Here is a 72,089-nt window from a genome sequence, read left to right on the forward strand (position 1 = left end):
TTTAAGGGGTTGGAAGTCAAGTGGAGCACCCTTTTTTTCGGAGTGGTGTTTGGAAATGGGGAGGGTATCTGCATTTGAAGAGGCGGTAAGTAGAAGGCTGGGGTTTAGGGACTTATTTGCTAAAAAATGGGGCAAATATTTTGTTTTTTGGGGGGACTCTCAGGGATGGGTTGTGGAGAGTGTAGTTTAGTTTAATCATGTATGTTTATTATTATTTTATTTATTTATTTGTGTATGTATCTGTATATATATAATATATATATTTTATTTTATATATGTGGATGTGTATGTGTGTGTATATATATATATATATATATATATATATATATATATATATATATATATATATTTTTTGTAATTTATTTTTTTTTTTAATTTATTATTGTTATTATTTTTTGGATTGTGTGTGTGTGTTATGTGGGACCACAGGGGTGTTCGTTAGGGGTCAGGGTGGGATTGTATTAGTAGGGTTTAAATGTAAAATGTTGATTCTTTATATGTGTGTTGAGTTTTTTCTACTGTCATATACATATGAATCAATAAAAATGTTAATAACAAAAAAAAATTTGCTGTGTGAAATCTTATTGATAAAGGATGATTAGCCTTAAATAATCATACATATATTTATATCATTTGAAAGCCCTAGTTCTTCTCTTCAGTATGGTATATACAGTTCAGGTGTGTGATGTTATATGAATATGAATATGGATATGAATATCATATTCTGGCACAGAATGGAATTTTGGGAATTTTGGGCTCAGGCTTTAAAGGGTTAACCCTGAAGCTAGTGCACATGATTGAGTGATGTTTGCCAAGAACAGCCAATGGGTGAAGCTTGGAGACTCAGTGTGATTTACATCTCCACTGAAGATCAAGAGATCATTATGAAAATATGAATAATTTAAACAAATCCACAGCATGAAGAAACACTGCAGCTATCGTGAAAGAAAGAAAAAACTGAATATAATGTGTAATTTACTGATATAAGTTCACATTAAGACACAGGCTTATTAATTTTAAAAGCATAAAATCTATATATTATCTCAAATGTAAAAGCTTTTATATTCATTTAAATTAAAAGCCAATTATAATTTAATTAAGTACAAGCAATGTCACTTTGTGTGATAGTCTACAATGTTGTGTGCTACGTTCAGGAGCGGGTTTGGTTATTAGCAATAATTAATAATTATCAAAGATAATTATAAATTATTAAAATCAATAGAACATTGATTAGAATCAATGTTAGCTTTTTAGTCCATTACATCAACAATCAAAGATAACCATCAAATTCAATAGAATATCAATTTTAATCAAAGATAAACATTAATTATTAAAATCAATGGAACATTGATTAGAATTAACACTAGCTTATTGATCCTTCAAATTCAACAATCATCAAAATCAATAGAATATTAATAAGGATTAATATCGCTGGGGCACCACCCTGGAATCAGGGACTAATAACCAGACAGTATAACAGTCTCAATATTAGACTGTTCTCTTAAAAAAAATCGACATCCGGAGAACATCAACATTCAAAAGGAAACAATGAAGGCTTGAATCCGAGAACTGACATCCCCTGCCAGCCTTTGACACAGATGTATGCAAAACAAACCAAAACACTTCTCTTTGAAATATAACAAAGTTTATTGATGCAGTAATATCAATTAATAATCAATACAATGCAGTCAATAAACTTCTGACTTAGAAATACAAATTAAACAGTGACATGATTAGATATGGTAACCAAAATAAGCCTATAACACATGAGAGGAAGGTGTGTGTGTGTGTGTGTAAGGAGTGACGTGCACAAAATGGCAGATGTGACTCTTGTTGAGAGTACGTCATGCGAGATTTTCAGCCAGAGAATATGGCCGTGAATGTGGGTGGAGAGAAGCCGGTTAATGGCATCTGCCCGTTTACCGCGTGTCTCCACTTGTATGATAACTTAGGGACAAAGCTGATATTATCTTCTAGCCAAAAATGTGCGCAGGAATGTTTGTGAGGGGTCACGTGTGTGTGTGTGGTTAGTACGAGAGAGAGAGAATAAAATGGCCGAAGCCGGTTTCGCAATCATAGGAGAGAAAGCAGCTGTTAGATTATCACTTAGAGACGCAGTGAACGGCTCGTAAACCGTCCCGCGGTCTTTGGTTCTGTAAATAGATAAACTCAGTGTGTCTCACCCACAATGGCAGAAATACAAAACATGGTTGGACTACAACACAGCAAAATCTAATTTGTGATAACAGTAATACCTTAAGTATTATTAGGAGCAATGAGCGGACTTGGCAGTCCGTAAACTGTACAAGCAATAACCTTGATACACAAGAATAACACACTATAATATTCTATCTCTGCCCAGACGTAAACCTCTTACTTGGATCGCGTAAGGACGCGGGTAGAATGTGTGTTCATCCGTCATTTGACTCTGACCCGGTTCCACGAGGCTCAGGTGATGACAGGAGGCCATTTCCTCACTATGTTGGTTGGCGGTACGGCTGCTGATTCTCGGCGGGCTGGTGGAGAAATTAGCAACGTCGACTCGGTTGAAAAGGGAAGAGAAATCTTCTTTCTTCACTTCTGCAGGCAAACGGATGAAGATGCGGATTGTTCGGCGGTCTCCTTCGGATCATTAGAGTGTTCGGTGGAACACAGAGTAATCTCAACTCGTTCAGCGAGATGGAGATTGTATGGCCACAGTTTCAAGTCATACATTACTTCCTTGTGCAACGAGGCTACACCTGAGAGCAGCGATGAGCTGCATCTACGCACGGCACGCAAAGTTGCTGGAAGCAATGCCCAGAAGGATCTCAGAGGTATTTCTACTCCTGATGTCATGGTTGAGGGGCGTTCTGTCATGCGCCTCATCCAATAGGAGTTGAGAGTTCGATCCTTTGGAATTTCACACATAGGTGTAAAGTGAGCAAGGCTTCATGGGATTTGTAGTCTGTTTTGGACTCCCTTTGTTTGATTTTGGCACGGTTGTTATCAGTAAGATTTTATGACTGTGTGTGTAGGCCTCAGTCAGGCTTTATGACTGTGTAGGCCCGCCTTAGTCTTATATCTAAATACATGAGGCCCAAGAACAATATAATTTTAACTCGTATGTTCATGTTCAGACTCGTCACACAATAAATTTGTCTTTAAAGTGTGAGAATCACCATACAAACACTTCTGCAATCAGTATTTTTTTTCGAAGTTCTCACGATTATGCACTGCATACAGTTACAGTATGTAAAGAAATGCAAGGAAACACAATAACACACTTTAATGTACTGCTCAAAAAGGTTCCCGATCTCTCAAATAAACCATCTTATCATATCTTAATATCTAGGTAAAATATATTAAATCGTAATATATAAATCTAAATTCATTAATATAAACATTTTCCTGTGAAGTGCGCTTTAATTTGGAGCGAGAGATTAGGGGGAGTGACTTTATTGCTTAAGAGATGTCACACTCACAGCTGATTGGTTCAGCATCTGTTTGCGATCTGTAACCCAGAATAAAACCTGCTCCGCATGGCATAAGTTTCTATTGCGATGAACACTGGTAAAAACCGACCCAGCTTCTTGAGCCTGAAAAACCAGACTTTGCTCAAACTAAACTCGAAATTAACTGGGTAGCCACTGAAACCAGCTTTATACAACAGGCCACTGAGATACATTCAAAACAAGAGAGATAAATCCACTATTAACTCCAAGACTGCTCCAGTGTTAAGTCACAACGATTTGTTTACATGTTTTAGTGTTTTGCGGTGAACTAACACAGATCACTAATAAGCATTTAAATGAAGGCACCTGAAGGCTGTTATTACAGCATAAACTGTTAATTTTTCCTGTTATGACTATTATCATCATGACGAGCATATATATCCATTAAGCTATTCAAGCGGGTTTGACAGATTCGCGCTTATGAGTGACTCTCAGGTGGGACTGAGAGCGTGCATTCTTGATTGACAGATTGCGTGTGTGGGCATATATGAATGATTTATGAACATGCTCGCAAACTGACCACCGCTCTCTTAAAACATTAGCTATACTCAGATATTCTTTGTTTTTTATTTCAATTGTTACATCATTTTGCAGTTTATTCCTGTCTCTAACTGTGCTGTGCTTCAGCAATACAGAGAGCTACCGTAAATACTCTGGAAAATGGACACCTCACAATTCATACACAACTGATAGGCTGTAGATCAGGCACGTGCTGTGGGCTTGAGACTGGGCAAGCATCAATGATTTTAAATTAACATTATTAAATGCTGTGCCCAAAATGCATTATACGGGTAAAGTCAAATCAAGTCAAGTCAAGTGGGTGACTGTAATGTTGCGGAAATGTTATTGGCGTAAATTGTTGCCTTAGAACCCACCAGTTAATTGAAACAATTGTCACAGTGGTGAACTTCATTACTAAATTGTTATAAATTCATCACAGTAATATTGCTCATATCACACAAATTAAAGATTGTCATATATTGAGCTGAGCATGTTTATGTCCATTAAATCATGTATTCCATAAACTCTAACTACAAACATGAAGTAAACATAAACATGAACTTGACATAACATAAACTTGGCTTGGCATAACTAGACTTGACATAGACTTGACTCTCCAACAAAGTTACATACAAATAATCAACCAATGAAAACAAGACACATGAACATGGAGGGAAACATGACAAGGGAACCACATGACATGAAACAGGATCTAGAATTTCAAAATAAAAGACATGAAAATCATGAACCAACAAAATACACATGATATATCCCCCCACTAAGGGGTGGCTCTTGACACCCCAACACATTAACAAAACCTGCAAGAATTTGGGGCCTATTACAAAAGACTGCATGCTGTCATTGATGCTAAAGGGGGCAATACACAGTATTAAGAACTAAGGGTATGAAGACTTTTGAAAGGGTCATTTCAGTTTTTTCTTTGTTGTCATGTTTTGTTTTATGATTGTGTCATTCTGTTATAACCTACAGTTGAATATGAATCCCATAAGAAATAAAAGAAATGTATTTTGCCTGCTCACTCGTGTTTTCTTTAAAAATGGTACATATATTATCAATTCTCCAAGGGTATGCAAACTTTTGAGCACAACTGTACAAACAATCAACCAATCAACAAGACACATGAACATGGAGGGAAACATTAAATCACTTGACAAGGGAACCACATGACATGAAACAGGAACTAGAATTTCAAAATAAAAGACATGAAAAACATGAACCAACAAAATACACATGACAGCCTCTCCCTCCCCCACCCTCTATAAAAAACAACTTTTAATACAATCATAATACGACCTTTTGATGACACGTATAGTAGAGAGATGACTGAGACAATCTAAGCAATGCTTTTTTGAACATGGCGATAAGGTGGGTAGAATCCTAGCTCAGCAGGCCCGTGCAGCCAGTGCCTCCAGACTAATCTCGAGAATTACATCCACTAGTGGTAGTCTTATTTCGGATCCAGTTGAAATCAGCAGATCTTTCTCTGAATATTACACTAATCTTTACACCTCTGAATACCACTCGATTTCAGCAACGACTCCCAATCCCCTTGATTTATTAATATACCCTAGAATTGACGAAAGTATGGCCAGAGAATTGGGTTGCCTCATCTCTACCCTGGAAGTCCAGGAAGCGATTAAATCAATGCAAAATGGGAAGTCTCTAGGCCCCGACGGCTTCACAGTTTAATTTTATAAGGTGTACTCCACATTATTAGTCCCAATTCTAGTGAGGATGTACAACGATTCCTTTCATGAAGGCAGATTACCAATGACTTTGTACATAGCGTCTATCTCTTTGCTTTTGAAGATAGGAATCCTACCTCCTGTAGTAATTATAGACCAATTTCTCTCTTAAATGTAGACTGTAAGATATTAGCTAAAATCTCTCCACCTTCAATGTGTAATGCCTTTCTTAAACTCGTTGGATCAAACAGGCTTTATATTGGGAAGACATTCCTTTTTCAATACTCAGAGGCTATTTAATATTATTTTCTCTCCCTCACCCAATACCCCTGAAGTCATAGTAGCACTGGATGCAGAGAAAGCCCTCAATAGGGTGGAGTGGGGCTATCTGTTCTTTGCGTTAGAAAAATTTGGGTTTGATTCTAAATTTACTTCTTGGATTCAACTTTTGTATGCTTTCCCATCTACATCGGTGAACCTTCACCACCCTTTCTGCTTCAACGTGGGACATGTCAGGGCTGCTTGCTTTCTCCCCTGCTGTTCAATATAGCTATTGAGCTGCTAGCCGTTTGGCTACAAAGCCACAATGTGTTCAAAGGCATCACCCGTCATGGCCTGGTCCACAAACTACCTCTCTATGCGGATTATCTTTTATTATACGTCTCCGACCCCATATCCTACCACCCCCTATTTTGTCTATTCTAGACCAGTTTAGTCACCTATCAGGTATAAGTTAAATCTTAAGAAAAGCGAATAATTTTTTATAAACCAATTGGCAAAGCATTTCCCCATTCCGCATTTCCCTTTAAGTTAGCCCCAGATGGGTTCAAATATTTGGGGATATTCATCACTAGCTCCTTCAAAGATCTGTTCCTTTGTCATTAACATACATCCCAGTGGTCAGACATTAAATAACAAAAGACACACATATAAACAGGCAGTTCAAAGAAAGTACTTGATGATATAAAAAGACATAAACAAATTAACCAACCAAAAAAGAAAAAAGATTCCACATATTAATTAATTACATAAATTCCAACACAGTTGTCCCTTTCCAGTGCTCCTCCCCGTCAACCCTCCAGGAAGGCCAAATAAGTGCCCCACTTCCTGCCATAATCACCCAAACTGCCCAGCCGTCTATGTGACTACTCTTCAAAAGCTGCCACTCTTCCCAACTCGGTGCACCACTCATGAAATAAGGGTGCACCTGGCGACTTCCATCCCCTAAGTATCACCTGCCTGCCGATCATCACGCAGGTAAGAACCCAGTTTTATATGTTTATTTATTATATTAATACCTGCCCCATAACCCAAAATACAAAGTCTGGGGCAGAATAAAATTTGAGTGCCCAAGACCTCACAGAAAAAACTCTGAACCCCTGACCAAAACTCTTGAATCTTTGTACAGGACCAAAAAACTTGGGCTATGTCCCCATCCTCCAACTGGCATTGCCAGCAAGTAGGTGTGTCTTTAAGGCCAAGACTATACAATCTAGAAGGAGTCCAATAGAAACAATGCAGAATCTTAAATTGAATAAGGTGCACCCTTGCATTCCTAGACATAGACTTGACATTTTTAAAAATCCTATCCCATTCTCCATCTTCCAGTACTAAATTCAAGTCTCTCTCCCATAACTTCTTAAGAGAAGTTAAAACCCCATCCCCTAGGCTCTGAATTACGCTGTACGCTGAAGCTTCATGACCTTTCTAAAAGCAGCAAGCACCATCTCAAGAGTGTCTGCCGGGGGCTGCGTACAACACCCAAAGGTTGTACAGAGTAGATGGTGCAGCTATAAGTACCTGAAGAATTGAGATCTGGGAATCCCAAACCACTGTATAATATTTTCAAAGGATTTCAATGCTCCATTTTCATACAGGTCACCAAGCATAGTAGCACCCATCCCAATCCATTCTGTCAAGCAGAAAGGGGACTTGTTAATGTACAATTTAGGGTTTAATGAAATACTTGTGGCAACATTCAAATAAATGTCTGAATTGAACACACAAGTGCATGTGCGAAATAACGGGTTGTGTCTTTACTTCTCTGTGCAGTTTGGTAGAAAGACTTTGCAATGGCAAATAGGGGCAAGGACCTCCTGTTCAAAAAAGAGCCAGGGAGTAGCTCTCTCATGTGGAAGTGACCAATGTGCCAAATGTCTGAGAACAAAAGCATAATAGAACTAAATCTTGGGGAGATCTAACCCACCTTTGTCAATTGGCCTATGTAACTTGTTAAAATGCATCCAAGGACATTTACCATTCCAGATAAAGGATTTAGCTATACTATCAAATTGTTTAAAATAAAAGAGGGGAATTTAACTGGGGAGAGACTGTTGTAGGTAGTTGAATTTTGGAATAAAATTCATTTTAATAACATTAACATCACTCGAAAACCTTTTTATTAAGGGGTCAAAATTTACTTTAACTAAATCACACAAATTTGCTGGGAATAAAATGCCCAAATACTTAATGCCCTGTTTGGGCCACTTCTAAGTTCTCTCTATCCTGAGAACTTAGAAAAGGAATTAATAATTCTGTGGAGGCAAGGCATAGCTCTAGTAGGATTAGAGATGAATAATAAAATATAATCTGCATAAAGCAAAAGCTTATGCGCCATACCTCCCGCCACCTCCCCAGGAAAATTATCCTCCTTTCTTATCGCGGCTGCTAATGGTTCCAGGGCAAGACAGAACAATAATGGGAAAAGCTATCCAGTGTACAATAATCTGAAATTAATCAATTTGTTTGTACCGCCACTACCAGGTGTCTATAAAGCAACTTAATCCATCCAATAAAAGTATTCCCGAACCCGTACATTTCCAAAATCTTAAAAAGATAATCCCATTCTACCATATCAAATGCTTTTTCGGCATCAAGTGAGATGGCAGCAACTGGAGTCTGATCATTCGCCACTGACCACGATATTGATGAAATGCCTAATGTTATCAGGAGAGCTACGGCCCCGAATAAACCCCACTTGATCTATATGTATAAGAGAAGTCATAACTTTACTCAGTCGATTGGCCAAAGTTTTTGACAGTATTTTTACATCTACCTGGATCAGGGAAATTGGAAGGTAACTCTTACACTGGCTTTGATCTTTGTCCTTTTTAATGACTAATCCTGGCTTGTGTCATGGTTGGCGGAAGCTTTCCATTCTTTATTGATTCTGTATAAACTTCTAACAAAAGTGGAGCCAGTTCTGTAGCATATCCTCCTCCAAGTTTATCTCAGAATCAAGATAATTTTTTTGCTCCGTCGTCAGTTTAGGGAGTTCTAATTGGTTCCACAAAGTTTATAATATCTTCATCAGTAGACGAAGACGTGGAACTATAAAGATCAAGATAGAATTCTTTAAAGGCATTATTAATATCAATGGCTGAAGTAAATATTTCACCACCAGCAGATTTCACTGAGGGAATGGTAGAAAAAGACTCTCTGTTTTATATGTCTAGCCAAAAGCTTCCCTGCTTTGTCCATCAACTCAAAATATGATTGTCTTGCCCTGAATAGCCAAAACTCCACTTTCCACGACAAAATAGTATTACATCTGTATTTCAATCGGGTCAATTCTCCGAGGCCATCAGACGACATTCAGCGTTTCAGCTCTGCCTCGGCACTTTTAATATTCCCTTCCAACTCCACAGGTTCTTGTGCTTTGGATGTTTTGATGAATGATGCATAGTGTACGAGTCGACCCCTAAGAACTGCTTTAAGTGCCTCCCAAGCCACGCCCACAGATGATACTAAGGACTAGTTGGTCTCCATATAAACATTGATTTCAGCCTTTAACATTTGTTGGAATTCAGGATTTTGCAAAAAACACAGACTCCGAAGAACTGCATTTAAGATCCATGTGCGGTTTTATTAGAAAAGGTGCAAATCATAAACAGAGAGGCAGGGTTAAATTTTCAGCAATAGAGCAGCGTAGACAGATGAAAGTCGAGGTCATAAACAGGCAAGGTTCAGGGCAGGCAGCAAACAATCAAAGTATAAATCCAGACAAACAAGATGTGATCAGAAGTCAGACAGCAGAGAATCAGAACGACAGGTAAACAGGCAGGAGTCAAGCACAGGCAATATAAATAGAACAAACACTCAGAAATGTTAGCCGTGGCAGAACAAGACTTCGCACTGAGCCTAGTATGCTTATTGCTTAAATAGACCTTGGAACAGGGAACAGGTGTGAGCATAATCAGTCCAGGTAGGCATGCTGGGAATTGTAGTTCAGAATGCTACTAGTATTCGGGCGAGGGAGTCCTCTGGTCCTTGAGCATCGTGTTCCACCAGAAACGGTTCCGAAGCAGTTGAAATGTGGCTGCGATACCTGGGTGTCCGGAACTGGTGGTAGTATGGACCCATTGTAAGGTCTTTTCCTGAAGGAGTCGTGGTACGTAGGTCTTATCCGGAGGGCAGTCAGGGGGAGTCAGATCCTGAATCTGAGCTTGGGCGATTTCGGTCATGATGTCCCATTGGACCGGAGCTAAGATTAACGATGTGGAAATGATGGGTTCCGATATCTGGTTCTGGGTGTCAGGCTTATACTGACGAGCGAGTGCATCGGCTTTGATATTCTTTGTACCAGGATGATATGTAATGGTGAAATTAAAACGAGAGTAATAAGCGCAAGGATAGAGTTTCAGAGGCGTACCATTTCGTTGTGAAAGTATGGCTCCGATTCCCTTGTTGGAGGTGTCTACTTCAACTACAAATGGGGTATTGGGGTTAGGATGGTGCAGTATGGGGGCAGAGGTGAAATGGGATTTCAAGTTCTTGAAGGCCTGGAGGGCTGTTGCAGACCAACACAGTCTGGTGCCCCCTCCCTTTAACATAGATTTCAGTGGAGCGGCGACTACTGAAATTCCTGATAAACCGCTTGTAGAAGTTGGCAAACCCCAGGAAGCATTGCAACTCCTTCACGGATGTGGGTTGAGGCCAGTTTAATACTGCTCGTACCTTGCTGTCGTCCATGGTAACCCCTTCTGAGCTGATGATGTAGCCTAGGAATGACACAGAGGTCTAATGCAATTCACATTTTTCGGCTTTCACATAGAGTTGGTGGTGGATTACACATTGATGGACTGCTCTGACATGTGTGATGTGTTCTTCCAGGGAGTTCGAGTAAATGAGAATATCGTCAATCTATATAATTACCCACCAGTTCAACATATCTCTGAACACATAATTTATGAATGACTGGAACACTGAAGGACTATTGTCGTGGAGTGCTGAAGCCTGTTTCTCTCTATGCAAGAAAACTCTCAAAGTCAGGGGTTCCAGATGTCAAGGGTTAGGCTTTATTGAGCAACACAACAAAGCCGAGATGTCAGCTGTTTCATCTGACTATCCAGTACCAGGCTTTCTCTTTTGAACCAATAAACACACCTTTTCTGTTATCTTAACCAATGAGCTCACTTCACCATCTGTCTCTGTTTGTCACCATTATTTAACAGACCATCTGACTTCTTTTTTAATTGTGGAATCTTAACACTTAGCTTAATATTTTTAAAATAACTTTTAAATTAATTTATTATGCGAGTATACATTTTAAGTAAAGAGTTTGTAACAGTCTAAACATAATAAAATAGCTTTACTATTGGCTGTGCCTTCCAGTGTCTGAGAAGTGTTTTTCTCCCCAGTGTACCATTCTAAATATAACATTGCTGAGTGTACATGTTACCTAAGTTAAGACAGCATATGTGTGTTTCCCATAGCATAGCCATGTAGTCACACGGTCTCGTGTACATGTTTCTGGCCTACACAATGCCCAGACTTTTCTATATTAGTACCTTTATTTCTATACTTGATATTAAAAATATACTATATTATTCCCCCCTTTGAGACTTCTTACAGTCTTGCCTTTATTGACCGTTCCCAGAGTGCAACCCCACAAGTCAGTCTCCTTCATTCCTACCAAGTGACCAATGTAAGTCACACATTCCTCTAACAATGACTGCTCTTATGGAATTGCACTCCGGAGGAGAAATAAGACCAAACATCTCCCCCCACATTTGGCTAGGAGGGAGTAAAAGATCTCATCTCCCTAACTAAGTTCTTTCTTGGGGGTGACATCAATCAAAAACAAATCAACTTCTTGTATAAATGCATGTGCGTGCAGTCTTAGCCTTGCGTTATGTAGAGTACATCAGTGATTAGACTTATTTCAGTAGATTAACATATTTACGTGATTAAACAACATCAGCAGATTATTTAGCATAATGATATGTCCCACGGTGCCAGAGGAACTCACAGAATTTTCCGGTAGCCTGGAGTGCTACCTGGTGGTATTGGAGCAGACAGCGAGTTTTTAAACCACCAGTAGTCTTGCTCTTGCAGCTAAGCACTGAGGTGCTCATCGATCCTTTCTTCATGTCATATCCTCTGGCCCTCCAGTGGTACTTTCCAGTGTTTTTCAAAGTTCTATAAATGAATATGCTTCATTTAAAAGTAATTTACTTGGTCAACAGTACCTTCAGAGATGATTCTAACAATAAAAGAGTACCTAACTTGATTAAACATCAAACATCATAAACTGAATGATTAAAAGAAAATGATAAATCACTTCAGAAAAATTCAAAACAGTAAAAGAGTAATGACTTCAGGAAGGGGCATATGCCAAAATAATAAACATAACACCCTCTAACTTCCATCCAATCTAAAGTATTACCTAATTTTGTTCTAAAAGAAAATACACTGAGTATGCTAACTCCCTTGCTATCCAAAAACAATAGAAATTTGAAAATAAAAAGTAAAAAATAAAAGGCTCCCCTTCCCTATCACTCTTTGTAAAATTTTACTAGAATTCATCCAGTTCATTCAGTCAAGGGCCTATGGGGTATACAGTGGCCCCAATGTCAATTCCAGAAGGTCTCACAGATACATTGACCATCTGTTTGGCTGCAGCATTGGCCATCAATGATCTGAGAAAAGGCACAGTACAACAAAACAACACCACAAAAATAGCAACAGCTACAGCTATTATTGTTCCCACTTTAGTAAGCCATTCTCCCCAGGCTCCAAATAGGTTGTCAACCCAGTTTCCAAAATGCTGATGTTGGGCCTCATGTATTCAGATAGAAGACAAAGGCAGGCCTAACACAGTCATAAAACCTAACTGAGGCCCACACATAAAGTCATAAATCTTACTGATAAAAACCACGCCAAAATCAAACAAAGGGAGTCCAAAACAGACTACAAATTCCATGAAGCCTTGTTCACTAAAGGATCAAACTCTCAACTCCTATTGGATGAGGCACACAACAGAGCGCCCCTCAACCATGACGTCATCGGAAGTAGAAATACCTCTGAGATCCTTCCGGGCATTGCTTCCAGCAACTTTGCTCACTGTGTGTATACGCAGCTCATCGCTGCTCTCAGGTGTAGCCTCATGGCACAAGGAAGTAACATCCAACTTGAAACTGTGGCCATACAATCTCCATCTCGCTGGACGAGTTGAGACTACTCTGTGTTCCACAGAAACACTATAACGGATCCGAAGGAGACCGCCGAGCAATCCGCATCTTCATCCGTTTGCCTGCAGAAGGGAAGAGAAAAAGATTTCTCTTCCATCTTCAATCAAGTCGACATCACTGATTTCTCCGCCAGCCCGCCGAGAATCAGCAGCTGTACCGGCTGCCGACAGAGCGAGGAAACGGCCTCCTGTCATCACCTGAGCCTTGAGGAACCGAGTCGGAGTTAAAGGACGGATGAACACACATTCTACCTGTCTCTCTCTCTCTCTCTCATACTAACCATACACACACGTGACCCCTCACAAACATTCTCGCACACACTTTTGGCTAGTAGATAACTTTGTGATAAAGCTCAGCTTTGTCCCTAAGTTATCGTACAAGCAGAGACACGCGGTAAACAGACAGACGCCATTAACCCACTTCTCTCCGCCCATATTCTCTGGCTGGAAATCTCGCGTGATGTACCCTCCACGAGAGTCACATCCGCCATTTTGTGCGCGTCACTACTTACACACACACCCATTCACACACATACACACACACACCTTCCTCTCATGTGTTATAGGATTATTTTGGTTACCATATCTAATCATATCACTGTTTAGTTTGTAGTTGTAAGTCGGAAGTTTATTGACTGCATTGTATTGATTATTAATTGATATTACTGCATAAATAAACTATATATTTTAAAGAGAACTGTCGGGTTATTAGTCCCTGATTCCAGGGTGGTGCCCCAGCGATATTAATCCTCATTAATATTCTATTGATTTTGATAATTGATAATTATCTTTGATGATTGTTGAATTTGAAGGATCAATAAGCTAGTGTTAATTCTAATCAATGTTCCATTGATTTTTAATAATTAATGATTATCTTTGATAATAATTAATATTCTATTGAATTTGATGGTTATCTTTGATTGTTGATGTGAAGGATTAAAAGAGTTAACATTGATTCAAATCAATGTTCTATTGATTTTAATAATTGAGGTGCCGATCACCCCGCCAGCAGGGTAGGTAAACAGAACCAGGGGGGTGGGGACCAGACCACGGCAGGCCTAAATGACAAAATGTTCGCCAGCCGAAAGGAAAGGTGCGGTTCCAACGAAAACCCAAACAAGAAGGTGGGTGGGTAGAAAAGGTTTCAAACCCCTTCAGAGAACAAGATTTGAGAATGGAAATGGATGATGTAAGGAGATGCTTGACTGAGTTAGTAACGAAGCTTAACGTGCTCCGTCGTTCACCTGGTCCGCCGAACTCCTCTTAGGAACACGGCACTGGAACCCCATCAGTATGACTAGACGATGTGCCCCCTCCCGTTAACGCCAAATTTTACTTTGTAGGTTGGGGAAAGGGGAACAGGGTCCAAGTTGCTCCCCAAAATAGTCAATCCTAACATGCCACACCCTCCTTTTCTGACCTTCTTGGGCGATCTGTACCGTAAGGGCAATGCCTGACACATGGGTGCATCAGCTCGCACGCACTACTCGACACTGGTTCTGAAATAAGTCTAATGTGTTCCAACACCTTCGCAGAGGTGGCTAGAGCAAAGCTCTCCCTTGACAAACTGTTATAGAGAGACCTGCAACGTAAGCATCACAAGCTACACGCGAGATAGGTCTTCTATCACAAAATGGGCCTGGATTGACACCTTTCAAGGGATGATGCTAATAGACCCTGCTTACATATGTCCCATTAATACGGAACCACTGTTAATTGGCCAGGACCTACTGAACCGACTGGCTCCGCTCATTGGCTGCCGTTATGGACACATGTGGGCTCCCGTTGACACACCGAGGCCACTTGGTCCAGAAAACAGTTTGCCAGCTTCAAATGGACAAGTCGCCATCATCCAAAAATCCAGCAGAGATGACGACTCCCAACAAGAACAATTACAGGGCCTGGGTAAAACCCTTCAGGGTACTACAGTCACTGTAAATTTGCACTCTGCTCTTATCAATAACACTTTGCACGCTTTAGGGACTTTGTCAGAGAAGACAATTTATGTGCATATCGTTAGAGATCTAATGCAGGATCTCATCAGGGAAATTAGCTCCTAAGTCAACAATCTGAGTGGTGGAAGGATTCCAGCTTACCTGGTCTCCCTAGACCTTGTCGAACAAATCCTTAGATCTGCTACTACCTCCGTTGTGCAACCTTCACAGATACACCTGGCATATAGTCTTGGCAGTGCAATTCCAATCCATGTAAATCCTCAGAACCTTGAAATAGGATTTATCCTCAATCTACCCATCATAGAAAGGCAGAATATATACAGAATAAAGTCCGTATTTAATATTGGTTTTCAGAGAGGTAACGCACATATTCACCTCAAAAAACCACCAACACTCGCCTACCATGATGAGAACCCCTCGCTCTACCTTATCCCTAACCTAAGCATGGATATTCATTGGGTTTGCCCAAGCAACCCCTTTGTTACAGATGTGACTAACTATCTCTGCGGCCTAAGTGCTGAATCCCCTGAACAAAAGTGTCAAGGTAGCATGTCTGTCAAAGATGAAGGAACAGAGACAAGGGTAGAGTGAGCAGGCAATCGCTGGCTCATTAACACCCCATCGACCGAAGTCCCAATGTCATATGACTGCCATGATACAGCCATTAAACTAAGGTTACCAAACCAAATGGTGTTCTTAATGGTTCCCCAAGGAGCCACCGTGCACATTGACGATATTGTCCACCATCTCAACGTCGACAAACATGACACAGAAATTGAGATCATGGACGCATTTAGAGGTCACAACCTCACCACTGATGACAACCTTCAACAGTAGCTTCAGGCTGAAGGGATGAAATTAGTGAAGTTCAGTCTCAAACCGACTGGCTTGACCACTATATTTCCTAGTCACATAAGCAGATCACCATCTTAACAAGAACACCCTATCAGTCGCCCTCTGGCTCCTCCTTAGTGGTTGGATCATCACAGCAATTATTACACATGCCATGAACAGGTACATTCAATGCCTACAGGCCAGACTGGACTCCCTCTTCCTCATACAGCCGCGTTTTACACACCAGTCTGAGCCCATCCCACAGGTTAACCCCAACCATTTCCAAGGATAAGCATTTTAACCTTTAACCCTTCTTTCCTCTAACATTTTGGTCCTAGTAACCATTGTCAGGTTCTAATTTGATTTTGTGTTATGACCAAAGAACAACAAAGGATTGTGTTACGGTTAATGCTGTGCCTTCCAATAACTTGAAATGTTGATGTGTGATGAATGTAGCTTTGGATTTAGCTAGAAGTTCTATGCCCAGATGTGCCTCAATCTCTGTCCGGACGAGAAAGCCTCTGTGAACTCTAGTGAACTGTATGGACTGTGCAACCATTTTCTTTTCTATCAGGAATACATGGATGGCGTAACCCACAGGTTACTGTAAACTGACAAGAACTGTTCGGCCCTTCAGTCGTTTTAAAGATGCTGGACAACAACCAACTCTTCAGACCAAAGGGGGGAATGTTGGGCCTCATGTATTCAGATAGAAGACAAAGGTAGGCCTAACACAGTCGTAAAACCTAACTGAGGCCCACCTTCCAAGTCGTAAATTTTACTGATAAAAATCGCGCCAAAATCAAACAAAGGGAGTCCAAAACAGACTACAAATCCAGGAAGCCTTGCTCACTAAAGGATCGAGCTCTCAACTCCTATTGGATGAGGCACACAACAGAACGTCCCTCAAACATGACATCATCAGGAGTTGAAATAATTCTGAAATGCGTCCAGAATTCGCTTCCAGCGACTTCGTTCACCGAATAAAGACGTAGCTTTTGCTTCTCTCCGGTGCAACCTCGTGGCACAAGGAAGTAATGTCCGACTTGAAACTGTAGCCATACAATCTCCATCTCGCTGGACGAGTTGAGATTACTCTGTGTTCAATCAAACACTCTAACGGATCCGAAGGAGACTGCCGAGCAATTCGCATCTTCATCCGTTTGCCTACAGAAGTGAAGAGATTAAAGATTTCTCTTCCATCTTCAATCAAGTCGACATTTCTGAGTTCTCTGCCAGCCCGCCGAGAATCAACAGCCGTACCGCCCGCCGACAATCAACAGCCGTACTGCCCGCCGACAGAGCGAGGAAACGGCCTCCCGTCATCACACGAGCCTCAAGGAACCGGGTTAAACTTAAAGGACGGAGGAAAACACATTCTATCTGTGTCCTCATGCGATACAAGTAAGAGGTTTATGTCTGGGCAGAGATAGAATATTATAGTGTGTTATTCTTGTGTTTCAAGGTTTTTGCTTGTACAGTTTACGGACCGCCATGTCCGCTCATTATTAATACTCAGGGTATTAATTATCACAAATTTGTTTTGCTGTATTGTGGTCCAACCAAATTGGATTGTGCAATTTCGCCATCGCGGGTGAAACAGAAACTGAGTTCATCCATTAAAGAGTCAAATAACGCAGGACTTTTACGAGCCCCGCTCGTAAAACCGTGTCTCTGAGTGATGAACACAGCTGCTTTCTCTCCAGCTATCGCGAAATCAGCTTTAGGGCCGTCACTTAATCGTCTCATCTCTCTCTCTCTCTCTCTCTTACTAATCATACACACACACCTTATGTGTTATAGGATTATTTTATTTCCATATCTAATCATATCCCCGTTTAGTTTGTAGTTGTAAGTCGGACGTTTATTGACTGCATTGTATTAATTATTAATTGATATTACTGCATAAATAAACTTTGTTTATATTACAAAGAGAAGTGTTTTGGTTTGTTTTGGTTTTGCATACACCTGTGTCATGCTGACGGGATGTCAGTGCTCGGATTCAAACCTTCATTCATTGTTTTTTTCCCCGAAAATCGATATTCTTCGGATGTCGATTTTCCTAAGAAAACAATCTAATATTGAGACTGTTTTACTATTCGGTTATTAGTCCCTGATTTCAGGGTGGTGCCCCATCAATGTTAATCCTTATTAATATTCTGTTGATTTTTGATAATTGATAATTATCTTTGATTGAATTTGAATGATCAATAAGCTAGTGTTAATTTTAATTAATGTTTCATCGATGTTAACAATTAATGATTATCTTAGATAATTGTTGATTTAAGGGATTAAAACTAACATTGATTCTCATCAATGTTCTATTGATTTTAATAATTGATAATTATCTTTGATAATTATTAATTATTGCTAATAACCAAACTTGCTCCTAAACGTAGCACACTACATTTACTGGAGTCCCATATGAGGTTTTAATGAGTTAGATCCAATTAATTAATTTAAATATGAATTAATAACTACAGAAATAATTATTAATTATTTCTGATAGTAACACTGATCTAAACAACCAGTAAAGCCCTACAAATCCCATGAAGCCTTGCTCACCAAAGAATCGGACACTCAACTCTAAATGGGCAGACGCCACACCCGTTCACACACACACACACCTTCCTCTCATGTGTTATAGGATTATTTTGGTTACCATATCTAATCATGTCACTGTTTAGTTTGTAGTTGTAAGTCGGAAGTTTATTGACTGCATTGTATTGATTATTAATTGATATTACTGCATAAATAAACTTTGTTATATTTCAGAGAGAAGTGTTTTGGTTTGGTTTGCATACACCTGTGTCAAATGCTGGCAGGGGATGTCAGTGCTCAGATTCAAACCTTCATTGTTTCCTTTTGAATGTCGATTTTCTTAAGAGAACAATCTAATATTGAGACTGTTATACTGTCGGGTTATTAGTCCCTGATTGCAGGGTGGTGCCCCGGCGATATTAATCCTTATTAATATTCTATTGATTTTGATAATTGATAATTATCTTTGATGATTGTTGAATTTGAAGGATCAATAACCTAGTGTTAATTCTAATCAATGTTTCATTGATTTTAATAATTAATGATTATCTTTGATAATAATTCATATTCTATTGAATTTGATGGTTATCTTTGATTGTTGATGTGAAGGATTAAAAGAGCTAACATTGATTCAAATAAATGTTCTATTGATTTTAATAATTGATAATTATCTTTGATAATTATTAATTATTGCTAATAACCAAACCCGCTCCTGAACATAGCGCACTACATTTACTGGTGCCCCGTATGAGGTTTTAATGAGTTTGATTCTATTATTTAATTTAAATATTAATTAATAACTAAAGAAATAATTACTAATTATTTCTGATAGTAACACTGATCTAAACAACCAGTACAACCTACACTGATCACCTCTTCCCTTAGATTTTTCAACTTCTTCATTGCTGCAGTAAAAGATCCATCAGGAGCTGTATTATTTGGGATATAAGTACAACAGTCAGCTCCAAACATTACACAGACACCTCCTTTTTCTGCCAATAGCCAATTTAGTGCCTATCTATTTGGCCATGTCATTTTGCTTGTAGCAGCTAACTGGTCTCCTAAGGCTTTTAATGCTTTATCAGTGTAATTAATGAATTGTGGCAGCGGGGGCGTAGTCAAGCATCTCTCTGGAGAGAGAAAGCGGTAAGGACGCTTACACCTGAGCTAAATTATGTCTAACACCTGTCTCTAATTTCAGTGAGCACGGGGAGAGCGGCATAAATAGAGCGACACAACACTCAGTCGACAGAGAGACTGGATATGACAGAGCAGAGCCAGAGCAAGGTTTTCCTAATAGTGAGAGTTTATTTGTGGAAGCAGTGTGTGTTAGTGTTAGACAGTGCATAAAGGTAAACTGTAAAGTGGTGTCGAGGAAGAGGGGAAATAAAGCCTCACCTGAAGAAGGAAAACTGCTTCTCGCGTCATCTTTTTCATGAATCTTTGCTGATTGTAATAAATGTAAATAATCCATTCTACATTCTTGTTGGGTGTATACCAATACAGACTCAAAGCCTGATTTTATTTCATTTCTAGCTTTAAATTGTGGTATTCCTCTTGGTTGACCAATTGCATCTAAGTATACATTAGGGTCAAGCTGATATGCTCTTTTTACTCTATATTTTCTTGTACAGTTTCTCTAGACGCATTTGGGATTTCAACTTCATTTGGGTTCCATGTTAACATCATTGTTTCTTGTACTAGTCTTACTCTGGTACATATTCCTTTCCAATTTTCAGGTAATATAGCCCTTAACCCACAGATCCAGTAATGGTCTGCCATGGCTGCTGTTTGTTCCTCATATAATTCTAGTAAAGGAGGAGTCAAAATTTGGTTATTACAAATTGATAAGCATTCTTCATCAGATTTAAACATACAGTTTGGGGCTTCTACTAATGTAAACTTTCCCTTTATTGTGGCTGCCGCAAATACTGTTCCATTGTGCTCAAACACTTTATGCTGCTCATATATTTCTTCAGCCATATGCCAAATTATTGCACAATTGCCTTGAAATTTTCCCATATTAACTTTTCCAATGGATCTGTTAAAACACTTATATTCAAATCCGAGGTTTATGTCATATTTTAAAGGATTTTCTCTTTTTCTTGCACTTACCCTAACATCTAGATGCTTACATTCAGTTCCCCAATGTTCTTCATTGTAATATTTTTGATATTTTGGATGTCCTAGACATGCCAGACACTCAGCTGTGCAAAAGGGTGCTTTCCTCACTCAACAATACTGTGAACAATTTTGTGAATAATGTTGAGCACATTGTACATAATCATATCGATTGGGCACTACCATAAGCTTTTTCAGAGGTGATGGTGAACATAAACAGTTAGACATTCCTGATTGTTTTGCTGTATACTCTGCCCATTTACAGTAATTGTCTCATGTAAGCCCTTAATTCCATCTGCAGCTGTTCTAGAGGTGGGCCTTCATAAGGACCTCTCAGATATGGTACTGGCATAGGTCTGCCTGTTAGCATTTCATGCGGTGTTAGATTGGTGATTCTATTGGTCTGCATGCAGTATCTCATCAGTGCAAGGGGTAGGGCATCAACACAATTGAGTTTAGTGTCAGCATTTTGTTGAGCGTAGCTTTGAGAGCCTTTCTACCATTCCATGTGACTGTGGGTGATAGACACATCCTAATCTTCGTTTTATTCTCAGCTGTTTTATCACTGTTTTCACTATTCTTTGAATCAATGCTGAGACATTGTCAGAACTAATTTGAGATGGTATGCCAAATCCTGGAATGACCTCTCTGGTCAAAAATTTGATCACAGTTTGAGCTCCCTGATCTGCTGATGGTACTGCTTCTGCCCATCTGCTGAATCTGTCTATTATCACCAACATGTATCTTTTTCCTCTTACTGATTTTATTATGTCCACATAATCTATTACCAGATGTTTAAATGGTCCTTCTGGAAATGGTATGTGACCTATTAGTGCAGATGTACACTTTCTGACATTATTTTGGGCACAGATTTCACATTCAGCTAAAAATTCATCTACCATTGATTGTAGGTATGTGGTCCAATATCCCTGTTGTTTTATTTTCCTAATCACTTTCCCCCTTGTGCAATGGTCAAAACCATGCGCATCTGAGATTAGAATATTAAGGAGTGCTGTTGGAGCAATCATGTGACTTTCATGTAATCATCATATACCATTTGCATCTCTACTGGCACTTCTTTGCTGCCATACTACATGTTCATAAGGGCCAGCTTGATGTTGCATACGTGCAATATCATCTAATTGGGGTTGTGGTTGAAGTAAAATGGAGGCTGCCATTACTGCTACCTGGCATCCTGAGGCCTTTTTTGGCATATAAATCTGCAGCATTATTACCTTGAATGACAAAATCATTGCCTTTTTTATGTGCTTGACATTTGATGATAGCCAATCTCTTGGATGCATCGTGAAATGAGTTTTATTATTTGATCACTGTGCTAAATTGGTGTCCCATCACTCTTTTTGAACCCCCTTTGTTTCCAAACTGCTCCAAATAAATGGCACACTCCATGTGCATATGCAGTGTAGGATATTAGATGCAGAAGAATTGCAGCAATATGACTTGGATCTAGGAAAAAGTCATGGTTACTGGTGTAACCTCCGTTCCCTGATGGAGGGAACGAGACGTTGGTGTCAATGTAGTGACACTAGGGGTCACTCTTTGGAGCCCGAGACACCTCTGGTCTTTGATAAAAGGCCAATGAAAATTGGAGAGTGGTATTTGCATGCCACTCCCCCGAACATACGGGTATAAAAGGAGCTGGTATGCAACCACTCATTCAGGTTTTATGCTGAGGAGCTGATATAAGGTCTGGCCATTTCAGCGGGTAGTTCAGCATTGTGGCAGGAGGGACACAACATCTCCTTCCCTCCATCAGGGAACGGAGGTTACACAAGTAAAAATGACATTCCCTATCTGTCACTCACTCGACGCTGTGTCGATGTAGTGACACTAGGGGTCCCTATACGAAACGCCACAATTGGCTGTTACGTGAACTGGCGGTGTGTGGTGGGCAGACTACTATGTGCCTCATAGCCAGCACACCAGGTCGACACGTAACCTCCCCCAACATAGTACGGCCCTTTGGGGACAAGTCGACTACTCAAGAGATAGAGACAGGCTTAACCCAGTCGTGGCCTCTTTTCCCCTTCTCATTTTCCACTCCCTAAAAAAGAAGGGGGATTATTCGACTGGGCCGCCAGGTCTAGTCGGTGGGTGTCCCTCCCAAGGGGAAGACACCGTGGAGACCACACCTTGCCCAAAGAGAGGGGGGGATATTTACGTGGAAGAATACGTCACATGGTCTTTCCAACCATGTGCAGAGTCTTCAAGGTAGATCCTACCAAACGGGGGAGGAATTACTACAAACATGGAGACTGGGGCAGAGGGGATCTGCCCAAGGAAGATGCAGTTTGCCAATAGGGAAACGAATTAGTGGAAAATATATATCGCATGGGGTTAGCCTTACAGGGAACCGCCACATGCGGAGCACCTACCCCAGAACAGGGCTCTTAGTTAGCATGTGTACTGGGCCGGCAGCGAGTCTCTCCGAAAACTCGACTGCCACAGGGCTCGGAGGAAGTCAACCAGGGATCAAAGTTTGTGAACACTACTGGGAATTAATGGCGCACATCTTCATCTCAAAGGGAGGTGGAAGGCACTATGTGCAAGCGATACACCCGGCCGGCTTATCCGCTTGTATTGCATGCCACTACCTGGGACGAAACTGGTTCCACCCGGAGGCTGTAGAACCTTGCAAAGCTGTTGGGTGTTGCCCAGCCTGCTGCTTTGCAAATGTCTGTTAGAGAGGCACTCCTGGCCAGGGCCCAGGAAGCCGCTACACCCCTGGTAGAATGGGCTCGTAGCCCTACCGGGAGCGGCATGTCCTGGGCATGATATGCCATAGTTATGGCGTCAATGAGCCAGTGGGTGATCCTCTGCTTGGAGACAGCGCTTCCTTTCCGCTGTGCACCAAAGCAGACAAAGAGCTGCTCAGAGATCCTAAAGCTCTACGTGCGATCCAAATAGATGCGCAAAGCGCGCACCAGACACAGCAATGCCAGGGCTTGCTTTTCTTACAAAAGCAAGCCGCGACCGCAACATTGCCATGGACATGTTGTCGCAATGAGAACATGAACCATCCACAAACGCTGCCTCCGTGTGGCTCATGCCCAGACACGAAAGACAGCAATCATGACCATCCGAAGTTGAGAGATAACGACCGCAACCAGGAATAACACACAATCTGAAAGGCATCTTTAAAAAGACGTGTCTTTAAAAAGACGTTCCGTGTGTGCCGCTCTTTTAGAGAAATATACTCTTTTAGAGGAAAAAGCTCTTTCAGAAAATACACTCTCTTTGTTTTCTGCCGAAGTGCCCAGGGGCGTTCTCTGCAGTGCACCAGTGCAGAGGAGGGAGAAGCTGCTGAAATGCGCCGTCAGATCCAGCAGAGGTGAATAAACAGTAGAATTCAGCTCAATGAGCATGACCTTTAGGCTCCGAAGAGAAAATCTGAATGAGTGGTTGCATACCAGCTCCTTTTATACCCGTATGTCCGGGGGAGTGGCATGCAAATACCACTCGCCAATTTTCATTGGCCTTTTTTCAAAGACCAGAGGTGTCTTGGGCTCCCAAGAGTGACCCCTAGTGTCACTACATCGACACAACGTCGAGTGAGTGACAGGGAACTTCAGATCAGAATGTCCTAGAGACATGAGAGTTGACTTGTTTTAATTGGGTGAGCAATCAGTCTTCAAGTATCATCATAGGAACTACTTAGCCATGCCCTGGCAACCATTTAGAGCACCCTAGCAACCAAACACCATTGACTTCCATTCAAAATCACTAAGATGGGTATCTCAGGATAAGAACGTCTTAGAGACTTCCGGGATGACTTATTTCACTCAGGATAGCATGGAGCCATGTTAAGTATGGTAACTGCCTAGCAACCAGATGGGGTTACCCTAGCAACCAAGTAACAAATCACATATCTCTACACCAGAAAATCATAGAAACATCTGGATTGACTTATTTCACTCAGGATGGTACGTAGCCATGTTAAGTATCACCTTGGTAACTGCCTAGCAACCAGATGGGGTTACCCTAGCAACCAAGTAAAAAATAACATATCTCCGCACCAGAACATCATAGAGACTTCCGGACTGACTTATTTCACTCAGGATAGCAAGGAGCCATGTTAAGTATCACTCTGGTAACTGTCTAGCAACCACATGGGCTTGCCCTAGCAACCAAGTAATAAAACACATATCTACGCACCAGAACATTGTAGAGACTTCTGGGACTTTTTTCACTCAGGAAAGCAAGGAGCCTTGTAAGTATCACCCTGGTAACTGCCTAGCAATCAAATGGGGTTACCTTAGCAACCAAGTAACAAATCAAATATCTCTGCACCAGAACATCGTAGAGACTTCTGGGTTGACTTATTTCACTCAGGATAGCAAGAAGCCTTTTTAAGTATCACTCTGGCAACTGTCTAGCAACCAGATGGGCTTACACTAGCAACCAAGTAACAAAACACATATCTACGAACCTGAACGTCGTAGAGATTTCCGGGTTGACTTATTTCACTCAGGATAGCAAGAAGCCTTTTTAAGTATCACTCTGGCAACTGTCTAGCAACCAGATGGGCTTACACTAGCAACCAAGTAACAAAACACATATCTACGAACCTGAACGTCGTAGAGATTTCCGGGTTGACTTATTTCACTCAGGATAGCAAGGAGCCTCATAAAGTATCACTCTGGTAACTGCCTAGCAACCATATGGGGTTACCCTAGCAACCAAGTAACAAATCACATATCTCTGCACCAGAATTTCATAGAGACTTCCGGATTGACATATTTCACTCAGGATAGCAAGGAGCCTTTTGAGTATCACCCTGGTAACTGCCTAGCAACCATGGAGGGTTACCCTAGCAACCAAGTAACAAATCACATATCTCTGCACCAGAATATTGTAGAGAATTCAGGGTTGATTTATTTCACTCAGAGTAGCAAGGAGCCTTGTAAGTATCACCCTGGTAACTGCCTAGCAACCAAGTAACAAATCACATATCTCTGCAACAGAACATCGTAGAGACTTCAAGGTTGACTTATTTCACTCAGGATTGCAAGGAGCCTTGATATGTACACCATGATAACTGCCTAGCAACCCGATGGGGTTACCCTAGCAACCAAATAACAAATCACATATCTCTGCACCAGAATATCATAGAGAAATCCGGGTTGACTTATTTCACTCAGGATGGAAAGGAGGCGTGATAAGTATCACCCTGGTAACTGCATAGCAACCAGATGGGGTTACCCTAGCAACCAAGTAACAAATCACATACCTCTGCAACAGAACACCGTAGAGACTTCAGGGTTGACTTATTTCATTCAGGATAGCAAGGAGCCTTGATAAAGATACAGATACAGATAATGGCTTTATTGCACACTCCAACTGTGGACTGTGGGTCAATGATAGGCTTCAATGATAAGGTAATAAACAATGCATGTTGCCTTCTATAGACACTTTTAAATTGCCTTATTAATGCTTTACTCATCTGCCACAATAATGTATTGTATTTAATGATATAAATTATTCTATTTATTATATATATATATTATATTTATAGTTATTTAAATATAATTATTTATAATTCAATCATTATTTATTGAATACATTTTATTTGGGGGCCTTTCACTGCAATTAGTGATGTGTGTCTTTAATTGTGATTAATTAATAAATCAACGTTTAATGTAATTAATTTTAAACAAGTGACAGCCCTAGTTTTTTTTTATTTATTACTGCAACATGAAATTTAATAGAAGAAAATAGACAAAAACAAAAATATAGACCTACTTAATATAGCAGACTGATCTCACTGTGAATTTGGTGACAGTTCTTGAGCAAAACATGGACTGCACTTCTAGATATTCTAACTACTGCCCCCAGTGGCTAAAGTGATTTTGTATGGGCACGTGTGTTCTGCAGTTTCCCAGTGAAATGTCCAGAGAGGGGTGCCAAAAACGAGTTGTTAAGGATGTAATACAGTGAAGAGAAATGCATATTTTTTCAAGTCTACCCACAAACCCCAACCCAAAACCTAACCATCACTGGGGTAAAATTTAAATCTTGAAATAATGGAACCTATAATTCACATTACTTCCTGGTTTTAACACGGGATGAGAACCCGACTCTCTGACCCTGCTGATACAACATGCTATCAGTCGAAGCAAAATCAGGTGGATTTTTTTCTTCCTCTATATAACTCATTAAAATGTAATGGTAATGAATTGGGACATGCACACTGGCAAATACAGTAGGTTAAAAAACTAAATTTAAAATTAATGTATTATTATTATTATTTTAATTATTTAACTTTTGCATTACATACTAAACAGAGATAAATTACCAAAGTTCAGCTATGCAACTCTGTGGCACAAACTGATAGGTTCTTTGACTATCTGTTAGCCAATCAGCTCCCTCACAAGTGACATGTTAAGGCAACTGGCTTGTATGGCGTAAGCTGACTGGTCCTCTGACTTGTTATTGGGTAGCACAACAACATGCATCTCTCTCTTTTTCTAACATTTAAATGTTTCATTTTTGCAGTTAAGCTGGTTCTTAAGTTCTCTGAAACCTACCTCCACCCCAGCATCCACCTGCCTAGATCGGCTACACAGGGGATTGTTGTTCTGTCTATTTGTGCAGCAACATGAAACAGCTTTTATTCTTCTTCTTCTTCTTCTTCGACGAGAGAGAGAGAGAGAGATGGATAGATGTAGATAGAGGATGGAAGAAAAGTTTGAACAAGTCTGATGAAGGGCTGTATTTGACAGACGAGAAAGGGAAATACATTGACAGACGAGAGAGTGCATACATTGATTTACAGCTGTGTAAGTGGCACCGTGAATTATTGAAAAGATTATTACATGCATAAACATCTTGAATCAATATGTCTGTTTGAAAAGTGTCTCTGTACTAAAACTAGACAGCAGACACACAAACACAGACACTATCAAAGGTCATCCTGTCCTCAGGGATTTAAACTGTTACAAATCAAACAACCATTTAAGAACCTGTGAATACACAAAAACGTTAATTGTCTTTTCTCGGTTTCTCATAGATATTTATTTTAGTATTGAATAATACTGACCCATGTGTTTTGTTTTGAATGTGCTTTTTTATTATAGCACATTATTATAGGACACTGTCTACATTTGGTTATGCGTGAAGAAAAATTTTGAATTAAATTAAAGAAGTCATAGTTGTTTTTAGATAGTTTTTGTGTGTGATCAGATAAGATGAGGGTGCAGCTCCAGTAAAACATTCAGGTGTGATATATGTTTGCCCTGTTCAACTATAAATTTCCAGAAAATTCTGAATATGTGAATATTGAACCAGAGAATTTATTGTTGAATTAATAAAAGCTGGTAGATTGTCAGGAACCAGGTGCTGAAATATTTTATTACAATTCCAATCAACAGTAAATAAAACTAAAATAAAAAAACCGTCTCTGTTTGTGCCTCCAATCATCCTTAAATATTAGCCCCTTCCCTCCCTCCCTTAAATACATAGACATTTACCCTGTAAACATGAGCCATACACAGCACCATATTTACAATGTTTATGTTTTTTTGGAAAACATTAAGATAGCAAATCTTATTTATTGTAGTATTTCTGTAGTATTTCTGTGTTTACGATAATTACGATAGCTTTTTGTATAAAACTGAGGCCATTTTAGGGTGCTTTCACACTTGGTTTGAGTGCTTGGACCGAACCAGAGTTAATTTCCTCCCCCTCCCGCTGCCCGCACTGGTTTGTTTTCACATCATATTATTTAAATAAATAAATTAAAGAGCAAAAAGAGAAATATAGAGGAGAATGAAGACAAAAAGCTGCCCATCTTTGACAAGGACAGCAGTAAAGATGCTCATCTAGATGACAATGATGAAGATGAGGCTGATCTGTCGGATAGTGAGGAGAGCGTCTTCTCTGGACTTGAAGAATCAGGTAGTGACAGTGATGAAGAGGAGGAGGATGAGGATGTTTCTGAAGAAAAGAGCTCGGATGTAGAAAACAAGAAGTAAGTCAGTGGAGACGTTCAGCTGTTTGACAAGGATGTCAGTAAACCTAAGTCCGATGGCCAAAATTCAAAGGAAAAGAAGAAGAATAATACCAAATCTGCAGTACAGGGCAGAGGTAAAGAGAGTGTGGTGTCAGACAGAGACAGCGGCCTCAAGATTCCCTTACAGGTGGATGAGTATGAGCATGATACGTCAGATGAGGAGGACATCCGTAACACAGTGGGCAACATTCCCATGGAGTGGTACAAAGATTATCCCCACATCGCATATGACCTGGATGGCAAGAAGATCTTTAAGCCAATCAGGAACAAAGATGAGCTGGATGAGTTTCTGGACAAGATGGAGAATCCTGATTACTGGCATACTGTCCAAGACAAGATAACTGGCACAGATATCCACTTGTCCAACGAGCAGGTCGACCTTGTTCACCGTCTGCAGGAGGGCAAGTTCAGTGACGTCAACTTCAATGAATACGAGCCTGCATTTGACTTTTTCTCCAATGAAGTGATGATTCACCTGGTCACTAACAGGCCTCAGGACAAACAATGCTTTATTCCGTCACTCATCGTGAAAGAAAAGGTCAGGAAGTTAGTCCATGCTATTAAAATGGGTTGGATCAAACCATGCAGGCCCAAGTAGACCACCCCAATATGATCTGTGGGCCAAGGAGGATCCAAACAGCATCCTGGGACGCCTACAAAATACACATCCCTGCGCCCAAAATGAGACTTCCTGGACACGAAGAGTCATACAACCCTCTTGCAGAGTACCTGCTGTCAGAGGAAGAGAGGCTGGCATGGGAGCAACAGGATCCAGAGGACAGGAAGTTGAGTTTCCTGCCGCAGAAGTTCACCTGCCCAAACCAAAAGACCTGCAGCCATTCCCAACCACACAGTCTCTGGTATATCGTGGACACTCTAGTTTGGTTTGAAGCATCAGTGTCTCTCCGAGTGGACAGTGGCTCGTATCCAGCTCTGATGATTGCATGGTGCGTTTCTGGGAGGTCAGCACAGTGCGCTGCCTGAAGACTGTGGAGGTGGGTGGAGCCATAAAGGCCGTGGCCTGGAATTCCAATCCTTCCGTCTTTCTGGTTGTAGTCAGCTATGATGACACTGTACTCCTCATGAACCCTGGTTTGGGTGACCGGCTGGTGTGAAATGCTATGGATCAGCTGATCTCATCCTTTGAGGGGCCAGTGGAAGTGAAAGACCAGCATGTGCAGTGGTCTATCTCAGAGGGCGAAGGTCACGAGCAGGGTCACTGCCTCAACCTCAAACACCCTTAGGCTGTAAGGCAGGAAACGTGGCACGTGAAGGGAGATTACCTGGCATGCCTGATGCCCGACAACAGCAGCAATCTGCAGGTTGTGATTCATCAGGTGAGCAAACGGCGGATGCAGAACCCCTTACGTGTGTACAACCTCATCAAACAGGAGCTCACCAAGAAACTGCTGGCCAACTGCAAATGGATCTCCAGCATGGCCACTCACCCGGGAGGTGACAATGTGATCTGTAGCAGCTACAACTGTCATCTGGCCTGGTTCGATCTGGACCTGTCCACAAAGCCTTTACAATGTTCTCCGACACCACAAGAAGGCTCTGAGGGGCATGGCTTACCACAGACACCATCCGCTGTTTGCATCCAGTTCTGATGATGACAGCGTTATCGTCTGTCACGAGATGGTCTACAATGATCTGCTTCAGGATCCTCTGATTGTTCCTGTGAAAGTTCTGAAGGGTCGTACCATCACTCATGACCTGGGAGTCCTCAACGTGACCTTTCACCCGACCCAACCCTGGGTGTTCTCTTCTGGGGCTGACAGAACAGTCCATTTCTTTACCTAGAAATGGAGTCCGTGGCTTACAAAAACCTCTCTCCGCCAGGAGCTACGACCTCAACTTTCTAAACCAGAAATCACACACCAGTTAAGACTGAATGAGCTTTTAGAACATTTCAAGATGAATCCAACACTCTGCTCCTTGAAGACATCAAGATGTTGCTGGCAGAAATCAAGTGCCTGATCTGATATTGAACAAGTCATTATAATATGTGGTAGAGCTATGTTTTGCTTTTTTTATGTTTCAAGAAAATATTTCCAGCCATGTCTAGATTCCCATAGGACTGTAGTCCAGTGTAACTGACATTGTAAAAAGAGACAGGTTTGGTTTCAAAACCCAAAACCGTGAGCGCTCAGGAAGGCCCGTTTCCGTGTCGGGCTGTTGGTGCCCCACAGCAAATCAAATCCAACCACTTATCCTTGGAAACAGAATTTTAAATAAAACCGTTTAGACATCTTTGGTCCATGCTGCATTCATATATCAGTCGAACCGCACCAGAGTTCATTTGGAAGCAGACCGAGACCCACTATTCAGGGGATCTCGGTCCTCTTGTTTGGTGCACACCAAGGTTCAGATGGCAGCATTCACACTTGTTCAAATGAACCGCACTAACAGAGAAATCGCACCAGAGTTCGTTTTAATTGAACCAGACCTGCCAAGTGTGAAGTCACCCTTATATAAGCAGTGAACTGTAGCAGAGTTCACATGAACTGTACCCCAGACCACCTTTTCAAGTGGACCCGGGTGCGGTTCGCGGGTGTGCACCTGAGTTTTTCCAGAACAGCGTTCACATTATCCAAACAAACTGAATTTTGACGTCATTCGACCCCGGGTGCGCATCAAAAGTGGTAGTGTGAAAGCACCCTTATTTGTTTTGCTCTTTTCAATTCAATGTTTATTTCTCTGCTTTTCCTCTTTAACTCACTTTTTCAATTTTCCTTCTCCAAGATGTCTGAATCAATGGTGAAGCGTGTATCTTTCACTAATATTAATGCTTATCAGGTCAGATGGGTGGCTGTATAAAGAATTACAGCACAAAAGAGACTCTTTAGTGCATATAAAAGGCTTTACATTCACATACTTTACATGCAGATTCATGCCACCACACTAATGAATCTTTTTGCATTAATTTAAGTCTTTGTTTCATATAGGAAAAGTTTGGGCTCTCTTTTCCTTGTCCTTCCTACAGGATTGCCATGGTCATGGATAACCTGAAAATATCAGGGAATTTTTAATTATGATTTCCTGGTATGAAAATGTAATGGAAATTAATAACATACATCTTAAAAAGTAATGGAGAAGTCATGTAAATATCTACCGTCAATATAAATGTCCCTAGTAGTTACTACCCAGATAGCAAAATTTGTCTGGCCCACTTGTGGGCCACATAATTGCTTTAGTTCTGGCCCAGTATACGCATGGGTCCTCAGCCCAGATCTGGCCCACACACCGTAAACTGAGCAGAGCTAATGGATGTGGGCCACATCTGGCCCATGCACTATTGTGAGTAGAAATGATGAGTGTGGCCCGGATTTAGCCCAGAGATTATTAAATGAATGGCTCTGGCACAGATGTGGCCCACATTGTGTAAATTAAAGGAGAAACTGGTGTGGGCCACATCCGGTCCAGATATGGCCTGCGAATGCCACACAATTATCTATGTCTTGCTGCTGTTTTTGTATTGTTTTTGTATTGTTGTACACTGGAAGCTCCTGTCACCAAGACAAATTCCTTGTAAGTGTAAGCATACTTGGCAATAAAGCTCATTCTGATTCTGATTCTGAAAAGCTGTCATATTCAAATAAAATGACAAAAATAAAGCAGTTTAAATTAATGATTTTTATTTTTGTTTAATTCACCAATTTTTAATACAATGCAGAGCAGATTAGTTTAATGATTTTTCATTTTCATTTTTAAGTTACAAAAAGTTTGGTACAAAAAGTTCATAAAATTACAAGAATTACATTACATTTGTTTTAAAAACAATGCATACACAACAATGGCATAAATGAACTTACATGTATTTAACATGTAGAACAGATTATTTGTTATCAATTAGAATTTTACGTGTGTGAGTGTATAGCAAGGGCAAGTTTCAACTCCTTGTTGCACCTCTTCCGTTCTCCTTCACGGTCTGAAGCCAACTGCAGCCACCTTTTCATTACTGTCTTGATTTTGGAATTTGTTGCTCTTGATGTTAATGCATTCTAGAAAAATCAATGACATTAACTTCTGACAGCAATGGGATACACTGGCTACTGCACAATTTTATAACTCAAGCCTCTCAGAGACAACATTTTTTCAAAACTGCCCATTATGTTGCAGGTGCTACAGGAACGGGATTGGGTAACACTGTTCTAAGGTGTTGATTATTTTTCAATAACTGCTTGGCTGAAGTAGCTCCCAGTTTCTTAGCCTACATTAGAGTTCCATATCACTGCCAGTGTTCAGTAAGTTACTAACTTAATTACTAATTACATCTTCTACAGTGTAATTAGATAACTGTACTAATTTCTCTGTCTGAAAAGTAACTGCTAATTACTTTGTAATACCCATATCAACCTCGATCAGATGAACAATACAAGGTTAGACTTAAAACTGTTCTTTTAATTATTTCAAATAAATCAAATAAACTATTTTTAAACAAGCCAAAGAATATATTATATAAATATAATGTGCAATAAATGTGTGTTATATTATATGTCTTATTTACTATTTTTAAATTCTGTGTTACATTTCTTTAATATCTGCATTATACCGGCCTTTTGGCCACCCAGCTCTCTAGTTATCAGCATCGGCCACTGAAAAACCCATATTGGTCAACCACTAGGTGAATGGTCATGGGGGGCAGTGGTGGCTCAGTGGTCAAGGCTCTGGGTTACTGATCAGATTGGGGGTTCAAGCCCCAGCACTACCAAGATGCCACTGTTGGGCCCTTGAGCAAGGCCCTTGACTCTATCTGCTCCAGGGGCACTGTATCATGGCTGACCCTGCACTCTGACCCCAGCTTAGCTGGGATATGTGAAAAAAAGAATTTCACTGTATATGTGCAAATGTATAACATGTGATAAATAAATACAATTATTATTATTAATTATTATACCTTGGATACTGTAAAAAAAAATTTTTATATGTCTCCAACTGTAACTGTGAATATATGACTGCACAAGCAGTTTTGTTTCTTTAGAGTTGTCAGGAACGCTTATCTCATCATCATGGTGAGGGTTCGTGATGACGTCAGATTACATCAGGGTGTCAAAAAATTATATCAAATTTCCCAAACCCGACAAACGCTGACTGAACATTTTCAGTCGGCAAAAACAGACTCCAACAAACAATGACGGGATTACCACATTGATCAAACAAACCTCAACAATTCAGTTTGTTGGCATTCTTTGGGGCAGTTTGAACTTGACTTTATATGCTCAAGTACATACTGCTGATAAATTAAAACATACTTACAGACAATAACTTAAGGAGTAGGGGTCTGATGAGTCCTTTGGCATCAGTGTAATGGAGTCTGTTGAGGCTGTGGTGGGTATGGACCTTAAGGAAAATAAAGTATTGTTATTGTTAGCTATATTTCTTCCTTATTACTACAGCAAGTGGTTAATGTAAACCATTCATACATATATATGACATATAATTTTGGCCTACACCCACTTAATTACTGGCACTGACTTCAGGTGGCTGCTGAGCTCTGTTTCCACAGAGTGGTGTTGACTGTGGAGGAAGAAATGACACACACACGCACACACAAATCTATTAATGCCAAACCAACACACTATGTTTAAGCAAAATCAGTAATACTTCATCTCAGTAATCATAAATGTAAAAAAATATGTATTTTTGTATATTTGTATATTTTCTTGCTTGCCATTATAGTTGTAAATAAAAACATAGCTGATGTGGCCCCATCATCTTATGTAGGCTACAGTAAACATTAATGTATATTGAATTGACTTCTGTGACAGCGTGAGAATGTAAATTGTGTGTACAATATGGAGAACCTGACCCAGAATCAGCGCCTATATATTTGATCAATGTTGTTGCTAGAGTTTATGCAACAGTTTAAAAGATCTGTAAAAAAGATTTAGTGTCAGATTCCAAACAGTGCATCCAGATTATACAATGGCCACATTTACATGCACCATCATATGATTAAACTTTAGTTTATGTTCAAATCAAATCAAATCAAATCAAATCAAATCCCTTTATTGTCACTCAACCATATACACAAGTGCAACAGTGGGTAAAAGTCTTGGGTGCAGATCTGAGCAACATAGCAGTCATGACAGTGATGAGACATACCAATTTACAATAAACATCAGATTTACACAACACAATTTACATATCTAATATACACATAATTACAACACAATATACAAATAATAATATACAATGTACAGTATACAATACACACAATATAGAATACACAGTATACAATAAAAATAGTATATATAAAATATACAGTAGGTTGTATGTGCTGTATTGACATTCAGGCTGTCGGTTGATAGTCAGTTGCCAGTGTGTTATTAAGAGAGAATATAATTTATGACAGTCCAGTGTGAGATAATACGATTAATAAATTGCAGTGCTGATGTATATTGATCGTGAGAGATCAAGAGTTCAAAAGGCTGATTGCTTGGGGGAAGCAGCTGTCATGAAGTCGGCTGGTGCGGGTCCTGATGCTGTGATACCGCCTGCCTGATGGTAGCAGTGAGAGCAGCCCATGGCTCAGGTGGCTGGAGTCTCTCAAGATCCTCCGAGCTTTTTTCACACACCGCCTGGTATATATGTCCTGGAGGGAGGGAAGCTCACCTCCGTTGATGTGTCTGGCAGTTCAGACCACCCTTTGCAGGGCTTTGCGGTTGAAGGCAGTGCTGTTGCCGTACCAGGCAGTGATGCAGCCAGTCAGGATGCTCTCTACAGTGCTATATGGTTCAATGGTGGTTCATTCAAAACTTCCTCAGCTGTCTCAGGAAGAACAGATGCTGGTGAGCCTTCTTCACAAAGGCCTCAGTGCGGACGGACCATGTGAGTTCCTCAGTGATGTGGACACCGAGGAACTTGAAGCTGCTGACTCTCTCCAACGGTGCTCCATTGATGGTGATGGGGCTGTGTTCTCTGTCTTTTCTCCTGAAGTCCACCACAAGCTCCTTGGTCTTGCTGACACTGAGGGAGAGGTTGTGCTCCTGACACCAGCATGTCAGAGTGTGCACCTCCTCTCTGTAGGCTGTTTCATCATTGTCAGTGATCAGACCTACCATCATCGAATCGTCAGCAAACTTAATGATGGCATTGGAGCTATGTGTTGCCACACAGTCATGTGTGTACAGGGAATACAGTAGTGGGCTGAGAACACAGCCCTGCAGGGCACCAGTGTTGAGGGTCAGTGATGTAGGTTCTACTGGTTGTTTAGATCAGTGTTACTATCAGAAATAATTAATAAATTTTTCTTTAATTATTAATTAATATTTAAATTACTAAACTCATATAACTCATTAAAACCTCACACAGCGCACCATTAAATGTAGTGCACCACGTTCAAGAGCGGGTTTGGTTATTAGCAATAATTAATCATTATCAAAGATAATTATTAATTATTAAAATCAATAGAACATTGATGAGAACCAGTGTTAGCTTTTTTTAATCCTTTAAATCAACAATTATCAAAGATAATCATTAATTATTAACATCGATGAAACATTGATTAAAATTAACACTAGCTTATTGATCCTTCAAATTCAACAATCACCAAAGATAATTATCAATTATCAAAAATCAATAGCATAATAATGAGGATTAATATCGCCGGGGCACCACCCTGGAATTAGGGACTAATAACCAGATAGTATAACAGTCTCAATATTAGATTGTTCTCTTAGGAAAATTGACATCCGAAGAATATAGAGTTTTTTGGAAAAGAAACAATGAAGGCTTGAATCCGAGCACTAACATACCCTACCAGAATTTGACACAGGTGTATGCAAAACAAACCAAAACACTTCTCTTTGAAATATAACAAAGTTTATTTATGCAGTAATATCAGTTAAAAATCAATACAATGCAGTAAATAAACTTCCGACTTACAACTACAAACTAACAGTGACATGATTAGATATGGTAACCAAAATAATCCTATAAAACATGAGAGGAAGGTGAGTGTGTGTGTGTGAGAGAGAATGTGCGTGTGTGTGTGTGTGTGTGTGTGTGTGTGTGTGTGTGTGTAAGGAGGGATGTGCACAAAATGGCAGACGTGATTCTCGTGGAGAGTATGTCACATGAGATTTCCGGCCAGAGAATATGGCCGCGAATGCGGGCGGAGAGAAGCCAGTCAGTGGTGTCTGCCCGTTTACCATGTGTCTCCGCTTATACGATAACTTAGGGACAAAGCTGAGCTTTATCACTAAGTTATCTACTAGCCAAAAGTGTGTGCGAGAATGTTTGTGAGGGGTCGCGCGTGTGTGTGGTTAGTACGAGAGAGAGAAAGAGAGAGAGTAAAGTGGCGGCACCAAAGCCGGTTTCGCGATCATGGGAGAGAAAGCAGCTGTTAGTTTATCACTCAGGGACGCGGTGGATGGCTCGTAATCCGTCCCGTGGTCTTTGGTTCTTTAATGGATTAACTCAGTTTGCCGGTCTCACCCACGATGGCGGAAATACACAACAGTCCAATGTGGTTGGACTACAACACAGCGGATCTCATTCGTGACAACAGTACATTACAGTAATACCTTGAGTATTATTAGCAGCAATGAGCGGACTCGGCGATCCGTAAACTGTACAAGCAATAACCTCGATACACAAGAATAACACACTATAATATTCTATCTCTGCCCAGACGTAAACCTCTTACTTGAATCATATGAGGATGTAGAATGTGTGTTCATCCATCCTTTAATTCCGACTCGGTTCCTCGAGGCTCGGGTGATGACGGGAGGCCATTTCCTCGCTCTGTTGGCGGTCAGTATGGCTGCTGATTCTCGGCAGGCTGGCGGAGAAATCAGCGATGTCGACTTGATTGAAGATGGAAGAGAAATCTTTTATCTCTTCACTTCTGCGGGCAAATGGATGAAGATGCGGACTGCTCGGCGGTCTCCTTCGGATCCGTTAGAGTGTTCGGTGGAACACAGAGTAATCTCAACTTGTCCAGCGAGATGGAGATTGTATGGCCACAGTTTCAAGTCGGACATTACTTCCTTATGCCACGAGGATACACCTGAGAGCAGCGATGAGCTGCGTCTATGCACGGCAAGCAAAGTTGCTGGAAGCAAATCCCGGAAGCATCCCAGAGGTATTTCTACTCCTGATGAGATCATGGTTGAGGGGTGTTCTGTCGTATGCCTCATCCAATAGGAGTTGAGAGTTCAATCCTTTAGTGAGCAAGGCTTCATGGGATTTGTAGTCTGTTTTGGACTCCCTTTGTTTGATTTTGGTGTGGTTTTTATCAGTAAGATTTATGTCAGAGTGTGTGGGGCTCAGTCAGGTTTTACGACTGTGTTAGGCCAACCTTTGTCTTCTATCTGAATTCTATCTGAGCCCGGAGTTTCTCATCAAGCTTGGAGGGCACTATGGTGTTGAATGCTGAGATGTAGCCTACAAACAGCATTCTCACATATGTGTTCTTTTTTCCAAGTGGGAGAGAGCAGTGTGTAATGTAGATGCAATGGCATCATCAGTGGAGCGGTTGTTGCGGTAAGCAAACTGCAATGGGTCCAGTGAAGTAGGCAACACAGAGCAGATATCATCTCTGATTAGTCTCTCAAAGCATTTGCTGATGATGGGGGTCAGAGCAACAGGATGCCAGTTATTTAAGCATGTGATTTTGGATTGATTTGGTACAGGCACAATGGTGGATGTTTTAAAGCATGTGGGGACTACAGACAAAGAGAGGGAAAGGTTGAAAATATCTGTAAAAATAGCAGCCAGTTGTTGCGTGCAAGCTCTGATGACGCAGCCCAGCTTTATGAATATTCACCCATCGGAAGGATCGGGTTACATCCACTACAGAGACAGAGAGTGAACAAACCCCTGTAGCTTTGGCCGCGAGAGCTCTCTCTGCGAGGGCAGTGTTATTTCCCTCTAAACGATCGTTGGGCTTCATGTATTCAGATATAAGACAAAGGCAGGCCTAACACAGTCGTAAAAAGCCTGACTGAGGCCCACACACAGTTGTGTGTCCAAAACAGACTACAAATCCCATGAAGCCTTGCTCACTATAGGATCGAACTCTCAACTCCTATTGGATGAGGCACATGACAGAACGCCCCTCAACCATGATGTCATCGGGAGTAGAAATACTTCTGAGATCCATCTGGGCATTGCTTCCAGCAACTTTGCTCGCCATGTGTAGACACAGCTCATCGCTGCTCTCAGGTGTAGCCTTGTGGCACAAGGAAGTAACATCTGACTTGAAACTGTGGTCATACAATCTCCATCTCGCTGGATGAGTTGAGATTACTCTGTTTTCCACCGAACACTCTAACAGATCCGAAGGAGACTGCTGAGCAATCCACATCTTCATCCGTTTGCCTGCAGAAGTGAAGAGAAGAAGATTTCTCTTCCATCTTCAATCAAGTTGAGTCGCTGATTTCTCCGCCAGCCCGCCGAGAATCAGCAGCCGTACCACCAGCTGACAGAGCGAGGAAACAGCCTCCCGTCATCACCCGAGCATAGAGGAACCGAGTCGGAGTTAAACGACGGATGAACACACATTCTACCTGCGTCCTCATGCGATTCAAGTAAGAGGTTTACGTCTGGGCAGAGATAGAATATTATATTATTCTTGTGTATCAAGGTTATTGCTTGTACAGTTTATGGACCGCCGAGTCCGCTCATTGCTGCTAATAATACTCAAGGTATTACTGTAATGTACTGTTATCACGAATGAGATCCGCTGTGTTGTAGTCCAACCACATTGGGCTGTTGTGTATTTCCGCCATCGCAGGTGAGACCGGCACACTGAGTTTATCCATTAAAGAACCAAAGAGCGCGGGACAGTTTACGAGCCATCCACCGCGTCCCTGAGTGATAAACTAACAGCTGCTTTCTCTCCCACGATCGTGAAACCGGCTTTGGTGCCGGCACTTTATTCTCTCTCTCTCTCTCTCGTACTAACCACACACACGCGCGACCCCTTACAAACATTCTCGCACAAAGCTTAGCTTTGTCCCTAAGTTATCGTACAAGTGGAGACACGCGGTAAACGGGCAGACGCCATTAACCGGCTTCTCTCCGCCCACATTCGCGGCCATATTCTCTGGCCGGAAATCTCACATGACGTACTATCCACAAGAGTCACTTCCGCCATTTTGCGCATCACTCCTTACACACACACCCATTCACACACACACACACACACACACATACACACATCTTCCTCTCATGTGTTATAGGATTATTTTGGTTACCATATCTAATCATGTCACTGTTTAGTTTGTAGTTTTAAGTTGGAATTTTATTGACTGCATTGTATTGATTATTAATTGATATTACTGCATAAATAAACTTTGTTATATTTCAAAGAGAAGTGTTTTGGTTTGGTTTGCATACACCTGTGTCAAATGTTGGCAGGGGATGTCAGTGCTCGGATTCAAGCCTTCATTGTTTCCTTTTGAATGTCGATTTTCTTAAGAGAACAATCTAATATTGAGACTGTTATACTGTCTGGTTATTAGTCCCTAATTCCAGGTTGGTGCCCCGGTGATATTAATCCTTATTAATATTCTATTGATTTTGATAATTGATAATTATCTTTGATGATTGTTGAATTTGAAGGATCAATAAGCTAGTATTAATTCTAATCAATGTTCCATTGATTTTAATAATTAATGATTATCTTTGATAATAATTAATATTTTATTGAATTTGATAGTTATCTTTGATTGTTGATGTGAAATTAAAAGAGCTAACATTGATTCAAATCAATGTTCTATTGATTTTAATAATTGATAATTATCTTTGATAATTATTAATTATTGCTAATAACCAAACCCGCTCCTGAACGTAGCGCACTACATTTACTGGTGCCCTGTATGAGGCTTTAATGAGTTAGATTCTATTATTTTATTTAAATATTAATTAATAACTAAAGAAATAATTATTAATTATTTCTGATAGTGACACTGATCTAAACAACCAGTAGAACCTACACGATCATAAAAAGTATGGTGTGGGGATGCATACAGCTGTGATAATGACCGTTGTGAATTCCCTCGGTAGCCAGAATGGTTGACACAGAAGCATGAAAAATTCCAGATCAGGAGAGCAAAAAGACTTTATAGAATGTACGTTCCTCTGATCACACCAGGATTTGTTGGTATTTAAAGTTGGTATTTATGTGAGGTATTTAAAGTCAGGTTTTTGGTGTGCTATTGCAGAACCAATGTCCAAAATTTCAGTTTCAGAGCTCCACAACAAAATAAATCATTTTTTCATTTCATATTGCACATATTCCTATTGAGTTGTCTTCGTGGGTGTAATGCAACAACAGCGTGCTTAATGTAGTTCAATTCATAAGCAAATGACTCTTTTGAACGGTTAAGTGAATCAAATCAGACAGCGCCACCAGCATAGTCTGACAAAGATGACTCCTATGAACTGGTTCTTTTAACCACTCGTTGAAAAAGAGGAATTTACTGACTGAATTTGAGCAAACATCAAATAATACATACAAAATTCAACTTTCTCATGCATAGGATATAGTGCAGAAGTAAACTGAATGTAATTAAGGAATTAATTAATTAATTACAAAATGCAAGATAACTCAAAATTATTTCATTAGCTAACATTGCAGTGCATTGAATACGGCTCATCAGTTTTTCTAATAAAAAAAAAAATAAGATATTGAAATTTAAAGAATGTTATTCTTAAGAGACATCAACACTCAACACAGCTTTGTATCTCCAGGACTGAATGGGTTTTCTGACGTTATACGTTCTCATCGCAAACCATCACAACTACTGTTTTAAAGATATAAAAATCATATTTTCTTCTTGACATTTAAAATATAAAACAATACTGTAGACTGAACATTAAATAAATTAAATTACTTACCTTTTTGCAGCTGAAATGATTCCTCTCGAAAATGAATAGTCGACTGCAGCCTGCGATCCTCGGGATTTAATCACCAAAACTTTTTTTTGTTTTAGGGCTGAGTTCCTTAATTCTAGTAGTGGTCCACCTGTAACGTAACGAACGTAGATACACACACAGTTACACTGAGTATGGACCTGCCACAAGTACAACTGCTTTCAGCTGAGATTGGCCCACATAGGAAAAGCCGTCTGTCAGCCAGAAGTGGTGTGTTCAGTCTCTGGCCAATTATCTTTTTGCCGATGCTGGCATTGAGCCAACAGTGGTGCATTTCTGCCGGAATCGGCCCAAATGTGCTTGCTATCTGGGTATCAGCTCTAAAATATCTCAAATGTCTCTAAATTGCTCTTTGTGAGTGCAATCTGTAACTTTGTTTACATGGATGCCAGCTGCTCACCTGCTCCCTGAAGAGTTTCAGAAAGAGCTAAAAATCGGCCCCTATCCCCTATAAGTGCACTATTTTGGTTGTCGTCATTTTGTAGTGGTGTTCGCATTCTTTATGAACCCTTCTTTCTCTACATATGTTCACAGAGTTTTACCCACAATGCACTCATATTTCGAGTGTACAGTCGATGTACACAGCCATTGAAAAAAGAGTCTGGGAGAGTTGCGTGGTGCCATGTGAGGGTCGGACGTGTGAATGGCGAGCTCTGCACACTTTGCTAGTTTTTTTATAAGTTTTGTGTCATAAACCGGTGAGATTCGATACACCCTGTTCCATGACTGTTCTATGAAGACAATAGGTGAAAGAATTCAAAATCCTTGGGCTCTGGAGACATTAAAAGACACTTACGTGCTCAAGCTGAATCCCCTGACAAGGCCGCAGACCAGAGACTCGGTTTGGACGGTGCAGTGGGAGAGATCCAGCATCAACTGTCAAGCATGTCGGCAATGCTGGCAAAGGTCATTGCTGACTTGGAGAATCTTGCTGTAATACATCGATCTATCACTGCCATGGAGAAGAAAGTTCTCTGAGTTTGTTACAAGAATGGGGGACATCGAGAAACGGATCGATTATCTGGAGTCATCGGAGGAGGAATTAGCTGCTAACCCGCTAGCGACCATGACAGACTTAGAGTGCATTTGGGAAAAGTTGGAAGACCTTGAGAATCGTAACCGGTGAAACAATGTCCAAATTGTTTGAATTCCTGAGAACGAAGAAGCCTAGTGAAATTCCTAGATGAGCTGTTCCCAAGTCTGCTCGACATAACAGGCCATAAGCTGAAAATCGAGTGAGCTCACATAGTTCTGGCTCAGAGATCCACGGAGGGAGACTGGCCCTGATCAATTCTGGACAAATTTCTGAGATCATCCGATAAAGATCTCGTGTTACGTGAGGCGTGGAATAAAGGAAGGCTTTCTTGGAAGAACCACAGCATTTTCTTGTTCCTAAAAATGCTGTGGTTCTTCCAAGCTCAGATTTGTCCCTAAGTTATCGTACAAGCGGAGACACGTGGTAAACGGACAGACGCCATTAACCGGCTTCTCTCCGCCCACATTCGCGGCCATATTCTCTGGCCGGAAATCTCGCGTGACGTACTATCCACGAGAGTCACTTCTGCCATTTTGCGCGTCAGTCCTTACACACACACCATTTCACACACACACACACACACACACACACACACACACACACACACACACACACACACCTTCCTCTCATGTGTTATAGGATTATTTTGGTTACCATATCTAATCATGTCACTGTTTAGTTTGTAGTTGTAAGTCGGAATTTTATTGACTGCATTGTATTGATTATAATTGATATTTGATATTACTGCATAAATAAACTTTGTTATATTTCAAAGAGAAGTGTTTTGGTTTGTTTTGCATACACCTGTGTCAAATGCTGGCAGGGGATGTCAGTGCTCGGATTCAAACCATCATTGTTTCCGTTTGAATGTCGATTTTCTTAAGAGAACAATCTAATATTGAGACTGTTATACTCTCTGGTTATTAGTTCCTGATTCCAGGGTGGTGCCCCGGTGATATTATGATGCAAATCCAGGGTGGTGCCCCGGTAATGCAAATTTGGGAAGATATGGGGTGGGCATGTTTTCTTTAGTGCTGGCTCAAGTAAGAGCAGGGGAGTCATTACATTGATAAGTAAACATCTACAATTCAAATGTCTCAAACAGATTAAAGATAAATTAAGAAGAGTCATTATTGTTTAAGAGAAATTCAGGGGCAAAGGTTGATTTTAGCTAATATTTACGCACCTAACGCTGATGATCAGGGCTTTTTTATAGATCTTGAAGGGATATGGAAGCCACTGGCACCCCTCGTGATATAATATTGGGAGGAGACTTTAATCTTTTGATGGACTCAGTCCTTGATCATAGTGAAGCAAAAGTGCGTAATCCCCCTAGAGCGATGTTTCACAGGATGTGTAAAAATCTTGGTCTTACAGGTATTTTGAGACTTTTGAACCCATCTGGTTGGGACTACAGATTCTTTTCATCAGTCCATAATATTTTTATTCTGGAATAGATTTTTTTTTTCAATATAAGTCCCTCATTTGATCTGTTGTTGATTGCTCAATTGGTAACATCTTATGCCGAGTTTACACTACATGATTTTAGGCTCGATTTTCACTCGCTGACAGTTTTGTGGAGATTGCCGACAAAAGCCCGAAATCATAGGCAAATCAGAGCTCGCTCCCATGAGCGACAAACGCAATGTATGAATTATCAAAGATGCAATCTGAGAGAAGTGCCGACACCAATGTCAGTGAGATATCTAGCATGTTAAATATCTGGACCTGTCTGCGATTCCAAATTGCACAATGTGAAATGTGATTTGACTGAATACAACTGCAGCGTTGACCTACAGTCAATGAGAGAGCAAGAAACGGGGCACGGGAAGTTTCAGTGGGAGGAATCCTGATGAATCTGCAACAGAACATCAACTAGCATGGCTGCAGTATCAAGAAAGTCTCATTGGAACGAAGAAATAGTCTTTTCTTCTTTTTTGACTTTTCGCTGTAAATCAGCGCACAAGCAAAATGTATTGCAAGCTTCTTGCGGTCTGCCATTTTCAAAACCCCACCCAGACAAGCACGAGAATGCCTACTCATGCCTGATCTTGTGTAATTCTCGTATCACTTCTCGCATGTACTCTGTTGTGAAACGTAATTTGGAGTCCAGGCAGAGTCGTCGGGGATTCATCAATAGTGAAATGTTTTGTAATGTGTTCACCCCTGTTGCCGATTCCTCGTGTAATTTGAAAACCCTACGACTTCCATGACAAGACAGACAGTTGTGTAATATGAATGGTACCACAATCTGACGTCTTTGAAACTCGTGTAGTGTGTAGGAGGCATTAGTCTCAGATCAAGCCCTGGTTTGTTTAGAGGTATTGCCATATATGGAGAAAAATAAATCATATAGTTGGTGCTTTAATGTATCCCTTTTGCAAAATCCTGATTTCCAATAAATGTTAAAGGCTGAAATCAATGTTTATATGGAGACCAACTGGTCCTCAGTATCTTCTGTGGGCGTGGCTTGGGAGGCACTTAAGGCAGTTCTTAGGGGTCGGATCATACAGTATGCCCCATTCATCAAAAATTCCAAATCACGAGAACTTGTGGAGTTGGAAGGGAATATTAAAAGTGCCAAGGCAGAGCTGAAGCGCCAAATGTCGTCTGATGGCCTCAGAGAATTGACCCAGTTGAAATACAGATATGATACTATTTTGTCGCAGAAGGTGGAGTTTTGGCTATTCAGGGCAACACAGTCATACAAAGCAGGGAAGCTTTTAGCTAGATTTATAAAGCAGAGAGAGTCTTTTTCTACCATTCCCTTAGTGAAATCTGAAGGTGGTGAAATTTTTACCTCGGTCATTGATATTAATAATGCTTTTAAAGAATTCTATCTTGATCTCTATAGTTCCACGTCTTCGTGTACTGATGAAGATATTCTAAATTTTGTGGAACCATTTGAACTCCCTAAACTGACGACTGAGCAAAAAAAATTATCTTGATTCTGAGATAAACTTGGAGGAGCTTGGTGAGGTAATTAAGGTCTTGCCTACAGGCAAGGCTCCGGGGTCAGATGGCTTTGCCACTGAATTTTTTTAGATCTTATGCTACAGAATTGGCCCCACTTTTGTTAGAAGTGTATATGGAATCATTAAAGAATGGAAAGCTTCCGCCAACCATGGCACAAGCCCGGATCAGTCTGATTCTTAAAAAAGACAAAGATCCAAGCGAGTGTAAGAGTTATTGTCCAAATTTCCTGATCCAGCTAGACATTAAAATATTGTCAAATATTTTGGCTAACCGATTAAGTTATGACATCTCTTATACATATAGATCAGGTGGGGTTTATTCGGGGCCACAGCTCTTCTGATAACATTAGGCATCTCATCAATATTATGTGGTCAGTGGCGAATGATCAGACATCTCACTTGATGCTGAAAAGGAGTTTGATATGATTGAATGGGATTATCTTTTTAAGTTCAGTAATACTTTTATTGGATGGATTATAGACACCCGGTAGTGGCGGTACAAACAAATGGATTAGTTTCCGATTATTTTACTCTGGATAGGGGCACCCTGCAGGGTTGCCCTCTTTCCCTATTATTGTTCTGTCTTGCCTTGGAACCATTAGCAGCCACGATAAGAAGAGAAGATGATTTTCCAGGGGTGGTGGCGGGAGGTGTGGCACATAAGCTTTTGCTTTAAGCAGATGATATTTTATTATTCATCTCTGACCCCACTAGATCTATGCCTTGCCTCCACAGAATTATTAATTCCTTTTCTAAGTTCTCAGGATACAGAGTCAATTGGTCTAAATACAAAGCTTTGGCTCTGACAGCGTACTGCCCAGTAACAGCTTTCCAGCCGGGCGCATTCCAGTGGCCCAAACAGGGCATTAAGTATTTGGGCATTTTATTCCCAGCAAATTTGTGTGATTTAGTTAGAATTAATTTAGAGAGTTAATTTTGACCCCTTAATAAAAACATTTGAGCGATGTGGGCAGGTAGGCTTCATTACATTTATCTATGATTGGGAAGGTTAATGTTATTAAAATGAATTGTATTCCAAAATTTAACAACCTGCTACAATCTCTCCCTATAGATGTCCCCCTCTCTTATTTCAAGCAATTTGATTGCCCTTATTTCGACATTGCAAAGCCTTTCTATCAAACTAATCGGAGAAGTTAAGTTACACCCTGTTATCTCGCATTTGCACTCGGTATGGACAAAAATGTCCAGAGTGTTTAATTCAGACATTTATTTAAATGTTGCTCAAGCATATGGCTGAACCCTAAATTACGTATTAATAGGTCCCCTTTCTGCTGGTCAGAGTGGATTGTGAGGGGGGTTACTACACTCGGTGACCTATATGAGAGTGGAGTGTTGAGATCTTTTGAAAATTTGGTTCAACTTTTTGGGATTCCTAGATCTCAGTTCTATAGGTAGTTACAGGTGCGCCACCTGCTCTGTATGGTTTTTGGGAGTAGCATCCCCCCCAAAAGCAGCAGATACTCTGGGAGAGGTGATTACTGCTTTTGGAAAAGGTCATGAGGCATCAGAGTATTACTCCCTGCTAATTCAGAGTCTGGGGATCGGAGCTTTAACTTCTATCAAGATATTATGGGAGAAAGATTTAAACTTGGTCTTGAAGGAGGGAGTGTGGGCTAGGATTCTAAAAAACATCAAGTCTGCATCTAGAGATGCAATGGTGCGCCTTATGCAATTTAAGATTTTACACAGATTCTATTGGACCCCCTCTAGATTGTATAGGCTTGGTCCTAAAGACACACCCACCGGCTGTCGATGCCAATCAGAAGATGGAGACACAACCCATGTTTTTTGGGGTGTGGTAAGACCCAAACATTTTGGTTGAAGGTACAGAGTTTTGTGTGTGACGTAGTGCACTCTGTATTTTGGGAGATGGGGCGGTCATAAATTTGGGGGATAAATACATAAAAAATTGGGTTTTGACCAGTGTTATGATTGATAGGCAGGTTATTTTAAAGGGATGGATATCAGATGGAGCACCCTCATTCCCGGAGTGGTGTGCAGAGATGGGGAGTGTGGCTGCTTTCAAGGAGGGGTCAAGTAGAAAGATGGGGGTTAAGAATTTGTTTGATAGGAAATGGTGCAACTATTTAGTGTTTTTGGCAGAGTCACGTGGAGGGGCGGTGGAGAGAGTAGTTTAGTTTTAATTATATATGATTATTGTAAAGGTTTCACCAGGAAGGAAGCTGAAAGCGGGTTGACAATCCAGATAAATCAGCTTTTATCCAGCGTTCAGGTTCACAGACAAAGTATAGGCTTTTCAGCTGCATGTAACAAAGAGCAGGCTTTTCAGCTTCACGTAACACTAAACAGTTCTCAGACACAGATGTGGCTTTCAACTACACGCAACTCTCCCTCTCTCACTGGCCTTCTCAGCGGCCTTTTTAAGCCCATCTCCATCATCACTGTAACGAGAAACAGGTGTTACGTATCATTAATCACCAGGTGATGGTCCTTACCACTTCCTCTCTCCCCAGTGACAGACACACAAACACCTCCCGCTCCACAATTATATATACAGTTGTGCTCAAAAGTTTGCATACCCTGGCAGAAATTGTGAATGTTTTTGAAAATATGACTGATCATGCAAAAAAACTGTCTTTTATTTAAGGATAGTGATCATATGAAGCCATTTATTATCACATAGTTGTTTGGCTCCTTTTTAAATCATAATGATAACAGAAAATCACCCAAATGGCCCTGATCAAAAGTATAAATACCCTTGAATGTTTGGCCTTGTTACAGACACACAAGGTGACACACACAGGTTTAAATGGCAATTAAAGGTTAATTTCCCACACCTGTGGCTTTTTAAATTGCAATTAGTGCCTATGTATAAATAGTGAAGTTTGTTAGTTTGAGTTTGTTAGCTCTCACGTGGATGCACTGAGCAGGCTAGATACTGAGCCATGGGGAGCAGAAAAGAACTGTCAAAAGACCTGCGTAACAAGGTAATGGAACTTTATAAAGTTAGAAAACGATATAAAATGATATACAAAGCCTTGAAATTGCCAGTCAGTACTGTTCAGTCACTTATTAAGAAGTGGAAAATTCGGGGATCTCTTGATACCAAGCCAAGGTCAGGTAGACCAAGAAAGATTTCAGCCACAACTGCCAGAAGAATTGTTCGGGATACAAAGAAAAACCCACAGGTAACCTCAGGAGAAATACAGGCTGCTCTGGATAAAGATGGTGTGGTTGTTTCAAGGAGCACAATACGACGATATGTGAACAAAAATGAGCTGCATGGTTGCCAGGAAGAAGCCTTTACTGCGCCAATGCCACAAAAACGCCCAGTTACAATATGCCCGACAACACCTTGACACACCTCACAGCTTCTGGCACACTGTAATTTGGAGTGACGAGACCAAAATAGAGCTTTATGGTCACAACCATAATCAGAATCAGAATCAGAATCAGCTTTATTGCCAAGTATGCTTACACATACAAGGAATTTGTCTTGGTGACAGGAGCTTCCAGTGTACAACAATACAAAATCAATGCAAAAACAGCAGCAAGACATAGATAATAATAAAAAATAAAAAATAAAACTAATTATACACGTACGTACAGACACATACATACATACATACATACACACATACACATGGGTAGTGCAAATCTAATACAATCTGTTATGTACAATTCAAATGTTTTTTGTTTTTTTTAGAGGAATGAAATGGCAGAAAAGGTTGGATGTGTTGGATAAGAAAGACTAAACTGTGTATTGCACATAGTTATTGCTCAATGGGGCAATTTAACTGTTCATGAGATGGATAGCCTGAGGGAAAAAACTGTTCCTGTGCCTGATGGTTCTGGTGCTCAGAGCTCTGAAGTGTCGGCCAGAAGGCAACAGTTCAAAAAATGTAGTGGGCAGGGTGAGTGGGGTCCAGAGTGATTTTTCCAGCCTTTTTCCTCACTCTGGAAGTGTATAGTTCTTGAAGGGGGCAGGGGGCAACCAATAATCCGCTCTGTCCTTTAATAGTCTGAACTGTCCTTTGTAGTCTTCTGATGTCTGATTTCGTAGCTGAACAAAACCAGACAGTTATTGAAGTGCAGAGGACAGATTCAATGACTGCTGAGTAAAACTGTATCAGCAGTGCCTGTGGCAGGTTGAATTTCCTCAGCTGCCAAAGGAGGTACAACCTCTGCTGGGCCTTTTTCACAATGGAGTCAATGTGGGTCTCCCACTTCAGGTCCTGTGAGATGGTAGTGCCCAGGAATCTGAATGACTCCACTGCTGCCACAGTGCTGTTTAGAATGGTGAGGGGGGTCAGTGTTGGGGTGTTTCTCCTAAAGTCCACAATGATCTCCACCGTTTTGAGCGTGTTCAGCTCAAGGTTGTTTTGACTGCACCAGACAGCCAGCTGTTCAAACTCCCTTCTGTATGCAGACTCATCATCATCTCGGATGAGGCTGATGACAGTGGTGCCGTCTGCAAACTTCAGGAGCTTGACAGAGGGGTCCTTGGATATGCAGTCACTGGTGTAGAGGGAGAAGAATAGTGGGGAGAGCACATATCCCTGGGGGGCACCAGTGCTGATTGTACAGGTGCTAGAAGTGAGTTTCCCCTGTCTCACAAGCTGCTGCCTGTCCATCAGAAAGCTGGTAATCCACTGACAGATAGACATGGGAACAGAGAGTTGGTGTAATTTATTCTGGAGTATAGCTGGGATGATGGTGTTGAAAGCTGAACTGAAGTCCACGAAAAGGATCCTTGCATATCTCCCTGGTCTGTCCAGCTGTTGCAGGATGTGATGCAATCCTATGTTGACTGCATCATCCACAGACCTGTTTGCTCGATAAGCAAATTGAAGGGGATCTAGAAATGCTCCAGTGATGTTCTTCAGGTGGGCCAACACCAGTCTCTCAAATGATTTCATGACCACAGACATCAGGGTGACAGATCTGTAGTCATTAAGTCCTGATTTTTGGTTTCTTTGGGACAGGAATAATGATTGAGCGTTTGAAGCAGCATCGGACTTCACACTGCTCAAGTGATCTATTGAAGATCTGTGTGAAGATGGGGGCCAGCTGGTTAGCACAGGATCAAAGACACGCTGGTGAGACGCCATCTGGGCCTGAAGCCTTCCTTGTCTTTTGTTTCCGAAAGACGTGGCTCACATCATCTTCACAGATCTTAAGTGCAGGTTGAGTAGCAGGATGGGGGAGGAGGGGTGTTGCAGGAGCTGTTGGTGTTTGTGTGAAGTGAAGGTCAGAGTGGGTGTGGGGTGTGAGATTGGGCCTTTCAAATCTGCAGTAGAACACATTCAGGTCATCAGCCAGTTGTTGGTTCCCTACAGGGTTGGGGGTAGGAGTCCTGTAATTTGTGAGTTGTTTCATGCCACTCCACACTGATGCTGGGTCATTAGCTGAAAACGTGTTTTTCAGCTTCTCAGAGTATCTTCTTTTAGCCACTCTGATTTCCCTGTTCAGTGTGTTCCTGGCCTGATTGTATAAGACTTTATCCCCACCCCTGTAAGCATCCTCTTTTGCCTGACGAAGCTGCCTGAGCTCTGCTGTAAACCACGGTTTGTCATTGTTGAACTTTATATAAGTCCTAGTAGGAATGCACATATCCTCACAGAAACTGATATATGATGTAACAGTATCTGTGAGCTCAGCTAGGTCTGTGGCTGCAGCCTAAAAAACACTCCAATCCATGCAATCGAAGCAGGCTTGTAGTTCCCGCTCTGCTTCATTGGTCCATCTCTTTACAGTCCTTACTACTGGCTTGGTTGATTTTAATTTCTGCCTGTAGGTTGGAAGGAGATGAACCAGACAGTGATCAGAGAGTCCCAAAACTACTCTAGGGACAGAGCGATATGCATCCTTTATTGTTGTGTAACAATGATCCAGTATGTTCCTGTCTCTGGTGGGGCATGTGATATGCTGTTTGTATTTAGGCAGTTCACGTGTGAGATTTGCTTTGTTAAAATCCCCAAGAATAATAATAACTGAGTCTGGGTATTGTTGTTCCATGTCTGTGATTTGTGATCTGTGAAACACACATTTGGTGCGATATACACACTCACCAGAATAAACGAGGAAAACTCCTGCGGCGAGTAGAAAGGCTTACAGTTAATAAAGAGCGCTTCCAAATTAGGACACCACATCCTCTTTAACGTTGTTACATCTGTACACCAACTTTCATTGATATAAAAGCATGTTCCACCGCCTCTCATTTTCCCTGTTAACTCCGCGATGCGATCCGCTCTGAACAGCTGGAAGCCCGGCAGACGTAACGCGCTGTCCGGAATGGATTCACTCAGCCAGGTTTCTGTGAAGCACAAGGCAGCAGAGGTTGAAAAGTCTTTGTTTGTGCAGGTGAGGAGATGTAGTTTGTCCATTTTGTTAGGAAGAGAGCGGAGATTCGCTAAGTGAATACTCGGCAGCACTGTTCGAAATCCATGCCGACGGAGTTTGACCAGTGCACTGGCTCGTCTCCCTCGCCTGCGTCTCTTGAACAGCAGAGCTGCGCCTCCAACTAAAATGCCTAGCAAAACGTCTGAATATTTGAAAACTGGGAAAAGATTGTCTGGTACATGCTGTCGAATGCATTACTAAAGATTACTAAACACAGGACAAACAACTAAAAACTACAAAAGAACTGAGGAGCTCCACACGGATGCACCCATCCGCGGCGCCATCATGATGAAATATAATAACATAAGCGCTATGTTTGGAGAGGGGTCAACAAGGCCTATAGTGAAAAGAATACCATTCCCACTGTGAAGTGAAACTGAGTTTATCCATTAAAGAATCAAAGAATGTGGGACTGCCAAAGTTTACTTTGTAGTTCAGGAAAAGGGGAACAGTGTCCAAGTTGCTCCCCAAAACAGTCACTCCTAACATGCCACACCCTCCTTTTCTGACCTTCTTGGGCGATCTGTACCATAAGGGCAATGCCTGACACATGGGTCATTCAGCTCCCACACACTACTCGACACCGGTTCCGAAATAGTCTAATGGGTTCCAACACCTTCGCAGAGGTGGCTAGAGCAAAGCTCTCCCTTGGCAAACCATTATAGACAGAGACCTGCAAAGTAAGCATCACAATTTACACGCAAGATAGGTCATCTATCACAAAACGGGCCTGGATTGACACCTTTCAAGGGATGACGCTAGTACACCCTGTTTACATATGTCCCATTAATACGGAACCACTGTTAATTTGCCAGGACTTACTGAACCGACTGGCTCCACTCATTGACTGCCGTCGTGGACACGTGGGCTCAGGTTGACATACTGAGACCACTTGGTCCAGAAAACAGGTCGCCAGCTTCAGATGGACAAATCGCCATCGTCCAAAAATCCAGCAGAGACGACGACTCCAATAAGAACAATTACAGGGCCTGAGTAAAACCCTTCAGGGTACTACAGTCAGTGTAAATTTGCACTCTGTTCTTATCAATAACACTTTGCACGTCCTCAGGGAAATTAGCTCCTCAGTCAACAGTCTGAGTGGTGGAAGGATTCCAGCTTACCTGGTCTCCCTAGACCTTGTTGAACAAATCCTTAGATCTGCTACTATCTCCATTGTGCAACCTTCACAGATACAGCTGGCATATAGTTTTGGCAATCTACCATCATAGGCAGAATATATAAAGACTAAAGTCTGTATTTAATGTTGGTTTTCAGAGAGGTAATGCACACATTCACCTCAAAACACCACCAACACTCACCTACCATGATGAGGACCCCTCGCTCTACCTTATCCCTAACCTAAACATGTGTACCAAGACAAAGTACATTCATTGGGTTTGTCAAAACGCAACCCCTTTGTTAGAGAGGTGACAAACTACCTCTGCGGCCTAAGACCGAATTCCATGAACAAGTGTCAAGGTAGCATGTCCATCAAAGATGAAGGAACAGAGACAAGGGTAGAGCGAGCAGGCAATCGCTGGCTCATTAACACCAGCCACTGAAGTCATACGACTGCCATGATACAGCCATTAAACTAAGACTACCAAACCAAACGGTGTTCTTAATGATTCCCCAAGGAGCCACCATGCACATTGACGATATTGTCCTCCATCATCTCAACGTCGACAAACATGATGCAGAAATTGAGATCATGGATGCATTTAGAGGTTGATGACACCCTTCAAGAGCAGCTTCAGGCTGAAGGGATGAAATTAGTGAAGTTCAGTCTCAAACCGACTGGCTTGACCACTATATTTCCTAGTCACATAAGCAGATCGTCATCTTACCAAGAACACCCTGTCAGTTTGGTTGGCCTCTGACTCCTCCTTAGTGGTTGGCTAATCGCAATTATTGCACACGCCATGTACAGGTACATTCAACACCTACAGGCCAGACTGGACTCACTCCTCGTACAGACTGAGCCCATCCCACAGGTTAACCCCAATCATTTCCAAGGATAAGCCTTTTAACCTTTAACCCTCCTTTCCACTAACATTTTGTTCCTAGTAACCAATGTCAGGTTCTACTTTGTTGTTCTTTGGTGATAACACAAAATCAAAGGATTGTGTTACGGTTAATGCTGTGCTTTCCAATAACTTGAAATGTTTATGTGTGATGAATGTAGTTTTAGATTTAGCTAGAAGTTCTATGACCAGATGTGCCTCAATCTCTGTCCAGACAATAAAGCCTCCATACATGGATGGCGTAACCCACAGGTTACTGTGAAACGACAAGAACTGTTCGGCCCTTCAGTTGCTCTAAAGATGCTGGACAACAACCAACTCTTCAGACCAAAGGGGGGAATGTTGAGCCTCATGTGTTCAGATAGAAGACAAAGGCAGGCCTAACACAGTCATAAAACCTAACTCAGCCCCCCACATACCAAGTCGTAAATCTTACTGATAAAAACCACACCAAAATCAAACAAAGGGAGTCCAAAACAGACTACAAATCCCATGAAGCCTTGCTCACTAAAGGATCGAACTCTCAACTCCTATTGGATGAGGCACACAACAACGCTCCTCAACCATGACATCAACAGGAGTAGAAATACCTCTGAACTGCTTCCGGGATTTGCTTCCAGCAACTTTGTTCGCAGTGTGTAGACGCAGCTCATCGCTGCTCTCAGGTGCAGCCTCGTGGCACAAGGAAGTAACGTCCGACTTGAAACTGTGGCCATACAATCTCCATCTCGCTGGTGAGTTGAGATTACTTGAGATTAACGGATTCGAAGGAGACCGCCGAGCAATCCGCATCTTCATCCGTTTTCCTGCAGAAGGGAAGAGAAAAAGATTAATAGTTGGTAATAGTGCTGGTGTAATGTTAAATGTGATATATTATTATGTTGTGTTTTTTTCTTTGTGATAACTCTATGAATCAATTAAAAATGTTAATTGAAAAAGGAGTCTGGAATTGTTTCTAGATGGCTGATGAGACCCTAACCATAAGGAGCCTGTAAGGGTGAGTAGCCTGCCAGGACCAACTTCATGCACCTTTCAGATATCTGTGAATATTACTTCCGAAGTCATCCTGTGGCAGATTGTGTGATTAATTAAAACAGTGGCTACCGGAAATGTTCTAGGAACAAAAACGTCACTTCCCAAACCAACAAATATTCTTTGAAATGGTCTATATTAGGGCTTTTCAGATGCATCGTGATCTACATTTGACTGGTCTTGAATCGTAATATAATTTCTGAGATCCCAAGATTGATCATTAACTTTATGCAGCAGCCCTCTGCAATGCTTGTAAATCATACGCATTTTATGTGCTATGCAAATAAAAATATCTATGATTAGCCCCTGGCTGGTAAATTATCAGATTTAACTCACCAGTGATTGAGAATCATTGTGGTGAAGAAGTTTAGCATTGAGATCCTTTCACTATGTGCTCAATTTGATATTGAATAATGTCTCTTTTAAAACCCTTTTTTGTTCTTTACAGTCAGTTGTTGATCAAAAGCAACAAAAAATAAAAATGTAATACTAATCACACATAACATGGTTGCGTAAAAAAATTAAAAAACAAGCTGTCATTATTTGTGTGCTCGCTCAGCAAAAACACTTCACACAGTGAAGCTTGCTGAACTGCCGGTATTCTTAAATCGACAGTACCACTTTAGCACATGTTCTAAAAATCAATGTAAATACTTTATGCATGTAAACAATAAACATGTTACAAAAAATATACATGCAATATGTAAAATATGTAATTTCAAGACATCATATTTTTTTATAATGTACCTAGTTTGAAGGTTACCTGTATAATTAACAGAATTAGCTGTGTAAGAATGTCTTCAATATGTTAATAAAATTAACATTGTAAATGAAATATATCCATATGAATCGAAATCGGAATCTAATAAAATCAAGAGCATTAGAACCAGAATCAAATCGAATCGTGAAATCTGTATAAATACCCAGCCCTACTCTACATGACTATATGGCTTAAGTAAGTTGATCCTCTTTAGGTACCTTTTCACAAACTATGAGAAAGTAAAAAAAATAATGTCTCAAATTATGAAAATGAAATTAAATGTAACAATAATTAATATCTTAATATAGCTAATCATAGTCACTTCTTTAATCACAGATTAATTTACTGTCTTATTGTAATTTAAGTCTTATTGTTACACTATTATCAGGTGGTATGGAGCTCTCCAGTTCTTTTGCTGTTTTCATTTATTTCCGATCAGTTTGACCAGAGACGAGCTGCTGAATATTCGGCAGCACATGCCAGACAGTTTTTTACCGGTTTTTGATTATTCGGATGTTCTGTTGGACATTTTAGTCAGAGGAGCTGCGGTGCTGTATAAGCGCACAAAAAGACGCAAACGTGGGAAGCGAGCCAGCGCGCTGGTCAAGCATCCATCTAGCGAATCGCAGCTCTCTTCCTAACAAAACGGACAAATTACTTCTCACCCTAAAAAATAAGGACTTTGCAAATTCTGCTGCATTGTGCTTCACAGAAACCTGGCTGAGTGAAGCCATTCCGGACAGTGTGTTACATCTACCGGCCTTCCAGCTGTTTAGAGCGGATCACACCGCTGCATTAACGGAGAAAACAAGAGGCGGTGGAACGTGTTTTTATGTCAGTGAACATTGGTGTACGGATGTAACAATGCTGAAGAAGATGTGCTGTCCTAATTTACTGGCACTCTTCATAAACTGTAGGTCTTTCTACTTGCCACGGGAGTTTTCCTCGTGTATTCTTGTGAGTGTCTATATTCCTCCACACGTGTGTGTGACTGCAGCGCTGCAACAGCTGGCTGATCACATCACAGACACGGAGCAACAATACCCAGACTCACTTATTATTATTTTTGGAGATCATTACAAGGCAAATCTCACAAGTGAACTGCCCATTACATGACCCACCAGAGACAGAAATAGACTGGATCATTGCTAAACAACAATAAAGGATGCATATCACTCTGTCCCTCGAGCAGCTTTGGGATTCTCTGATCACTGTCTTGTTCATCTTCTTCCGATCTACAAGCAGAAACTAAAATCAACTAAACCTGTAGTAAAGACTATAATAAGATGGTCCAATGAAGCAGAGCTGGAACTACAAGCCTGCTTTTACTGCACTGATTGGAGTTTTTTTGAAGCTGCAGCCACAGACCTGGATGAGTTCACAGATACTGTGACATCATATATCAGTTTTTGTGAGGACATGTGCATTCCTACTTGGACTTATTTAACATACAACAATGACAAACCATGGTTTACAGCAAAACTCAGGTAGCTTCGTCAAGCCAAATAGGATGCTTACAGAGGTGGGGATAAAATCTTGTACAATCAGGCCAAATACAGACTGACAAAGGAGATTAGAGTGGCTAAAAGAAGCTATTCTGAAAAGCTGGAAAAAAAAAATAAAAATTTCAGCTAATGACCCTGCATCAGTGTGGAAGTTTACCAACTACAAGACACCATCCCCTAACACTGTAGGTAATCAACAACTGGCTAACAACCTGAATGTATTTTACTGTAGATTTGAAAAGCCCAGTCTCACACTCCAGACCGCTCCGACCTTCACAGCACACAAAAATGTACACCTCCTGCCACCACCCTCCTCCCCTCTCCTGCTTCTCAACATGCACTTTAGATCTGTGAAGATGATATGTGCTGGGTCTTCCGGAAACAGAAGACAAGAAAATCACAGAGCCCAGATGGTGTTTCACACACTTGTCTAAAATCCTGTGATGACCAGCTGGCCCCCATCTTCACACAGATCTTCAACAGATCACTGGAGCAGTGTAAAGTTCCCTGCAGCTTCAAATGCCCACAATCATCCCCGTCCCAAAGAAACCCAAGATCAAAGGACTTAATGACTACAGACTCGTCACTCTGACGACTGTGGTCATGAAGTCATTTGAGAGACTGGTGTTGGCCTACCTGAAGGACATCACTGAACCCTTTCTGTATCCCCTTCAATTTACTTATAGAGCAAACAGGTCTGTGGATGATGCAGTCAATATGGGACTGCATTACATACTTCAACATCTAGAGAGACCAGGGACTTATGCAATGATTCTCTTTGTTGACTTCAGTTCGGCTTTTAACACCATCAACACCGCTCTCCTATGGACTAAATTATCCCAGCTCTCTGTTAATGGCTCTATCTGTCAGTGGATCACCAGCTTTCTGACAGACAGGCAGCAGCTAGTGAGAATGGGGAAATTCACCTTCAGCACATGTACAATCAGCACTGGTGCCCCCCAGGGGTGTGTGCCCTCCCCACTACTCTTCTCCCTGTACACCAAGATGGCATTGCCAAGGACCCCTCTGTTAAGCTCCTGAAGTTCGCAGTCAACACTGTTATCGGCCTCATCCAAGATGACGATTAATCTGGGTAAGTTACTCTAAAAAGTAATTAATTACTAACTACTAATTACATCTTCTACAGTGTAATTAGACTACTTTACTACTTACTCTGTCTCAAAAGTAATTGCATTACTTATTACTAATTATTTTTTAAAACCCTTATCAACCTCAACCAGATGAAAAATACAAGGATAGACATGAAACTGTTCTTTTAATATTTTCAAATAAATCATATAAAATCAAATGAATTATTCATGAACTGGCCAAATAATTTAAGGAGGCAGCGATAAATTAGAAAACATATACCGTATTTTATCATTAGATGTTAAATTTCTAAAATTCACTATTGTTTTATATAGAATTGTTCTATAGTCAATAAAGTATTTAACACAATTTCATCAGAAGTGACTGTAATTAAATTACTGAAAAATTAAGCGTAATCCCTTACATTTTTTAATGAAAAAGTAATTTAATTACAGTAATTAATTACTTAGTAATGATTACACCCAACAATGGTCTGCATACAGAAGGAAGGTTGAACAGCTGGCCACCACATGCAGTCAAAACAACTTGGAGCTGAACACGCTTAAATCAGTGGAGATGATAGTGGACTTTAGAAGGAACACTGCAACATTAACCCCGCTCACCATTCTGAACAGCACTGTTGCAGCAGTGGAGTCATTCAGGTTCCTGGGCACTACCATCTCACAGGACTTGAAGTGGGAGACCCACATTGACTCCATTTTAAAAAAGGCCCAGCAGAGGTGGTACTTCCTTCACCAGATGAGAAAGTTAAACCTGCCACAGGCACTGCTGATACAGTTCTACTCAGCAGTCATTGAGTCTGTCCTCTGCACTTCTATAACTGTCTGGTATGGTTCAGCTGCCAAGTCAGACATCAGAAGAGGATTATTGGTGCTCCCCTACCCAGCCTGCTAGAACTGTACACATCCAGAGTGACAAAAAGGGCTGGTTAAATCACTTTTGAACCTATTCACCCAGCACACTTCCTCTTCAAACTTTTGCACTCTGGCCGATGCTACATGGCACTGAGCACCAGAATAGCCAGGCACAGGAAACATTTGGCCATCCACCTCATGAACAGTTAAAACTGCCCCCAAAACTTTCCTTTGGTCAATACAACCATGTGTAATATTCAATCCATCTATTCCTACTTATATCCATATTTCATTTATATTCTTTAACATATCCTACCTCTTCAATATATTACATCACCTGCACATAACTGTATATCTGTATATAAAATATTCAACAACATTATTGCACTATTGTATATTTCTCTTTTTTATCTGTTATATTGTGTTGTTTTATTATTTTTATGTCATTATATGTATACAGGTGCATCTCAATAAATTAGAATGTCGTGGAAAAGTTCATTTATTTCAGTAATTCAACTCAAATTGTGAAACTCGTGTATTAAATAAATTCAATGCACACAGACTGAAGTAGTTTAAGTCTTTGGTTCTTTTAATTGTGATGATTTTGCTCACATTTAACAAAAACCCACCAATTCACTATCTCAAAAAATTAGAATACATCATAAGACCAATAAAAACATTTTTAGTGAATTGTTGGCCTTCTGGAAAGTATGTTCATTTACTGTATATGTACTCAATACTTGGTAGGGGCTCCTTTTGCTTTAATTACTGCCTCAATTCGGCATGGCATGGAGGTGATCAGTTTTTGGCACTGCTGAGGTGGTATGGAAGCCCAGGTTTCTTTGACAGTGGCCTTCAGCTCATCTGAATTTTTTGGTCTCTGTTTTCTCATTTTCCTCTTGACAATACCCCATAGATTCTCTATGGGGTTCAGGTCTGGTGAGTTTGCTGGCCAGTCAAGCACACCAACACCATGGTCATTTAACCAACTTTTGGTGCTTTTGGCAGTGTGGGCAGGTGCCAAATCCTGTTGGAAAATGAAATCAGCATCTTTAAAAAGCTGGTCAGCAGAAGGAAGCATGAAGTGCTCCAAAATTTCTTGGTAAACGGGTGCAGTGACTTTGGTTTTCAAAAAACACAATGGACCAACACCAGCAGATGACATTGCACCCCAAATCATCACAGACTGTGGAAACTTAACACTGGACTTCAAGCAACTTGGGCTATGAGCTTCTCCATCCTTCCTCCAGACTCTAGGACCTTGGTTTCCAAATGAAATACAAAACTTGCTCTCATCTGAAAAGAGGACTTTGGAACACTGGGCAACAGTCCAGTTTTTCTTCTCCTTAGCCCAGGTAAGATGCCTCTGATGTTGTCTGTGGTTCAGGAGTGGCTTAACAAGAGGAATACGACAACTGTAGCCAAATTCCTTGACATGTCTGTGTGTGGTTGATGCCTTGACCCCAGCCTCAGTCCATTCCTTGTGAAGTTCACCCAAATTCTTGAATCGATTTTACTTGACAATCCTCATAAGGCTGCGGTTCTCTCGGTTGGTTGTGCATCTTTTTCTTCCACACTTTTTCCTTCCACTCAACTTTCTGTTTACATGCTTGGATACAGCACTCTGTGAACAGCCAGCTTCTTTGGCAATGAATGTTTGTGGCTTACCCTCCTTGTGAAGGGTGTCAATGATTGTCTTCTGGACAACTGTCAGATCAGCAGTCTTTCCCATGATTGTGTAGCCTAGTGAACCAAACTGAGAGACCATTTTGAAGGCTCAGGAAACCTTTGCAGGTGTTTTGAGTTGATTAGCTGATTGGCATGTCACCATATTCTAATTTTTTGAGATAGTGAATTGGTGGGTTTTTGTTAAATGTGAGCCAAAATCATCACAATTAAAAGAACCAAAGACTTAAACTACTTCAGTCTGTGTGCATTGAATTTATTTAATACACGAGTTTCACAATTTGAGTTGAATTACTGAAATAAATGAACTTTTTCACGACATTCTAATTTATTGAGATGCACCTGTATGTATACTGGGTCAATTGGTATTTTTACTTCTGCACGTAATTGCCCCAGTTGAGAAGGACTCAACATATAAAGTCCAGTTAGGTGGTGAACCAATGGTTCACAGGTCAAATGTTTATCCACTATGGTTCTCCAATCTACTGACGGCCACTCCCTTTCTATTTCCAGCAAATTAGTGATTGTAGTCAATTTTTGCATAAATGCTTTTTTCTTTTGTTCTGTGAGATCCCATTTATCTATTCCTGCACAATCTATGTATTCAGATTCTCTCCAAAAATGAGTATTAATTCCCTTGTTTCTATTAATAGTCTTCCTAATTCTAGTTCTTTTCTTTTTTCTTTGAGCTGTTTTTGTTTGTCAAAGTCAGAAAGGGTCTGCTTCCACATTAGGTCGCTTCTTAATGCAAAATTATGAATGGTCTGTTTCATTAAGCTTTGTAATTCAGAATCAGTAATAGTTTGCTGCCACATTTGGTTGCTGTGTAGGGGAAACACAGAGAAAAAACCTTGTCTGTGTCTCTGTGTGTTTCTGTCTGCTTGCTCACTGCCCCCCTTTCTTACTCGCTCTATCTGCCTCACTCAACCCCTGCCTTTTCACTCTTGAGCTCCACTGAATACAATGCAGCCTTTACAATGCTCCCACTGTATAAGAGAGAAAGAGAGAGAAAAACATATGCTTTTTCTTACTGTCATTCATTCCTTTTTTCAGCAAATGTGTTTCTTATCTGAATCACCTTACCTATAATGATTGGTTGTCAGCTAATTAACACCACCAATGCTTCAGATTATTTCTAACCTTTTATAATCTTTATCATTTATCTATAACTTGTAATACTAAGCCTAATATATTTATTTCTTCACATCACACTTATGAGAAAAACAGTTATATGGACACATATCAACAGCCTGCTCTCACACATACACATACAGCATAACACATTGCAGCCAGCATAAGCACAATACAGTCAACATAAACACATCAACAATCGCAGCCAACAAGCAACATCAATATAATTGATTTTTACACAACTTAACACAAGCAATACATGTATTCACAGCAACTTATTCAACACAAACATGTTTATAATCTTCAGCACATAATTTGAAATCCAAATATCTTAACTATCACTATGCCCCTCTTGGGCGACCATGCCTCTTGCATGCCTGCCAATGCAGCCCAAAATGCAGCGCTATTTTGAGAACAAGGCCAACCATCCAATGTGGGATCCCTGTGTCTCAGCCAGGTCAAAGGCCAACCATCTACACTATATTGCCAAAAGTATTCACTCACCCATCCAAATAATTGAATTCAGGTGTTCCAATCACTTCCATGGCCACAGGTGTATAAAATGAAGCACATAGGCATGGAGACTGCTTCTACAAACATTTGTGAAAGAATGGGCCGCTCTCAGGAGCTCAGTGAATTCCAGCGTGGTACTGTAATAGGATGCCACCTGTGCAACAAGTCCAGTCGTGAAATTTCCTCGCTACTAAATATTCCACAGTCAACTGTCAGTGGTATTATAACAAAGTGGACGCGATTGGGAATGACAGCAACTCAGCCACAAAGTGGTAGGCCACGTAAAATGACAGAGCGGGGTCAGCGGATGCTGAGGCGCATAGTGTGCAGAGGTCGCCAACTTTCTGCAGAGTCAATTGCTACAGACCTCCAAAGTTCATGTGGCCTTCAGATTAGCTCAAGAACAGTGCATAGAGAGCTTCATGGAATGGGTTTCCATGGCCAAGCAGCTGCATCCAAGCCATACATCACTAAGTGCAATGCAAAGCGTCGGATGCAGTGGTGTAAAGCACGCCGCCACTGGACTCTAGAGTAGTGGAGATGCGTTCTCTGGAGTGACGAATCACGCTTCTCCATCTGGCAATCTGATGGACGAGTCTGGGTTTGGCGGTTGCCAGGAGAACGGTACTTGTCTGACTGCATTGTGCCAACTGTGAAGTTTGGTGGAGGGGGGATAATGGTGTGGCGTTGTTTTTCAGGAGCTGGGCTTGGCCCCTTAGTTCCAGTGAAAGGAACTCTGAATGCTTCAGCATACCAAGAGATTTTGGACAATTCCATGCTCCCAACTTTGTGGGAACAGTTTGGGGATGGCCCCTTCCTGTTCCAACATGACTGCGCACCAGTGCACAAAGCAAGGTCCATAAAAACATGGATGAGCGAGTTTGGTGTGGAAGAATTTGACTGGCCTGCACAGAGTCCTGACCTCAACCCAATAGAGCACCTTTGGGATGAATTAGAGCGAAGACTGTGAGCCAGGCCTTCTCGTCCAACATCAGTGTCTGACCTCACAAATGCGCTTCTGGAAGAATGGTCATAAATTCCCATAAACACACTCCTAAACCTTGTGGAAAGCCTTCCCAGAAGAGTTGAAGCTGTTATAGCTGCAAAGGGTGGGCCGACGTCATATTAAACCCTATGGATTAAGAATGGGATGTCACTTAATTTCATATGCGTCTAAAGGCAGATGAGCGAATACTTTTGGCAATATAGTGTATGTGGGCTCCTTATCATTTACTGGTGTCGCTGCAACTTGCGGTATCCGCAGGTTTTCTAACACTGCCAATTCAGCCCACCTCCAGACTCCTGGGGTGCAGTATCCACAGGACCTACCAATTCAGCCCGCCTCCAGACTCCTGGGGTGCGGTATCCGTAGGTTTTTCAAACTTGCTTATTCAGCCCTCTCAATATTGCTATCTTGACAAGCAGTGCCAACCATGAAAGTGGGCTCACTACTTCTCTACCAGCTCAGGGGCCTCTGTCTCTGCAGGCTCCCCTTCATTGCTTGGGCTCCACTGAGAGCAGTATCCGCTAAGTGCACTTCAACTTATTTACAAGACATATTTACATTTGCATGCATAGTTTTTGAAACCTGGAACCCAGTTCTCTATTTCATCCAATTAGTCATTTAATTCACTTCTAGACTGGAAAGGCCTTGGTTAGAGTTACCACCTGGGCCAAACCTTGCAACAGACTGCACAAAAACACCATTTAAGCAAAATGCTTGCCTTTTTGGCACCAGTGAGTCTGTTCAGTCAATGCAAGGAAGCCCACAGCTGTTCCCATTGGTCCGGTGCCAGTCCCTTTGTGATCGCCAATTTTATGTTGTGGAGCGTGGAAAATGTTTCTTCCCCTCTCTGTAAGAAACTCTCAAAGTCAGGAGTTCCAGGTGTCAAATGTTAGAGTTTATTGAACATACCAACAAACCTGAGATGTCAGCTGATATCTGACTTGCTCGGTCAAAACCCTCCTGTCTTATACAGTTTCTTATCTAGCATTACTTCATGCCTAGGCCTTCTTAATATTTTTTGTATCAAATGGATTCAGCTCACCGCCATTATTACACAGAGCCTCTGACTTCATTTTAATGGTGGAAACCTGGCTGTTAGTTCCTTTTTTTTTTAAATAACCTTTTAAATTCATTTATTATGAAAGTATACATTTTTAATGAATAATACGTAATAATCTGAGCATCTATAGTTACTTTGATTATTGGTTGTGTCAATCTTTTAACTTTGCATACTTTCATGACTCAGTACCATTGTTCTGTGCTTATAGCTGAGTGCACAGAGCATTCTTGCAACATCAGCACTTTCAGTGTCCACAAATGCCCTTTCCTAGGTCACACACAGTCCAGGCTTTCTATGTTAGTTCTTTTCTATAATTTAGTGCATTTTAATATAAAAATCTACCATACTTTCTGCTGTCGTTTGCTTTGCTCTCTCTGCTCTGTTCTAGTACTATGTCTCCAACCATGTCAGTGCATCAGCACTCGGAAACTCTATACTCACATAAATGGGGGGAAAGAAGATGGTATCGTGGTGAAAAAGAAATTTGTTCAGGGGTCAGGGCTTGACATTAACGCTTGTCTGCTTGTCCAGGACCAAGTGGATTTTTAAAGGGGTAAGTGAAAGAGAATTTTACTTGTCCGACTGGACAAGCAGCCTGATTAAAACATCAATAATGAAAAAATATTCTATCGTAGTCAGGCTTTTTTATGGCAGTTTTGGAGCAGTGGCTCCTTCCTTGCTAAGCAGCCTTTCAGGTTATGTCGATACAGGACTTGTTTTACTGTGGCTATAGATACTTGTCTACCTGTTGCCTCCAGCATATTCACAAGGTCCTTTGCTGTTGTTCTGGGATTGATTTGAAATTTTTGCACCAAACTACGCTCTTCTCTAGGAGACAGAATGCATCTCGCGATATTCTATTGTAATATCAGCGCGACTGCTTCTCTCGCAGCAGTCTGCAGCTCTATGAACACGTGTCGAGTTTAGAGTGAGCGTGCAGTGAGCAAGCGCACTGTCGCATTTTTGCTAAATTTTAACTTGTTAATTTGATATGCAAATGTCGTTACACCTATATAAAAAGATCGATCTCTGCAAACAAGCAATGCAATTAAACTTTCGCTCCTGTTTATGAACAATGAAGCAGACTATAGTGCTACATGTGACATTAGAGTGATCTGATTTTGCCTTATCACATCGTACAGCTCATATTACAGCACCTTTCACAAGAAAGGCAGAAATATAAAAACAAATGCTTTGTGAACCACTGGACTACTTAGCTGCAGGTTGAAAAGAAACGCTTATAACAGACATCTTCATCCTTAAACACCTGTTACATCTCTCATCTCCATCTCTCTAGAGTTCCATCTGACATATACAGGTATTGTTTCTGCCTTTTGAATAATATAAGTAGGCCTATGTAATGATTTACTTAATATAAATAATATATTATTAATATACACACATATTTAAAACATCATCCTATTATATATATATATATATATATATATATATATATATATATATATATATAAAACAGTTAGTTCCGTTCCTCGAATCTGATTGGAATAGAGACGGACCATGAGTACTGATGGTCTCACACCAACAGCACTCGGACACTTCACTGTGTGTATCACTCCGCTTGTGTTCGTGCCGTTCTAACTAAAGTGTAAGAGCAGTGCAGATGTGTTAAGGGCCATCTGTCTATTTACATGTAATTTTATGACATTACATATTTTAGCCAGCAGGTGGTGGCAAAAGATAATTTTTGTGTGTAATATGAGCCAGTTGATGAAGTGAAGTGTATCCTCGTCAGTCAGTGTTTACATACAACAGCACTACGTGATCGCTCGTATTACTATTACTACACTACTAAAGCTAGGAAATAGCTTTAAACGGCTTTAAACGAACAACTTAAGCATTACGGCTCATCACAGCTGAGAGACACAACAGACTGATTAATTACACAAACTTGAGGCACTTACCTCTTACCGGACTTTCCACATTGGAGAGGACATGCTGTTTAAAATGGTGGAGAAGATTGTGGTTTCTATACTGAAAGACTCTTGCGCACCGGCTACCGCGAAATAGGGAGAAATACCCTCACTTGGACGGCTATTTTTCCACTGAGAAAGCCGATCTTCAGAAAGTTGACAGCATCTCTGCTTGGGAGTGGCAACAGGTGATAGCACACACTCCATCTCTCTCTCTCTCTCTCTCTCTCTCTCTCACACACACACACACACACACACACACACACACACACACACACACACACACACATCCTGTTTATCCAAGTAGAAACTTGATACAAGCCGTGATACTGTTTGTGAAGTGACATTTTTGAATTACTAACGAATGCTTGGACGCATCATTTGGTTTGGACCAGCAATGGCAGATTCTGATCCGTCGCGTAAGAAAGTAGTTCAATGCACAAATGCATTTTTATGACCATACTCAGTTTTTCCTAATTTTTAAAAAATTTACTTGTTCATTGAATTGTTGTATATAAGCAATATCATACTCGCAATCATGCTATATGGCCCTAAATCAGCAATGCTGTGATTACCTACGGCACTCTGCCTGTGGCCGAATCACAGCAGTGCTGATGTAGGGCCATATCACACTCTTGCTCGTGTGGTTTTGCTTAAATATGTATATATATATATATATATATATATATATATATATATATATATATATATATATATACACACACACACACACACACACACACACACACACATCATAACTGATTTAGCAGCAAGGTCCCTCTTTCAGGATTTCATCAAAAGATGAATGAAAGTGAATGGTGACTGGGGCTAACATTCTGCCTTTTGTATTTCATTTAAATGTCTCTCTTCTGTGGGCTTGGAACAACATAAGGTCAAGTAAACATGACTTCATAATCATAATTTCTGGGTCATCTATCCTTTTAATAACCTGTTTAAGTATTTGATTTGCCAAGAACAATGTAAATGCAAGTTGGTAAATGATTGTATCATGTCTTGCTGGGAAGCATGTGACTGAATAAGAATATTGATGAGAATATTGCTTTTGAAAAAATTCTATTTACACCATAGGACAAGTAACTTTTTTACTTGGACAAGTGAATGACCAATTTACTTGTACGAAGGACAAGCACATGACAATCCTTATGTCAAGACCTAGGGGTTCAGAAAAAAAAATGCAGGTAGTTGTGAAAGCACAGGGCTAATAACCCATTTGGACTTAATTATTAAGTCCAATGCATGACTCTGGCATATTCAAATTAGTACCAAAAATTCACAGAATAATTCAATACATTGTTTAAAATTAGTCATTTTTATATTTTAGTAAGTTTTAAGAGTAAGATTCTAGGCTTAAAAATAGACTATATATATATATATATATATATATATATATATATATATATATATATATATATATATATATTTATTTATTTATTTTATTTTTCAATTATAATTTTTTATTATAATGAGCTGCCACTATGGATGAGATGCATACGGTAGTGTATGGTAGAGCTATAAATACAATGTAGCTCAAACTTATAAAGTATGGTGTAATGCAGACAAGAGAACTATTTACTCTGTTGTTGCTATCGTTTATCAGCATAGCTTGCATATTTAAAGATATTGAAGCTGCCCTGCCGGCACTGGTGTTAGTTTTCTTTTCTTTTCTATTCTTTTCTTTTCTTTTTTCTTTTTTTTTATTATCAGAGGATCCATAATTCAGCCATAGTAGCCAAGTAGATGTAGAATGTTTAATACATCAAGTATAATTTTTATTTATATGCTCCAATATACAACATTACATAGTAATAAAATCATTATTTACTTATATTTTTAACACAGTTTAATATTATTATACTGAATTAATATTGTGGGTCCCTATCAGGTGAATTATTATAATTAAATACTAAATTATTATTATTATTATTATTTTGAGGGTTTGATTTATTTTATACAATAGTAATAGTCTATATTTCTGTTATATTCACTATACATTTAACTGGAGCATTTATTTTGGTGTAACACTGAAAGTGCAGTCAGTGTGCATTTCAAAGTCTTCAATGTTTCTTATTACAAATCTAACAAAGTGCTGTCATCTTTTCTGCTGTGATAATGTGTCGCGTTGACAGATTAAAATGTTTGGAATTTTTTAACCTGCAGCACTTGTGGATGTATTTTAAGGCCTACCTTTAAACTCAGTGCCTCTTTGCTTGACATCATGGGAAAATCAAAATAAATCAGCCAAGACCTCAGAAAAAAAATTGTGGACATCCACAAGTGTGGTTCATCCTTGGGAGCAATTTCCAAATGCCTGAAGGTACCACGTTAATCTGCACAAACAATAGTATGCAAGTATAAACACCATGGGACCACTCAGCCAACATACCACTCAGGAAGGAGATGCATTCTGTCTCTTAGAGATGAGCGTAGCTTGGTGCAAAAATTGCAAATCAATCCCAGAACAACAGCAAAGGACCTTGTGAAGATGCTGGAGGAAACAGGTAGACAAGTATCTATATCCACAGTAAAACAAGTCCTGTATCGACATAACCTGAAAGGCTGCTCAGCAAGGATGGAGCTACTGCTCCAAAACTGCCATAAAAAAGCCAGACTACAGTTTGCAAGTGCACATGGGGACAAAGATCTTACTTTTTGGAGAAATTTCCTCTGGTCTGATGAAACAAAAATTTAACTGTTTGGCCATAATGTCCATCGTTATGTTTGGAGGAAAAAGGGTGAGGCTTGCAAGCCAAAGATCACCATCCCAACCGTGAAGCACGGGGGTGACAGCATTATGTTGTGGGGGTGCTTTGCTGCAGGAGGGACTGGTGCACGTCACAAAATAGATGGCATCATGAGGAAGGAAAATTATGTGGATATATTGAAGCAACATCTCAAGACATCAGCCAGGAATTTAAAGCTCTGTAACAAATGGGTCTTCCAAATGGACAATGACCCCAAGCATACCTCCAAAGTTGTGGCAAAATGGCTTAAGGACAACAAAGTCAAGGTATTGGAGTGGCCATCACAAAGCCCTGACCTCAGTCCGATAGAAAATATGTTGACAGAACTGAAAAAGCGTGTGCAAGCAAGGAGGCCTACAAACCTGATTTAGTTACACCAGTTCTGTCTCGAGAAATGGGCCAAATTTCCAGCAACTTATTGTGAGAAGCGTGTGGAAGGCAACCCAAAACATTTGACCCAAGTTAAACAATTTAAAGGCAATGCTACCAAATACTAACAAAGTATATGTTAACTTCTGACCCACTGGGAATGTAATGGAAGAAATAAAAGCTGAAATAAATCATTCTCTCTAAGATTATTCTGACATTTCACATTCTTAAAATAAAGTAGTGATCCTAACTGATCTAAAACAGAGAATGTTTTCTACGATTAAATGTCAGGAATTGTGAAAAACTGAGCTTAAATGTATTTGGCTAAGGTGTATGTAAACTTCTGACTTCAACTGTATGTTGTAATGTAACTGAATCGCAGCCTTTTTGTAGTTTAATAATCACATATGACCATATCGCAATTTTGCTGTTATTTTGAATAATTTTGCAGCCCAGAAGGATCGTGAAATTAGTCTGACACGCTCTTTTAGAAACATAGTGGGCAACTAAAATTATAGTAATTTTTACTGTGAATATTTGATATATCGCATAGCCCTTTTTTATACTGTGCACTTGCTCCATTACTCTAGTAAATTTAAGTTATTGCAATGGTAGATAGGCTGTGAGGGTCACTTGAATCTAAACTTGGCTTTATTATGTCCTTAATCTCCTGTCCATTGTGTTTATAATTCAGGGTAATTTAAATATTTAAAAATGATTTACCCATAAGTTTTTAGTTTTGGAGGTTTCATTTTTATTTGATTAATTATTTATCATTAATATTATAAAAAGTGATTGAGAGAAATGGCTCTGTTGCTATATCTTTTGGTGCTGAATTATAGATTTATCCCATCTCATCATCAAAAACACCTGTCTTCCTCTAGCAGAATGAGTAAAGATAAGAGCTTCAGAAATCAATACAGTGTCAGAAAGCAGACAGTGTCCAGGCATGGCCCTCAGCACTCATCCTGTCTTCCTCCCTCACTCCTTCTGCCGGTTATTTGATTGTGGCAGATAAAAAAAAGTGAGCTGACATCACCTCGCCTAGTGCCAGCTAAATGAAAGGCAAGGAGCTGCACACATATAATTTGCAAACAGATTTACATGCTTATTACACTAATGATTTCATCAGATTGGAGTTGTCTGGGGTTGCATGGTGGAAGCCATGGGCCTCTGTCTACCTCTGTTTGTAGATTGAGCTGCTGCGCAAAAAGATGGAGCCATCAGGTCGACCTTTGACCTGATGCCTGCCCAGACATAATTGCATGTCATACTGATAGACGAGAAGGACATAGCTTTCATATCCCGCCCCTTTATCTCTTCATATTCTCTCTCTTAAGATTCTATCCATAGATCTCACAAGTGCCGTGCACAAGACAATAAAATAAAAAATAAAAAAACAACAACAAAGAAATATTGCATTCATTTTCAAATGATCTTTGTAGATCATGCCATGTGAACTAGTACCTTACTGTATACGCTTAATCTAAATGGTATCTCTGAATGTCAAGGGCATAAATGAAATTAAATCAGAAAGTTCAGATAGAGCAAAGGCGATTTTTATCTCCCGATGACTGCAGTTTTGATAGGTATTCCAGTGAATTTCATTTTCTCCGGATGGTGAGGAGATGAGTAAGACGCCACATTTGCTCATTTTTCTTCTACATGATTTATGTGTGCTGAGGGTGAACCCAATCCTTAGCCTTCTCTGCCTTTAACACACACAAACACACATATGAGTTCACACACACGTGTCAGAGACAGGGTTGGGGAGTAACGGAATACATGTAACGGGATTACATATTTAAAATACAAAATATAAGTAACTGTATTCCACTACAGTTACAATTTAAATCATTGAAGTATTTTGATTACTGAAGAGATTACTTTGCATTTTATTGTCATTTGTTTAATTTAATATTTAGTCCTTTTAGATGGAAAACATTTATACATATAAATGATGCAATCCAAAGTGCATTTGAACAGTGGTGAAACACTTTCTTATGATGTGTTACATTCATAGGAGCAGACAGAGAAGTAAGTTTAAAGTTGGAGCAGAAGCAATAGAAATAAACCTTGTGTAAATTGTCAGCTTACGGTAAGCTAAAATGCTATTTCTAGCCATTTTACATGCACGTTACCAGGCACGATCATATTTTTTTATCAAGAAAATTCACATTAGATCATAATTTATTTTTTTTCTAGTAAGACCTTTGATATTAGGGCAAAAATCGTATTCTTGATAATAATTTTTCTATTGTTTTCCTGTAAAAATATCTAAAAATCCTTAAAACAAGATCAGTTTGATTGATCTTGTTTTATAAACAACACTGCATAAGATGTTTAGGTTTTTCAGAGAATGTATTTTTAACATGTATTTTGTCTTACTGTACTGGCAGAGTTTTTAT

The 72,089-nt window shown here is 40.4% G+C and overlaps 1 pseudogene; it reads left to right on the plus strand.

Annotated features, from left to right (window-relative positions):
• The first annotated feature begins 25,962 nt into the window (after positions 1-25,962).
• LOC127421800 (ribosome biogenesis protein bop1-like) lies at positions 25,963-30,458 on the plus strand (annotated as a pseudogene).
• Positions 30,459-72,089: the final 41,631 nt, after the last annotated feature.

This window comes from Myxocyprinus asiaticus, chromosome 31, assembly GCF_019703515.2.
Source record: "Myxocyprinus asiaticus isolate MX2 ecotype Aquarium Trade chromosome 31, UBuf_Myxa_2, whole genome shotgun sequence".
NCBI lineage: Eukaryota > Metazoa > Chordata > Actinopteri > Cypriniformes > Catostomidae > Myxocyprinus > Myxocyprinus asiaticus.